The sequence below is a fragment of the Durio zibethinus genome, chromosome 5, assembly GCF_047325235.1.
Source record: "Durio zibethinus cultivar Kanyao isolate XHJ-2024 chromosome 5, ASM4732523v1, whole genome shotgun sequence".
In the NCBI taxonomy this organism is placed as follows: Eukaryota; Viridiplantae; Streptophyta; class Magnoliopsida; order Malvales; family Malvaceae; genus Durio; species Durio zibethinus.
The window spans coordinates 24402554-24474642 of record NC_143166.1 but is presented as its reverse complement, the minus strand read 5'-3'; the positions used below and the strand labels follow the sequence as shown (position 1 = coordinate 24474642).

The window sequence follows — 72089 nt, the reverse complement described above, 5'->3', positions numbered from 1 at the left end:
TCACACACCTTAAGAGTACTTGATCTCGACTTTTTTATAGAAGACATCTTTATTGAGAAAGAAACTCATAGCCAACCTTCTAATAGTTCTCTTATGATTTTCTGTTACATGTTTTGGGTATTACTGGCTTTTAATGTATTACATGCTGTCATGATACCATGGTTTCCCTTCAACTTCTTCTTCAACACCTGAACAATGTACTGGTTCATCTTTCACATCTAGCTTGATGGGTTGGATTTCAGTATTTGCATCTATTTTAATCATTGTAGCTAGAGTAGCCAGTGCATCAACAATTTGGTTTTCCTCTCTAAGCAAATGCTCAAATTAAAAGTCTTCGAATTGTTTGACCAACTGAGAGATGTACTTATGGTACCGTATCAACTTGGAATCTTTGGTTTCCCATTCTCCTTGCAATTGATCGATGACTAGAGCTGAATCTCCAAACACATCTAATACTTTGATTTTCTTTTTAATTGCTACTTGCAGACCCATAACACAGGCCTTATACTCAGCTACATTATTTGTGCAATTAAAACTTAACCTGGTTGTAATGGGATAATAATGCCTATCAGAAGTATTAAAATTACCCTGATACCATGACCCAAAGCATTAGCAGCTCTATCAAAATACATCCTCCAAGACTTTTCAACAAGTTCATTTTCTTCAATAGCCATCACATCTTCATCAGGGAACTCCAGGTTCATTGGTTCATAATTTTTGATAGCACGATCAGCAAGGAACTCGGTTACGACACTTCTTTTTATAGCTTTTTAAGTCACATAAATGATATCATATTCTGAAAGCATAACTTGCCACCATGCTATCTTTCCTGTCAATGAAGGCTTTTCAAAGATATACTTAATAGGATCCAGCTTTGCTATGAGCCAAGTAGTGTGATAAAGCATGTATTGTCAAGCCTTCGAGTTGTCCAGGCTAATGCATAATATAGCTTCTCTAATGGTGAATACTTGGACTCATAATCAGTGAATTTTTTGTTCAACAGTATATTGCTCATTTTTTTTGTCAGTTTCATCTCTTTGCCCCAGCACACATCCCATGAAATTTTCATGTATCATTAAGTATAAGATCAAAGGCTTTCTTGGAACAAGTGGTACCAATGTGGATGGATTTGATAAGTATTCTTTGATTTTGTTAAAAGCTTCTTAGCATTCATCATTCCATTCTCCTGGATCATATTTTCTAAGAAGTTTTAAAATAGGATCGCACTTGTAGGTAAGTTAAGAGATGAAACGAGTAATATAGTTCAGTCTCTCTAGAAAACCTCACACTTCTTTTAGGGTACGAGGATGAGATAAGTTTTGGATAGCTTGTATCTTATCCGGGTCTACTTCGATTCCTCTTTCACTGACCATAAAGCCTAATAGTTTTCTTGACTTGGCACCAAATGTACATTTAGCAAGATTTAACTTCAGCTAAAATCTTCATAACCTGTCAAATAGCTTTTTGAGATTGACTACATTATCTTCTCCTTCACGAGATTTCACAATCATATCATCCACATATACCTCTATTTCTTTATGCATCATGTCATAGAAGAGAGTCACCATTACTCTTTGATAAGTGGCACTAGCATTTTTTAACCTAAAAGGCATGACTTTGTAACAAAATGTCCTCCACACGATCACAAATATAGTTTTCTCCATATCATCTCGAGCCATCTTGATCTGATTATAACCTGAAAAGCTATCCATAAAGAAAAATATGGAGTGCCTAGTAGTATTATCTACTATAGTATTAATATGGGGTAGAGGAAAGTTATCCTTGGGACTTACCTTATTTAGGTCTCGATAATTGACATACATTCTCACTTGTTCATCCTTCTTGAAAACTGGTACTATGTTGGCTACCTATTTAGGATATTTTGCCACCTCCAAAAATCCTACATCAAATTGCTTTTTTACCTCCTATTTAATTTTCAACAGCATCTCTAGTTTTATGTGCCTTAGCTTTTGCTGTACTGGTTTAAATTCTGATTTCAAAGGTAACTTATGTTCTACAATATCAGTACTAAGTCTTGGCATATCTTGGTAAGACCATGCGAATACATCCACATATTCTCGAAGCAGCTCTTCTAGCTTTTACCTTTCAGCTGGTAAAAGAGATATACCAACTTTAACCTCTCTTTTGTTTTCACCATCTCTCAATTTTACTGATTCGATAGTTTTTTGGTGGGGTTCAATTGGCTTATCTTTATGTTCCCTTAATTTTAACAAATCAGGAGATAGTGTGTAATTATCTGAATCTTTCTCATTATCTAGTTCATCAACATGAATTAAGTTTTCAAAATCAAATCCAAGATTATTGCCATGATTATCTTCATGTTCATTATTTGGAACCTTGCAAAAGGGTAAGATGAAGAGAATATTGGCACACAAAAATGGAATGACAAGAAAATGATAGAAAAAGCAAACAGAAAGCAAAATAAAAATGAAAACAATAGAAGAAATACGGAAGCCTTTTATTAAAACAACAAACATAAAGACACCATAAAAGATCATTCAATGATCATAAAAGCTATTAGAGGTTTAAAGTTTCACATTACTTTTCAAAAGTTTTAGAAACAACAAGCAGCCCTACTACTTTTCAATTATTTAGCTCAAAATTTGTAGGACAAGGGTGCATGAACAACTCTTCATCTCGACTCTTCTTTTTTTTGTCATCCATCATTTAAATGGCTAGCTTAGAAAACTCTTCCATGAATCTTGCATTTAGGACTATTGGTAGATATGGGTAAATATATCCTCCCGAACGAAAAGAATCATAGAGGTATGGAATGACCATGGGCTCTAACTCTAGCTCATATCCCCTAAGATTAGCCATCATCTTATTTTTCTTTTCATTCACCATTCTCATTTTATCCCCTTTTGTTGGCTTATACCCTAAGCCAAATCTATCTTTCTTGTCATGTATGATCGATGGCTTCATGATTTCTTACAGGTTCTTCTCAAATCCAGCTTCGGGTCATCATCCCATCTTGGTAAGCTGTTTAACAATCATTTTGGTTATCATAGACAAGTGTGACGAATACAGTTTAGCTCTCTTAGCCACATATACTGCATTAGCAATCTCGAAAGATCTATATAAGCATTTTAGAGCTTCATCTGCTGTTTCTACATAAAGAGTATTTATTAGTTGGGTGACTAATAAATCTTCTTCTTTTACTACACATATTAATTTCCCATCAACAATGAATTTGACTTTCTGATGTAATAAGGATGGAATAGCACCTGCTATATAGATCCATGGTCTACCCAATAAGTAACTGTATGAAAGAGAAATATCCATAACTTAGAATTTCATATTGAAAGTGCACGGGCCAATCTACAATGGCATTTCTATGTCTCTCAATACCTCTCTTCAGGTTTTGTCGAAGGCTTGAACTATCATATGACTAGGTTTCATATAAGATTTATCAACATGGAGTTTTGCTAGAGTAGTCATAGGCATAACATTGATGGATGAGCCATTATTAATCAAAATTTTAGCTATTATATGACTCTTACATTTAACAGTAATGTGGAGAGCTTTGATATTTCTACGACCTTCAGGAAGAATCTCTTCATCACTAAAAGAGATATAGTTTGTAATTATCAGATTGCCAACAAGCTGTTCCACATATTCAATAGAAGCATTGTGAGACACATATGCCTGATTTAGCACTTTTAACAGAGCATTACGATGTGACTCTGAGCTGAACAATAACGACAATAGTAAAATTCTAGCTGACATCTTGTTCAACTGTTCTACCATGCTATACTTGCTATATTTTATTAGCTTTAAAAATTCATAAGCTTCACTCTTAGAGACTGGTTTCTAAAATTCTTTTTCTAGGGCTGTGACATGATTATTCTGACTTTTTTCTTCTTCTTCTACCTTTGCTTTCTCTTTTTTGGCTTTCTCTAAATCTTCTGGAGTATAACATCTTTCATTTTGGGTCATGCTTCCTATACTCGTTATGTTCGTAGTAACTGGATTGACTATGACATCACAATCATACTTTCACGGTACTATTTTATCATTCTGATATAGAAAATGATCAAAAACTTTAATTGTCATCACTAGTCGAGAGACAAGTTTTTCTTGCTTCAATGTCAGCTTTTCATCATAATAGATAGTTATCGATCTACACATAAACTTATTCTTTGAATCAATGGTAGACACTTCAGCTTTCGCCAATTTTTCTCTCTCTTGGTAAAACTTTATCTGACCCATATCTATCAACTTTTGTACCTCGTAATGGAATTAGTGACAATTCTCAATAGAATGCCTGAGAACACCTCTGTGATAATTATAGCTTTTAGTTGAATTAATCACTTCAGAGCAATTTTGAGGTTCTATTGGCTCCAACATATCAGCTTTGACCAAGGTTTCAAACACTTTAACCTTAGGAGTTTTGACCTCTTTTATTCTTTTTTTCATATAGCTTGTTTGCCCATCAACCAAAGCATTTATTGATGGCCTAGTATGATTCGGTAGAGGGTTCCTATTAACATTTAGAGTCCCTTATTGGTTGGTATCAAAGTTTAACACTCCTTCATTGATTAATCCCTGCACTTTACTCTTCAAAACAATACAATTCTTAATGGAATGACCTGAATTCCCATAGTGATAATCACAATGCGAATTGGGATCATACCATTTGGAAAACAAATGTTTCAAAGGTTCAACAATAACAGGAGCAAGTAAATATTTCTCAACAAGTCGGGGATACAAATCTTTGTAAGTCATGAGAATGGGATCGAAAGTGAGTTTTTCTTGGGTATTTCTTGGGGCTCTTGGACCATTATTAGGTCTTCATTCTAGTCTTATAGATATAGTAAGACAGTTATAAGAATAGGTAGGTGTCCGAAAAGATGGCTGAAAATGGGATGGATAAACTGGTGGTTGTAGAGGTTGGTATGGTTAATATGGATGAGGGATGGATGTAACATTGTTTACGGAAGGGTAATGGGTTTGGTAGATTGGTACAGAGTAGGGCGTGAAACCTTTGAACTGTTGCCCCACATAGTTTACTACTTGGGCTTCATTCTCTTTCTTTTTAGGAGCTTTACTTTTTTTTACTCCACTTGCCTCTCTTGTGTCGAGCTTACCATTTTTTATGGCACTTTTGATAATCTCACCCGATATCACTATATCTGTAAAGTTCTTGGTTGCATTACCTATCAATCTCTCATAGTATGGTATTTTTAGAGTATTTAAAAATAAAACAATTATCTCTTTCTCGGTGAGAGGAGGTTAGACTTGTGTAGCCACGTCTCTCCATCTTTGTGCATACTCTTTGAAGTTTTCAATTGCTTTTTTTTCCATACTTTGAAGAGATAGACGATCTGGAACCATATCTGTGACATGTCGATATTGTGTAAGGAATGCCTTTGTAAGCTCTTGCTAAGAACGAATACCAGTCCTATCTAATTGAACATACTATCTAGTTGCAGAACCTATAAGATTATCTTGAAATATGTGCATTAACAACTTTTCATCGCGAGCATGTGCTGTCATATTTTGATAATACATGGTGATATGGGTCATCGGGCATTTTGTGCCATCATATTTTTCAAATTCAAGGACCTTGAATTTAGGCGAAATAACCACATCAGGAACTAAACAAAGCTCTGTTGCATTTATGGAACCATAAAAATTCATTCCTTCCACTACTCTAAGCCTTTCTTCTAATAACTTTATTTTTTCCTGGGCACTATTATCTTTCACTTTCTCAGATATCTTTATCCCTAGCTTTTTTCTTTTTTTGGGATCATCCAAATCAGGAACTAAGATTGGCTCGAGTGGTTTTTCCATCATAACAGGATTAACAAAATTTTGAAATTATCCTAGAGCAGGTGTAGATGTCATTTCTAGATAAGGATTGGGATATCCACCGAGAATAGGAATTTGTACTCTAATTCCTTGAGAAGGTTGAGTCGGTTGTGGCTCAAACCCTGGAGGGTAAACAGGATCCATCATGTCTAGCGATTGCTCTCGAAAGCTGAGATTTTCTTTTGTTATTTTTCTCTTGTCAAGTTTTCTGAGCATATCCATTATTGTACTGAAATCCCCTCTTAGTTCTTCTTGAGCTTTCTCGATTCTCTCAAATTGATTGGTCTATTCTTGTTCCATAATTTTTGTTTGAGTCCTAGTGTTGTATGAATGACAAGTGGGTTGAGTCAAAATTTTTGAAAGGTGAGCTATTCTTGAATCTTTATTACCATAAAATTTTTAGAAAAATCAGAATGCCATGTGTTGAAAATTTTATTTTTTAAATTTAAAAAAAATAATAAAAATGGTGCAAATGATGCATAAATGCAGATGAAAAATATTTTCTCTTGGACAAATTTCAATACTGGAAATTTTCATTGATTCCATACAACTTTGATTACATGAGATTTATCATCCTAAAATTATATCCATAGAAGCATTTGACTTGCTCATAATGATCTTTTACCTCATCTAAAAAGTTTATTAGGCACTGTTCATATTTCCCTATAGGATTGACTTCTTATCTTAGTGCTTCTACCTTTTCAACCATCTCTCATGCTTTTTTTACTACCTTACAAACTTGACTGGTTACATGCTCTATGTACTGTTGCCTCTCTAAACTTTCTACTTTCCACATCTTGCGAGCATCTCTTTTTGAATCGCATGTGAAGATCCAATCTTTTTCTCTTCTATGCCACTCATCTATCATTACTGAAATATGGTTCTTGTGATTTTACAATTATAGCTCCAACCCTCAGATTATCCGATGAAGTGATTCTTTCTCATTTAGTACTTCAAAGTGCTTTCTTTTCTCTTTTGCAAGCATGACTTTCAACTTTTTCTTTTCTTTTTAGTATTTCACCAATCTTGCTGAGGTTGTAGAGTATAACCCCTTCAAATTCTGGCTTTCTTAAGAAATTCTAGTGGTCTCTTCTTGCTTTTCTTGAACTTTGTCTTTTCATTGGTTTATTTCTTCTTGGAGCTCATCCACTTCATGTTGCCGACTAAGGTAAGACTTAGTGACTTTTTTAGTTTTGAATTGGATTCGTAACCTCTTGTTTTCTTGGTGTAGATCTTTCAAATCACTATTAGCCACATCTCATTCTTTTATGGTTTTTTCTAATATGCTTTCTTGTATCTCTACTTCATACCTTAATTGTCCCACATTCTCACTAAGTTTCAAATTTTTTCTTTTTATTTTTTTTTTCAGCTTCTAATTCTTTCTTCATAAGCTCAACTTCTGATAATTATACTTTTGTTGAAAGATTAGCTGATTTGTGTGAGCTATCATCAGGAAAGAGTACTATGTATCTAGGCCATCTTGCTTTCCAAATCTAGTAATCAAGAGTGACTTTGTTTATGAGAGGCCTTAATCTCATTCTTCATATTTTTTTCCATGCTTGGATCAACTGCTCCGAGGTTATTGGTGAATTTAGTTCTCCATAAATGAATTCCACTTGGACTAAGCCATGAATGGTAGGAACAAACTGTTTTACACCAAATTGCCTAAGTACCATCAATGGAGCATAACTTACAATGCCCCATAGCCCTAACAGTGATATCCACGGCTCTTTTCCTCTACGATACAACAAAGGCACTCGAGGCATCTAAAGTGCCATCCATTCAATTTCATCATCGGTAATCTTTCGTAAGAAAAGGATCCACTTTTTCTTAATCGTTAATGTTGGCCATTGACTCTTACAAAACTCTTCTATTAGTGCTTTGTTTCGTAGATATGACTTTGAAAATGCACTCTTTCGCATTTAAAATGACTTTTAACCCACACATATAATAAAGGTGTACATCCTATGAATCGTCCCTTTCCATTTCATCGATAGAAATTCAATGATCAAATGGTTTCTGCTAAGACTACTGGTGCGAGATTAATTGCTTGGGTTTCAATTTGCTCGAAAAAATCCACCACAGTTATCTCAATGTAACCCAAAGTCTTTGGAAAGATTGCCATGCCATACAATGATAAAGCAAACACACCCATGCCTTTATCATCATTTAAATGCTCCTGCATGAAGTTTCGAAGAAAGTCCCAACGAATGCCGAGATGTTCACCTTTAGGCTTCGTGAAGGAATCAATGGTTTCCACTTTAACCCCCATAAGCTTGGCCAACATTTTACGATAATCTGATTTTGGCTTTCGGGTGAATACTTTATCTGGACACTATAGTTTTATCCTGAGCAAAATCGAATACTCTTCAATAGTTGGCATCAAATCTTTCTGATTAAAAGTGAAACATCTATAGGATGGATCCCAAAACTGTATAGCTGCCCTTATCAATTGCTCATCGATCACTACTGAAATGAGGGATGCAATTTGCCCATACTTCTTGCAAAAGCTTTCTTTTCTTTCTTAATTTAATTATCCTCAGATAGTAGCTAAATCTTCTAAATCATTCTGTGTAATATCGAAATGTACCTTATCGGGTAACTTTGACACATAGCCGATAGGCAAGCAATCTTCATTATTTTGATGGGCTTCTTTTGACCAAATATATACTTCATTATATGGCTCACATGAGACACTGACTGAGGATGAGCAAATATGAAGTTCTACGGGATCCATGAAAAATTCTTGGAGAGAAATATGTTTTAGAGTAAATATCTCGATGCAGAACTGTATGATATAATTTATATAAAAAAAGAAGAAAAGAAAAACAAAATTGATTTAGTGTGAGGATGTGGTTTGAAAATAAATTTTTTTGAAATTTTTTTGTTTTGTTTTGTATTACACATAATTTTTATTCTTAGGTATTTTCTACAAGAAGGTAGATAATGTTGTACTTAAGGTTGGTTTTCTAGGCTTATTACATGCTGGGTTTGGATTGACACATGTCTAAAGGCTCCTAAACTGTTTCTCACTGTTATCCAAGCTGGACTAGTAAGGGACCCCGATCCTCACCCATTATTTCGCTTGTCATTACGGAGGTTATCACCTCACGAAGGGATAAGTACTTTACTTCCTCCTATAAGGGACAGAGCTCAGGTATAGAGCTCATGCATGAGATGCAGCATGTCATTGTGTGTGCAAATGTATCCTAATTTATTGAAAGTAATATATACAGAAAAATAAAGTATAAAAGAAAGGCATAGTAAAAGAAATGTGTGAACTTTTTTGTTTTTATTTGTTTTTTTTTTACTTTTTTTTGGTTGAAAATAAAAATCTAAGAAATCAATTAGGACTGTTTAAATCAAAATTTGAGGATAACATGTACTTAATTTTGGCCTAACTTTTAAAAACAAATGTATCCCGAGTGGAGTCGTCAAGCTGTCGTAACAGTTTTATGTTCGCCCGACGAATTTGAAAATGAAAAATAAAAATGAGTCGCCACCAATCTTTTTTGGCTATGTGCGATTGGCCACCTATTAAAACATATCATTTTAATGAAATCTTAAAATTAATTAAAATTTATTAAAAAGATAATTTTATGATCTGTGAAACAGTCTAGGTTCGGGAGTTGGTTACGTGTGGGGAAGGATTAGCACCCCTATAAAGCCCGTCTAAGACGGTACCAATTAACTACATGTTATCTTTCGATTTTGATAAAAATAGTCTTATTTTTGGTATTTGAAAATGAATTTTCTTGATTTTTTTATTTTTTATTTATTGTTTTTATATTCAAATATTATTTGAGAAAAATAAATTAGAACTTTTTTATTGAAATAATTCTTAAAATGTTTCAATACATTGATAACATTAGAAGAACTCTTTCTCACCTAGAGATTTCTTAGGCATCACTTCTCGGAATACCTTAGAATCTCATCTTTGGAGGTCTGAATTTACTTTTTATAAAAAATTATGTCATGTATGTAATGCAAATAATAACATGTTGATACACATATTTTATTCTCTTTTTCAAAAATTTTATTAATTGTTTTATTAATTTTTTTATTTTTAATTTTGAAAAAAAATTTATTATATTGAAGATTTTCTATAAATATTTCAATACGCTGATAATATTTAAAAAAAAATCTTCAATACAATAAAAAATTTTTTTTTTCAAAATTAAAAATAAAAAAATTAATAAAACAATTAATAAAAATTTTGAAAAAGAGAATAAAATGTGTGCATGCAACATGTTATTATTTACATTGCATACATGACATAATTTTTTACGAAAAGTAAATTCGGACCTCCAAAGATGAGATTCTAAGGTATTTCGAGAAGTGATACCTGAGAAATCTTTAGGTGAGAAAGAGTTATTCTAATGTTACCAATGTACTGGAACATTTTAAGAATTATTTCAATAAAAAGGTTCTAATTTATTTTTCTCAAATAATATTTGAATATAAAAACAATAAATAAAAAATAAAAAATCAAGAAAATTATTTTTCAAATACAAAAAATAAGACTGTTTTTATCAAAATCGAAGGATAACATGTAGTTAATTGGTACCGTCTTAAACGAGCGTTGTAGGGGTGCTAATCTTTCCTCACACGTAACCGACTCTCGAACCCAGACTGTTTTGCAGACTATAAAATTATCTTTTTAATAAATTTTAATTAATTTTAAGATTTCATTAAAAGGATACATTTTAATAGGTGGCTAATCGCACATAACCAAAAAAGATTGGTGGCGACTCCTTTTTATTTCTCGTTTTCAAATTCGTTGGGTGGACATAAAATCGTTACGACAAATAGGATTGCTACAAAGATAAGTTATGTAAGTAGTAGTGGTAGAAGTTCTATCACCTAAATTTCCAACCCAATGAGCATACTGAAGGCAGAACCAGGGGGAAAAATCATTTCTTCTGGTAATGAGAATTGTATTTATTAGAGGGTTAAGTGTACCTCTAGAATTACCTCTTCTATAGAAATAGTTACCATTCATTCTCCTCATATAGTTTACTTGATAGTTTGGAAGAATAAGTGTCGGTAGTTTAAACTGTGATATATCTCACATTGAGTAAAAAAATAATTTATATGTAGTTTAAAATAGATTACTTATATTATTTAAATTATTGATTTAAGTGCAGGAGTGAATTAAGTCATTTAAATTTACTAAGAGTTTTTTTAATAGGTTAGATAATTTTAAAAGTCAAAGAACCTTAGGCATTAAGGCTTGTTTAGTAAATAGATTTAATTTTTAAATCTTTTATGTTTTATTTCAAAATATTACTAAAATTTATTTTTATTCTAAATAAATATGTTTGAACAGAAAAAAAACATGATAATCCAAATAAATATATCTGAATAGGAAAATATGATTATATAGAATGATATGACTTTTTAAATTGACTTAATTAGTAACTGTTCATTTATTATCGAAAGATCTTTTTATTTTACTAATTTTATTACTTTTGATTTGAAGAGTTTTTTAAGATTTTATTATATCATATACGCATAATTATCTTTAAAATAGTGTTTTTTATGCCTCATAGTCATATTTCTTCTTTCTTATTATTTCTGTTTTCTTAAATTTTTTAACAGTAAGATGTTCATCTTGTTGGATAGCAACTTCAAAATCAATGAGCTTATCATGTAGCTCTTCTAAGGAGATAGATGTTTCTGGAGCTCTAATGGTTGTGAAAAGGTTTTTGAAATCTACTCCAAAACCATTTAGGATGAATACAACTAAATCATCTTTTAAGAATCGTACTTGAGCCAATGCTAAAGGATCTGTAATACTCTCCATAGACAATGTATTCTGCCACTGATCAACTTTCTTGAGTATAATTGGTCAACTTCTGTTTTAAGTGACATGACTTGGGATGAGTCTTACTGGCAAACATCTTGAAAAGTCTTCGCCAGGCTTCTTAAGAGGATTTGAACATAACAGCAAGATGAATAATGTTTTCAGAGACTGATGCAACAATGGTATGCATGATAAACTTATCTTGTCTTTGCCAAAAGGGAGTAAGTAGGATTGGTAGTTTGTCTGGGCGTAAGAAATCATGGGTGCTAGATAAGGAGTGCTGCCATCAAGATAACCGAAGAGATCATCATCGGCAAGAAGAGAGTTGAATTGAAATTGCCAAGTTGGACAATTGAGGAAGTTTAGTTTAAGGGTAATTGAGTAGCAGCGTTGACGAAGATAGAACCAGCATTTGAATCCTGATTCGAGTGAGAAAGGTTAGATGTAGTGGTAGAAGCCATGGAAAAAATGAATATAATGGCTTTTTAAGCATGAGGTTCAGATACCATGAAGACGCTACAATGTTTTAATGATTAACAATTCAATTTTTATTTAATGATTTTCAATATATTTATACAAGTATCACAGAAAGTAAATAACAATTGTTTTAAAGTTTAAATTTTAAATAGAAGATAGTAAACTGACATGTTAATGTGCTATAAGTAGTTTAACTTGACTTGGTCCCTTAAAGGATCCTTAACATCATGAACGATGGTGGAATTGTCCAGGTGATTGACCTTCTGGTATGAGGGGCCTAAAGGAAGAAACTTCAACGTATTTCATTTATGACCTTGAGTGGCATAATCACAATTCTTTCTTCTATACCCTCGATTTCTCCAAAGAGTGCAGTAGTTCATAGCTTGAGGTTGGGATTTTACAGCCCAACTCGCTAGATTGAGCTAAGTGCTTGGGTCAGCAACAAGCGGATGGATTCCTGTGCGATGTGTGGGAAAAAGTGTGATTTTATCTGGTTTTATAAAGATGTTGTCACCCATAGGCCCATTCATTGGACTGTTACGCCGGTAATTACTAATTGTCATTCTTAGTTATATTTCCCTTTTCAATTGAAGTAATGCCGTTGGTTGTTCCTCGTAATTTATTCATCAATTTGGATTGAGATTGAGGATGGATAGTAAATTGATAAATGTATACAAAAATTCAATTTAAAACTGTAAGGAGGGAGGTGCATATAATGACATTGAAGTGGGAACAGCTCTTAAGGATGCTAAGTGGCAAGGCCCCATTTACTGCTTCGACAAAAAAAACCCAGTTTTAACTGCTTCCATCACCAGCATTTTCGCGAGCAGATTGCTCGATAGAGTTCTCAGAGGTTTTACTGTGCTCTGAATTTTCATGGGATGATAATGTTTCATGACCATCCTTCATCCTTGAGATAATAAATTTGCATTTTATTTTATTGCTGCCTAATTGCTCAAGTATAATTCCAACGTTCTCTCTAATTGTTTCCTTCCTAAATGCATCTTTTTCATACCCGTTTCAAGTTTTATAGGTAATAGATTCTTCCTTATATGCGCCCATATTAGCTATCAACACAAGTTTTATAGGTAATAGATTCTATGAAAACTGGTCATGCAAGCTATTCACAGGTGATCGGCTCATTACCAATCTCTCTTCCTTTTTTTAGTGGCATTTCAATGTTAAATACAAAATATTTTATTACAATGTGATTTTAAATGAAATTTTATCGGTAGGCAAGGCTGTGCTATCATACTTTTTTTTTTTTTTATGTGATTTGATTTTATTATTTCATGACATTTGATCATGGTAACACAAAAAATATGCCACACATTTTATTATTTTCTCTTTAAAGAGTGTATGGCATAGGATGATTTATTTAAAAATTACAGTGATTTACATTAATCACAATGATTCACACTAAATAATTATATCACTTTATTTGATAATAATTTAAAAATTTTACGTGACAGTAATTTTAAATCATCGGGATGATAAGATCAATGCCATCAAAAGTAATTTGATTCCTAAACAATGAAAACATTTTATCCCCATAGAAAAGTAATTTTTAATATGATTTTTTGACTAATTTACCATTATAAAAAATATAATTAATATTATTCCGAGAAACAAGCCACTAAAAAAATTTTAAAAAAACCGATTTTTTAATCACATATTCTAAAAGAGTTTTAAGTTATAAATTTATATCGGTTAGAAAAAGCACAATAAATTTATTTAATAATTTTTTATAAATTAGTTTTATCAAGATTTATTTATACTTGGTAGTTTTCTATAAAATAATGTTTATATATTTTATAAATTGTTAATTCAATGAGTATTAAATATTTTATTTTTTTGTAAAGTTATTTTGAATTTTTATATTATATGATTTACTTTTTCTTATAATATCAAATATAGTAATTTAAAAATAATATTTATTTATAATATTGTATTAAACATAATAATATAAGATCACTGATGATTAAATCATTTTGATAATCTTATTATCATAATAATTAAATCATTATAATAATTTTAAAAATAATACCAAACACTACCTTATGGTTAAAGGGATATTGACAAAGAGTCGATGAAGTCATTTTAACAAATATACTTGACGAATCTCTTTGTATTGATAAAAAAAAAAAAATCCATTTGACCAAAGTTTAACAAATCTGTATAAATCATTTGCACCGCCCTCACGGAATAAATATTAAATTTAATAGATTAACAGAGTTTAAAATTAATGATCTTTGATAGGAAAAGAAAAACAAAGCACATAAATTACTCTGCAACTCAATCCAAAGAGTAAAAATAGGATTTAAGAGCCGATAGAAAATATTATTTTAACAAGAATTTAATTTATCAATTGTTTTAATTAAAAAAAAAAGATTCTGAGTTCTTGCATGACAAAGGATAATGTTGATTCCATATCAGATCTATCAAGCTAGTTCAAATCAAAAGAACCAAATGTTTAGGTAATTAACAACTATCCTAAGTTTAGTTTTATTTCCAATTTTAAATATCTTATCTTGTAATCTTTCAAACCTTGGTACAACTCCTACAACAAAAAAAAAACTTCACCTAAAATATCAACTTAAGCGAGTGCCTTATTCTTCATATTTCTTAGGGTTAAATATTCATTTGCTCCCTATATTATATTTTTTTTTATCAATTTTTACCTGCAATATAAAAATTTATAATTAGATATTTAAACCAATATTGTTAATTTTATTTAGATACCGACTATGTCGGTGGCTACACTCCAATTATAAAAAAAAAAAGTTAGATTTGAGGATGATTTTTATATTGAATTTAATATCGAATAATATCGATATTTATATTGGTTTTGGTTTATTTTGATGAATTTTTATGAATTAGCTTGTTTTGATTAATACATAAATGTGAAACATATTTTATATTTTTAACTTGTCTTTAGTTATTTGACTATTTTTAACTTAATAAAAATAAAATTAAATAATAAAATAACTTTTGAAAGTTAGATTTCTTTATTTTTCACTGTAACTTATTTTTTTTATATTTTATATTTTTAAATTCAAATTTTTAAGTATTTCAATCTCTTTCAAGAAAGTAATTGTATTCTCTCACTAAAGTTTAACAATCATAAAGTCAAGGTTAATTTTTTCATATCTTTATTTTTATTTTAATATTTACATGAAAAAAATACTCATTTAAATATATATGATTAGATTAAGTATTTAAAAATATTATTATAAATTAATGATATTGTTTCTCATACTTTTAAACTTATTTATTTGATTTTTGAAAATATTACATATTTATTTTATAGATTATTAATAGTATTATTATGTATAAGTTTATTTATATTTATAAATATATTTATATTAAATCAAAAAATTCAAAATAATATAACTAAGCAACTGGTATGATATATACAATTTTTTTTAGATAAAACCGAATCGTTATTGGTACAGTTTTAACAACCTTAACTTGTCCTTGTATTCTGTCAAGCACTTTGGCCCTTGGGATTATTTCCGTAGTTAAGTTACTGACATAGTATGAAAATTCAATAAAATTTTAACACATGTAAAAAATATCCAATTATCACATAATAATTCATTACCACATCAGTATTAAGCTAAAAAATTAAAAAAAATTTGAAAAATTAAAAAATTAAAAAACTTTAAAAAATCTAAAAATTGAAAAATCCCAAAAATTAAAAAATTAAAAAAAAGCTTGAATTTTAAAATATTCATAAAATTCCCAAATTAAAAAATCGGATTCTTAAAACTTCCAAGAATATTACCACAAGTGCTAAATAAAGATGGGTAACTTAGATAATCATAATTTCTTATACTTAATAACCACAAAATCAACCATCACAACATATACTTAATAATCCATTATCTACTACCTATACAAAAGCTCAAGCTTTTTTTTTTTTCTTCTTTCTTTTGGAGTTCTGAAGTTCTGCGATTCATAAAAGAATTTTCCAAAAAAGAGATTTTAGTCCTCAACAATCACCATCCCACCTTGCTTGTAGGAAATAGTATTTGATATTTACATAGAATCTTCAAATTTGGTGCACCAGCAAGCCCCAAAATATATTCAAGATTTTGAGATTTTTTTTCTCTTTTTCTTGAGATACTATTCACAATGAGAAGAAAACTCAAAATAAATTCAAATAAATTAAAAAATAATAAAAAAGATTCACTTTGAGCCATTGAACCAGCTCACTTCCACTTCATTTTTCTTTTTACTTAACCAAGATTAAAATCTGATGCTGATATTGTAAGTGTAAAGATTACACAAGTAATATAAATAAAAAATATTAAGAGTTGTCTCCACAAGAATCGAACTTATGATTAACCTTAGAGTTAACTATCAAAATCAGATATTTAAATTATATTCGATTATGATAAAAAAAAGAGTTTAAGGTAAAATTACGAAATTAATCCTAAAATTTACCGCATGAAATAAACCTAGTTACTACAAATTACTAAAGTAAACAATTTAAACTAAACCACTTTACTAGTTGAGGAAAGCAGGGGCGTAACTAGGGGGGGCTAACAAGGACTGTGACCCCTCCCCCTAAATTTTTTTTACACCATTGTAGTAGAATACTTCATCTCATAAAAAATAATACTCGGTCTTTTTGTTTTAGTAAAATTATTAATTGGTCTTTCCTTTTGCATATTTTTGGTTTTGCCTATGGATGAAAGTATCTAAAACCTAAGGTAAGCTCTAAATTAATAACATGAAATTTAAAGAAACCAAATTAAGATGCATAATATGAAAATTATTTTAAACACGAGAATTACCTAAATAGCATAATGACCTAAATGAGTATGAATAATATTAAGATGCATGAAAATTTACTTAAGTGGTCTAAAAGCTTCTCTGCCTGTATTGACAAAAGGCTTAAAAATATATGGCACTTAAATGCTAAATGAAATTGCTATCAATCTAATATTATTCTAATGCATATTTAACCTAAGTTGAACTAAGCAAGGAAGTAATTTAAAGTAACATGATCCTAGTTAAAAGGATAACCGAAACAAAATTTAAACAAGCTAAATGTAACAAGACATACAAGACAAATTGACAAGAAATCAAGGTAATTAAGCATCAAAATCAACAAGGCATAAAGTAGCATATAAACTTAAACAAACAGCAAGTAAAAGGAATAGAATGAAAGTGCATTTTACGATAAATAAGGGTTGAAAACTACGCTAAACTGAACAGCCAAATCAGCACGAAAACATGCTACATCCTAGAAGGCATATATACAAACACTTAAAAAACTCAATGCAATTACACATGAAAATTAACCTGTATGCATGACATTAATTTAACATGAAATTGAAGGATTTGAAAACTTAAATTTACATGATCTAAATGCTAAAAAAAAAAAAAAAAAGGCATAATCAAAACAGAATCTAGAAAACAGAAATTCAAAGCAACAAATAATAACTACTACCACTAAAAACATGAAATTAAATACTGGAAATATTTAAAAGCAAGTAAGAACATTAAAATGTAATAACTTGACATGAAAATAAAGTTAATTAATCAAGCAAATGAACAAGGAAAACAAGCTCAAATAATCGAAACAGTAAGTTGAAAACAGAGTATAAACATAAAAATAAATGAAAGAAAAATATTAAGTAGTTGATTAAAGTGCAAGGAGCTTCATAAGAGATTTCTCTACCTAATAGCTATTTTGGACCATCCCTATCAAGCTCCAACCAGCCATGAAAACAACTCACAATTGCAAAAAACAAAATCTGGACAGATTGTAAAAACTGCATAGAAAGGAGGATTTTTGCAAGGAAAACAAAGTTTTAAAGCTTGAAAACTTAAATAAGGATTTTAGCTACAAAGTTAACAATCAAAGGAGTGAAGAAGCTGTTAAAAACTTAAAGAAAAACAAGCTTAAAATGCATGAAAATCATAGACAATAACTGCTGAAATTTAAAACTGGAAATAAGCAAGAAACAAGAACTTTGCGTAAAACAAACACAAATTTAACTTCTGAAAATTTACAAGGAAATTAAACTACAATAAAAGTTTGAAAAGGCAGTAAAATGGCATTTTTTTTAAAAAATTTGCTAGGTAAAATTTCTCCTAAAGCCTCAAGACCGAACATCCAAGGGGCTGCTGACACTGAGTTGAAGAAAAAAAATAAAATCCCTAATGGGAGGGCGCCTGAGGGAGGTTGCTTTCCAAGCTTCAAGAGACCTATGTGGCTGGTCCTAGGTGTACCAATTAGCTCCCAAGAGAATACAAAGTTAGCTGCTAGCTCAGCTCCACCTCAATCTTTTGAAATTCTCTCCAAATCGTGATTTTAAGAGAGCATGGTAGCTTGTAAATTCTAGCTACTTCACGAGATAACCTTTTTCCATTCTTTGTGATCCTTGTGCTATCCTCTTAGCCAATAAGAAGGCATTTTAATTCCATATCATCTCTGAATGTTTCAGTCCAAAATTCCTTCTAGAAACTAACAATCATAGTAGCATAAATTTTACCAAAATTACCCCTTCATTTTCAGCTATCATCTAATGCATGTGCATCCACCATGTAGTCCATTTGTTGTCACTTTATCGTCCTTTATCACTTTGACTTGATTAAGGTCAAAATAATTCCTCAAGGAGCATAAGATCATCATTAATTCATCCTACTTAGAAGTTAACCAAGTCAAGCTTCAAAAGTCAACTTTTTCTATGATGCACCATAGAGTTTCAACTTTCTCTAACTTGGTCCACTGAGCTTGGCTTTGATATTTTTGGTCTCATGGCATCCTTAATTCATCAAATTAGTGCTTACTGACTGATTATCACCTTTAGATTATTAACCTATACAAATCACAAAATAAACAAATTTAGGTGGATTTGCAAAAAATTTCTAAAGAACAAGTTTAAATCAAGTCTAGAATGATGAAATTTATACAATAAAGCCTAAGATAATTTTATAAAATATAGAATTATCAAAACCCAATCACGTCCAAACCTCCAAAACATTGACTGAGGTTAACCCTTTCCAAAGAATTCTCTTTACTCAATTTCTCGAACATCTTTACATGTAAATCCTTATTGAACTCGACTCTTTTCATCACTAACTCTTCTTCTCACACACTTAAAACAATTTTTAAAAATTCAATTTCTTTCTATTTTTTGGATTTTTTAATTTTTTAATTTTTTTTAATTTTTTATGAAATTTTCTTTTAAAGCTGATGTGATGATGGCCCATCAATGACATGGCATTTTATTGTCACATGTAATAATTTTATTGGGTATTCATGCTACATCAATAACTTGACTAATGTTGTTAGTATGAAATACCAAAGTGTATGATAGAATAAAAGTTTAGGTACCTAATTACGAATTTTATTTCTTTAGATATCAAATTGATAAAAAGTGTATAGTAAAGGAGCCATTTTTGTTTTTAACCCTATTCTTACATTTGCTCATAATCTTTTATGGCATTAGAGTCCATGCCTTCAATAGCTTTCAAAATCTTATTTCTACAACTTGGACTACTTTTCCTCTTTCATCAACATCTTCATTGTTAGCTTTTTAGGTGAAATGGTGATCCAAGAATGGGTGAATTGAAATTCTCTAAATTTTTCTTAAACAATAATTTTAAGATAATTGAATGAGGAATTAAATCAATAAGCACTTTTGATGAAAATATGATGCAATCAATAACAATTAATGAACCTAGAATCAAATATAAACAACAACAAATGTAAGGAGATAGGGATAGAGAAATCAAAACACAATAATTTATAAAAGTTTGGTCCTTCTCCACAAGGCACCTATGTTATTTTTTCTTGGTTGTCCACACCAAGGCTTCAATCCACTAATTGAAAAGAAAAACTCTTACAAGATGTAAAGCTATCTTGTACTAAATCTTTATCTTTTTCTTAAGGCTTAGATAGTAACATCTACTTTTATAATATCAAGATGATACCTCACCTCTTGCTTACAAGATAACCCAAATGATTTTTGCAAACTAAAATACCTCTCAAGGTTGAATGTTTGCCTAATAAAGTACAAAGAAATTTGATGAATGAATAACAACAATGATTTAGATACAACAAATACAAAGATATAAACTTAGAAGCTCAAAAACTCTTGATTTCTTTGAAAAAAATGAATATATGACTTGTTTAATCTTGCTCTATTGATTCATCAACCTTCTTGGTATGTTGGAATGCCCGATATATAGAGTAAATGAGGAACTAGCCATTTGGAGATGGTTTATAGTTGAAAACACCCGTTAAAGCTTGAAAAACTAGCCATTGGAGCCTTTTCTGGGCATAGGGGATCAATCCCCTATTATGGGGGGGATGAATTGGGTTAATTAAAATTCAAACAATTTGTTAGCCTTGAATTGATCCTTATTTTGAAATGACAAAACATTAAAGCTAAATAAGCTTGATAAAGATTTTGAAAAAGATTTATTTAGTACATGTTCTTAAGTTTTATATTTTGGTACTAAATAAATAATATGATTTTCAAAGTTTAAACAAACCTTTCTTGGTTTCATATTTCTCAAACCAAATCTATCTTTAAAGACTATTTATTTGACTTTAAATAAAGTCCAATTTTTGTTTTTTAAAGTGAATTTATTTATTTTGGACTTAATACAATTTTGATAATATTGGTTTTGAGAAATAGATTAACTTAAGAAAGTTGTTTTACAAGAATAAAGTTTTCCAACATTGAACTTCTTTCATTTTTCTGTATTAATTCACAAAGTTTTAATATTTGAATTTTATATAGTTGGAATGTTCTATGAGTTTACTTTCTAATGGATTAAACAAAATCAAAATCCAAATTTTTTAAGAAAAGATTTTGAATTTTTACTAGACACTCTGCAGTTGTCAAAAAAACTGCACAATGCGTAAATTTGAAAATTCATTATAATTCATACACAGTGAATTAGTGATGAACTTTATATGGATAGAAAGCCCTTTAAGTCTAGTTTCTAAATCTTCAAACAGTTTACGATTTAAATTGTATAACTCAAGCTATAATCAAATTAGTAAGTAGAGTGCAAAACGAAAAACTACCATCTAGCATGGACAGGATCGATCCCTTTTTTCAAACAGAATTTTCCCAAGACTGAATTTTCAGAAAAGGGGTCGATCCCCCCACATAGGAGATCGATCACCCAGGCAAGGAATCGATCCCCTAAAGGAAGGGATCGATCGGTTCTAGGCGGGATCACACCAACGGCTATTTTTTCATGCATTCAATGGCTAATTTCACTTCCCAATGGCTACTTCTTCAATTTCTCTATAAATTGGGCACTCTAACACACCAAGAAGATTGATTAATCAAGAGAGCAAGAACCAACAAGCTATATTTTCATTTTCTCTTAGAATCAAGAGTTTTTAGAGCTTAAATTCAATATCTTTTATTTTTCTTGTATCCAAAATATTGTTGTGTTTCCATTCATCATTTTCTTTGTACTTCATTAGGAAAACACTCAACCTTGAAAGGTATTTTAGTTTGCAAAAATTATTTGGTTATCTTGTAAGTAAGAGGTGATGCATCTTCTTGACTTGTAAGGGTAGAGGTTGCTATCTAAACCTTGAGAAAAAAAATAGAGATTTAGTACAAGATAGGTTTGTATCTTGTAAGAATTTTTCTTCATTTAGTGGATTGAAGCCTTGGTGTGGACAACCAAGAGAGAGGACGTAGGTGCCTTATGGAAAAGAACCGAACCTCTATAAATCATTGTGTTTGATTTCTCTATCCTTATTTCCTTACAATTTATTATTGTTTATATTTGATTTTAGGTTCATTAATTGCTATTGTTTGCATTATATTTTCATCAAAGTTGCTTATTGTTTTAATTTCCATTCAACTATATTGAAATCATTGTTTCGGAAGAATTTAGAGAAATCCAATTCACCCCCTCTTGGATCACCATCTCACCTATAAAGCTAACACAATTTTATGTGTGAAAAGGTACAACCAATTGATCCATATTTAGTACCAATCAATCCCTTTTCTAGGTGATCGATCCCATAGTCTAGGTGATCAATCCCTTCTTAAATCTTGGAACAAACTTTTCATTTTGTGTAAAAAAACCTTATACTCCACTCACTAATTTGATTATATCTTGAGTTATACAATTTCAAATTGAAAACTATTTGAAGATTTACAAACTAGATTTAAAGGGCTTTCTATCCATATAAAATTCATCACCTAGTTCATTGTATATGAATTATAGTGAATTTTCACATCTACCTTTTATGCAATTTTTAGATAACTGTAAAGTGTCTAGTAAAAATTCAAAATCTTTTCTTAGAAAATTTGGATTTTGATTTTGTTTAATCCATTAGAAAGTAAACTTAAGGAGCTTTCCAACCATATAAAATTCAAATATTAAAACTTTGTGAATTAATACAAAAAAAAAAAATAAAACAAGTTCAATGTTGGAAAACTTTGTTCTTGTAAAACAACTTTATTAAGTTTATCTATTCTCAAAATCAATATTATCAAAATTGCATTGAGTCCAAAATGAATAAGTTCACTTTAAAAACAACATTTGGACTTTCATTTAAACCCAAATAAATAAAGTTTAATGATACTTTAGATTTGAGAAATAAGAAAACATAAAGAAAGGCTTGTTTAAACTTTGAAAATCATATTATTTATTTAGTACCAAAATAATAAAACTTAAGAACTTGTACTAAATAAATCTTTTTCAAAATCTTGATCAAGCTTATTTAGCTTAATGTTTTGTCATTTCAAAATAAAGATCAATTCAAGACTAACAGTCTTTCCCTTTTTGATATAACAAAACTTAAAGATAAATTTGCTTGATGAAAAACATTTTTTAAGACATTAAGATTTTTGAAAAAGTTTTGAAAAACTCGCACATGGTAGAACTCCCCTTCAATTTATACATTCTAATCTAACACAACTCAATTAACTCATGTTAGAGCATATATAACAACTAAGCACATCAAACACAAGCAAATTTGTCCACTAAATATTTATCCCTCTTTTTGTCATAGCAAAAAGGTACAAGCAAATAAACATAAAAAAGTTTTAACAAATATATACGTAAAACATTTCTCCCCCTTTTTGTTTAAACTCTTTATACGAAATGTTTAAGCTCTTATATCAATTACTATAAGCATACAAGAAAAAAAAAAGAACTAAACTCACCTTCTTTTTGTCATAGCAAAAGAAAGAGAGATTAGTTTAAGACATAGGACAAAACGCATGATTCCAATAATATGAAGAGTATTTTTGAACGCATGTAATCATATGATGTTCACAGTCAAGTTCAAATGCATGTATTCAAACACAAAAGAATAAAAGTATTCTAATATATCCAATTTTAGCATTTTAGCACAAGTCATCAAATTTACTACATGAAATTTATGAGCAAAGGATAATGAATGATATGCAACCTACTCATAAATCATGTTAGCATAAGATATGCTTATAACCTAAAACATCAATAACAATTAAGCATAAATTCAAGCACATACAAGCTCATACCAATTGTTAAAGATATGTTATCACAAAGCATTCTAATTGTTATTACAAAACAAATCAAGTAAAATTGTATTATAAGGTTTCTCATCTTTTTCAAAATAAGGATTAATCAATTTAAGGCACATACAATTTTGCATGAAAGGTACAAACTATATCAAGGATAGGCACATAAACAAGTGTCCATGAAAGTTAAAAAGTTCTTTAGCAATTTTGATACTAAATGTTACCAATTGTTAACTATTTTGTTCACAAACTTTCAAGGATCATGATATATTTCAAGCACATGAAAAGTTCAATCAATGCATGCATAATAGCATTCTTTCATAAGCATATCCTATCCAAAACAAATATTCAATCATCATATTATAGCAAAGAATTATACAAGCATGATTTTTCAAGTATGATGAATACATATGCTATAGCAAAGAAATAATGAAAGCATAATTATTCAAATATATTCCTATTTATTTCAATGCATAACAATGAACTTAATCTAAACATATGCAAGTATCTAAATATATATTTCAATCAAAATCATATAGGCATATGCAAAAACATTTCAAATCACATATAGCAATATACCAAAAAAGATACAAACATTTAGACATAATGTGGTATATGCTATTTCAATAATCTTAATCAATGAACATGTTCAAAGAAATCAATCCATTTAACTCATATCCATGTTCAAGGATTCATGCATTGACCAAATATTCATGCATTAAAACTTTCAATCTCATCAAAGCAATTAAGAAGTAGGCATGAATATCAATGAATGTGAGTTAATCAATCCAAGCTTTCAAGAATATTAAAAAATATCCAGCTAGTGGCTTGGTGATTAATTTGTGCAATGTGTTCATATGTTTTAGCATAATATCTCATTTTTGCATACAATCAAAGTAAGCATCTATAGACACATAGCATAGAGTCAATACAATTACCTTTATCATTATCAAGCTATGTTGAAGTGCTCATTTGGTTTTGAGTTTTCCATTCCAAATGTTTTGAGCAAATCTTTAATGTACTTGGGCTTGATTGATGAAGATGCTTTGCTTGCTATACTTGAACTTTAAAAAGAATATTGACCCATTAATGCTTATTTCAAGTTCTCCTAGCATAGACTTAGAAAATTTCTTGATAAAATATTTTTGTTAGAAGCATCAAGAAAATCAATTAATAAAAATTATACCAATTGTTAGAAACTAATTCCATATTCTAAGTCATTATAGGCAAAAGAAAATTTATTCACTAAGCACAAGTTGTCAATTGTAAGGGAGATATATTTTATAAAAAATACTTTATAAGCTTATGCTAAAGGCCATGTATCAAATCAAACATCAAATAACTCAATATTAGCACTAAATCAAAAGTTCTCAAGGAATGAGCAAAACATGAATCCTTTCTAGATCTTTTAGAAATAATGAAAACAAAGAAGACATATTCAATATTCATGTATATTCAATAAATCAACAAAGAATATGTCAAGACAAATTTTAGGAGATTTACAAATTGAAAACTGAAAGAAGATATATTTATCATCCAAACAAATTTAAGAAAATTTCATCATAAAAGAATAAATATGTCAATACAAATCATAGGCCAAAATGGACAATGACATAAGGTAAAAATAAGTACTATAAGAAAATCACTCACTTAAGTCATAATGCAAGCATGTCAAGTAGAGCTCAATCATATTCATATAAGCACACACTTGACAAGAATAATAGATGAACCAACAACACATATCATTTTAAAAAATAAGTAGTTCACCAATTTAAAAACACAAATTAAGAGATAAAACATTTAAGCACAAGAACATGCATATCACAAAAGTATTTCACTAGTTAAGAAATAAATAATTTAAGCACTTTTAAATCACAAGTATTAAGGTCAAGTTGAACGAATCATCATATGAGCACATCTCTTGATCAAAAACATAAATGAACAAAAAATCAATATATATCTTTTAAGGACATAAAATTCATCAATTCACCAACACAAGAGAATAAATAAATCTTGAATTAATAAGGATAAAGAATTAAAACATATTTCAAGACTATTTCATAAGAAATCAAAAGATGAACAATCAAACATCAATATTTATGATTTAAGCACAAGATGATCATCAATTTCTAAAATCACAAATCAAAAGTTAAAACAATTGAGAATAAAATAATCAAGTTTAAGTAATATTTCACAAGATCCAAGCATTATCAACAAGTGGAGCAATTCCAAACATCATAGTTATGTAGGCATGTTCAATAATCACAAATCAATATGCATAAAAATCTCAAAAATCATTTCCATCATGCCAAAATCATTCAAGCAAATATATTTATGTAAAATACAATAGGATAATCCATTCAAAGCTTAATATGTTTAGGATTTTGATTTTTGCGCTTTAAAACTCATTTTTTCTTGAAAAATACCTTAATAAATTTCAAAACTAATCAAGCTCATTTTTAACCATCTTGAACCTTTCCAACAAGTTTCAACTGACAAAACAAAGTTGTTCGAGTGATCATTTGGCCTTAGAATCAAGAAAATAAAAAGTAAATTCTTAAACCCTATATTTCTTTGAAAAAGGCTATTAAGATGGGCAAGTATGTTTAAACTCATATTTAAGCTCTTCAAACCATTTAGAAAAGTTTTATATTGCACTTTGAAAAAGTCCAAATGGTTTTTATGCTCATAAATGTTCAAAAACAAGATTTTATATTTTAAGCTCTAAAATCTTTAGAAACTTGCATGTAGCACTTATGAGAAATTAAAACCATTGCAAGTTATCTAGTTTTCTTTGTTTTAGCAAGTTTAAGTCATTGAATTCAAGATATTCAATTTCATTTTACAATTAAAAACTTGCTAAAAAAATTTCATATTTTAAGGCTTGTCTCTAGGAAAAATCACTTTCAAAGCAAAACATAAAATTTTAAATTTATTAAGCTTTGTACGCTCCCCCTAAGTTTGTGCATAAATAGAAAAACAATTACACACACAATTTATCTCAACAAACACCCATAATAATTTCACAAAGCATGATATCATCAATGTCAAGTATTCATAAACAAATTCATGCTTAAACATAAGTTCTAAAAACAAGCATATCTCAAGAATATACAAAATCAATTTCATCACACTACAAGAAAATGAAAGATTAGTAGCAGTTTTGTAGTGAGATTTCACTTTAAAATGTAGCTAGCTTCCATGTTTTTATAAAACTTAAATCATTTTTTTATCAAAACGCTACTAAATATTCAAATAACAGCATTTGTACTTACAAATGTCACTAAAGACAAACATTAGTGGTGTTTTTCAACTAAAATGCTTTAAATAATCCTCTCTAAAAAATTGGAGTGATTATTGAAAGCGTTTTTAGCAGAAAATACCTTGAATAATCACTTCATAAAAATGGATAGGGAATTATTAAAGGCATTTTTGGTAGACAATGCCTTGAATAATCCCCTTATAAAAAATGGAGGTGATTATTAAATACGTTTTTTGCCAGAAATGCATTCAATAATTTCCCTAAAAAATTAGAGAGGATTATTGAAGGCGTTTTTGGTCAAAAACACTTTTAATAAATATCCTGTCAAAATTTAATGAAAGTGGGTTAAAAAAACTAGATTAACTCTGTCAGTTAGATCATACGGTTGTTAACCATAAGGTTGTAGGTTTGACCCTCATTTTTAGCATTTTTTGGGTTTTTGAAGGGATTATTTGTAAGGGATTATTCAAGGTATTTTCTAGCCAAAAATGACTTTAAGAATCCATTCAAAAAATTTTAGAGAGAGAATATTAAATGCATTTTCAGTAAAAAAATGCCTTCAATAATCTATAAAAAAATTGAAACAGATTATTGAAGGCATTTTAGATAAAAAAAGCCTTCATATCCATACAAAAAATTTTGGAGGGGATTAATGAAGGTGTTTTTAGCCATAAACGCCTTTAATAACTCCATTTAATATTTTGTAACAGATTATTCAAGGCATTTTTTGACTAAAAATGCTTTCAGTAATCCTATCCAAAAACATTTGGTTTAATTATATATGTGAAGTTGGTTGTAGGTTTATGCTCAAAAAACATTTGAAGTACTCAGTTGTAGGTTTATGCCCAGAAAACATTTGGTTTATAGATGTTTACTACGAATTACATTTTAAAATTTACAGTACAAATATTTTAGTATTTTAATAAATTGACCACACATTCAAATTTAAAACTGATAATGTTGTCGATATATACATTTTTCTCAAATAATCATCCTTAATATATGTGTATTCATATAAACTACCAATTGATATAAAACAAATATATACCAATAATATTAAATCAATACCTTAATCTAGAAACTTAAATTATTCATTCAACATGGCATGTTAAATACATTATAATAAATGAAATGCTTATATTTACACCCGACCAACAATCTCCAACCTCAAGGTTTAGAAAATGATAATACATACTCACACCATTCTTTATGAACTTCATCAAGTTCATTTGTCGTGAAGCTTTCTTTACTCTTCTACTAAAAAAAATCAGAAGTAAATGTTAATAAACAAGAGCATAATTTAGCCTTTTTTTTTTTAAGATATAATAATTTTATGAAATGAATACTAACCTTGAATGGTGTGGTCATAAAATCACATAATACTATCTCTCATAAAACAAAGGACATAATATCTACATTCAGTATATCCCGGTTGATGAGGTACCTAAAAAATAAATTTAGTGAGTTTAAAAAACATGTATCTAAACAAACTCAGCATAAAAGAATAAATTTCGCATTTACTGGTAATGACACCTAATTTATCTTTTCTTTTTTACCAACTATAGACAATACCCTAAATTGAAAAGAAAAAATTTACTTAATATAAAAATAAATGTAATTATGAAGAAATAGAAGATAATATAATAACATGTAATACCTTTTTATAAAATTTTTAATATCAAGATTAGGCATCATCATTGGTTAAGACAAATTAAATAAGTATGGTGTTAAGGAATTGCCATTAATCACAATAAGCTACCAATGACGACTGCAAAATAATAAGAATGATATACTCAGATTAGGCATCATCTCAAATTTAGTTAAGGTTGGAATAATTATTTGTATGAATATAACTTACGCAACATTACAAGGGAGCAAATAATAATTAGCCCATTTTTTCATGCATTTAATCACATGACAAGCACAAAAAATGACTATGGCACTCTGCTCACTAATGATATTAGGGTTAATGAATCTAAATTAATGGATCATTTCTCTGGCCTTGATCTCTCTATATAAGAAGTTGCATGATAATAATCAACAATACTAGTTAGTAATACACCGTAATATAGATTAATAAATATTGACTTTGTATATTTAAATTTATAAGCTAACCTCATATAAGCAATAATATTAGCAACTGATATTTCATCTAGGTTACAAAATTCCTAAACCTTATCTTCACCAATGTAAGAAAGTGATGGTTGATCAAATAACACATCCTCAGACTCAACTGTAATGCAGCTTTCTTTGAAAAAAATGATCAAGTGAATAATTAGATAACTCAGTAATGGCAGCCTAAGTAAGGGGTCATACTCTGAGTCCCAACATCCTACTACAATATATAACAAAATATATGTATTAATACTACATTAATAAATATAATAAATAATTACATATTAAGTGAATAAACAAAATCATACTTCATGGCTAGTATCGAAGGTTGGGTTTATTGCCTGAATTACAATAAAAGCTTGTCCTAGGTGGATGATGCTATTCGATTGGCCTACAGGCATGCTAGGTTGCATTGTTGCCAACATCGCCTCTAAAGCTATGAGTCCTTGCTGTTGGTCATTCAGACTTTATTCTTACTCATCAAGTCTTTGCTATTGTTGCTCAATGATTGCTTCATATTGTGCATTCATCATTTGAGGGGTTTTGGGTTGATTATTGAAAACCTTTGATGGTAACACAAATTTACCAAACCTATGAACTCGACATTGTCTCTCTTTCATGCCTAATGCCAAAGATAAGGGATCTTTGCCATATTGGGTTACCAGTTCATCAGATTTAACTTTAGTAGCATAATCATCCTGAAAGACACTAATAAGATGGGTTGTAACAATAAATCTATACAAGTTACTATATAGTCATGCATACAAGCACAAAGCCAATCATTCATGATATAATGAGCAGTTATACATACAATCTTTTTAGCCATTTCTTTGGTTGCTTCATCTGTAAATGATCCATCCTTCTACAAATGTCCTTGTTTTCATACATCCCAACTAGAAACTTTGGTGCCAGAGCTAGTTGATTTCTAATAAATTACCATAATGTAAGAATTAGAATTTATTAAATGAATGTTCATAAATATTTATTTATGAGTATAAAATAAGTGTGTAAATACTTACAAGCTCATACTTGATATTTGCATAACCCGTTCTCGAAGTCCGATGGTGATATACTTGTTTTTTACAAAAACACCTTTAATAATCCCTTACAATTTTTTATCATTGGATTATTGAAGGCATTTTTCACTAACAACACCTTCAATAATCCCCTATGAATTTTTAAAGGAGATTATTGAAGGTATTTTCTACAAAAAATGCTTTCAGTAATCCCCTGATAAAAAATTAGAGGGGATTATTGAATGTGTTTTCTACAAAAAATACCTTCAATAATTTCCTTCAAAATTTTTAAGGGATTATTGAAGATATTTTTAGTCTAAAAACATCTTCAATAATCCCCTGATCAAAAATTGGACTTGATTATTAAAGGCATTTTCTACAAAAAAAAAATGCCTTCAATAATTTTCTTTAGAAATTTTTTGGGAATTATTGAATGCGTTTGTTACTAAAAATGCCTTCAATAATCCCCTAATAAAAATTGAAGGAGATTATTGAAGGCGTTTTTTGAAAAAAAAAAATGCCTTCAATAATTTCTTTTAAAATTTTTCAAGGGATTATTGAAGGGGTTTTTAGTCCAAAAATGCTTTCAATAATCCCCCGATAAAAAATTACACTAGATTATTGAAGGCATTTTCTACAAAAAAAAAAAACACCTTCAATAATTTTCTTTAAAATTTTTCAAGGGATTATTAATGGCATTTGTCACTAAAAACGCCTTCAATAATCCCGTGATAAAAAATTGGAGTGGATTATTGAAGGCATTTTCTATAGAAAACGCCTTCAATAATTTTTTTCAAAAATTTTTAGGGGATTACTGAAGGCATTTTTGACTAAAAATGCCTTAAATAATCCCCTGATAAAAAGTTGGACTGAATTATTGAAGGTATTTTTTATAAAAAAATGCATTCAATAATTTCCTTTAAAATTTTTTAGGGGATTATTGAATGCATTTGTGACTAAAAATAACTTTAATAATCCCTTGATAAAAAATTGGAATGGATTATTGAAAGTATTTTTTACAAAAAGCAACTTCAATTATTTCCTTTAAAATTGGATTATGGAAGGCATTTTTGACTAAAAATACCTTCAATAATATTGTTTAAAAAATTGAAGGGGATTATTAAAGGCATTTTTAGTAAAAGACACCTTCAATAATGTTAAATGTAATTTTTTAAAACTCCTTCCAACTCAAAACATTAAAAGTTAGCTGCGTTTGTTTGTTGAAAATGCCTTTATTTGTCAGATTGATAGGCATTTATCTTACAAACTCAACTAAAATTGTCCCCACACTTAGCGTATCAAATCCCTAACTTCAAACTTCAGCTTCATTAATCTACTATTTCTTTGTCCATACCAACTACAATTTACTTTCCCTTTTCTGCAGCTTTTACTATTCGAGCTTTGTCTTGTAGAACTCTATTTCTACTATTCTTTCATTATTTACTCTAGCGTTTACTTCATTCTATTATTCTTTCAACTTTTTCAATTTTCGTTCTAATTTTTGAAATAAAATTTTTCTCCAAAACCTATTATTGTAACGGTTTTGTGTCCTTCTGACGAATTTAGAAATAAAATAAAAAATAACAAAGTCACCACCAATCTTTTTTTGGCTAGGTGCGATTGGCCACATATTAAAATATATCCTCTTAATGAAATCTTAAAATTAATTAAAATTTATTAAAAGGATAATTTTAGGGTCTGTGCAACAGTCTGGATTCAAGAATTGGTTACATGTGAGGAAGGATTAGCACCCCCACAATGTCCGTTTAAAATTGTACCAATTAACTACGCGTTATCCTTTGATTTTGATAAAAAATAGTCCCATTTTCGGGGTTTGAAAAATAAGTTTCTTGATTTTTTTATTTATTAGAAATTGTTTTTCTATTTATTATTTATTGTTTCATTTTTATTCGAGAAAAATAAATTAAAACCTTTTTATTGAAATAATTCTTAAAATGTTCTAGTACGTTGATAACATTAGAAGAACTTTTTCTCACCTAGAGATTTCTTAGACATCACTTTTCGGAATACCTTAGAGTCCCATCCTTGAGGCTCAAATTTACTTTTCGTAAAAAATTATGTCGTGCATGCAATGCAGAATGTTACCATGTTTGATGCACATATTTTATTCTCTTTTTTTAAAATTTTATTAATTGTTTTATTTGATTTTTTTTAATTTAAATTTTTAAAGGAAAAAGGAATTTTTATTATGTTGAAGTTTTTATATAAATATTCCAATACATTGGTAATATTTTTAAAAAATTTTCTCACCTAGGGATTTCATAAAGCATCACCACTCGGAATACTTTTAGAATCCCATTATTGGATAAAATTTCCTTTTTTCTTATTTATATTATTATTATTTTTTAATAAAATTAATTATTTTTTATTTTTTATTAACAAAAAAAAAAATTTTATTGTATTGAAAATTTTTTATAAATACTCCAACACACTGGTAGTATTTAAAAAAATCTTTTCACCTAGAGATTTCATAGGCACACTATTCGAAATACCTTTGAATCTCATCATCGAATAAAAAATTTTCTTTTCTTACATTTTTATTATTTTTGTATTATTATTAAGTTTATTTTTTATTTTTAAAGTTTATTTTAAAAATTAACAAAATTATAAAAAAAAATTTAACTACATATTTCATCATTTAATCTAAAAAATATAAATATTTTAACATGCATAAATATTAATAAAATAATATATAAAAAAATAAAAAAATTCAAAAAAGTAATTTTTTTACCTAAACTGGATCGGTCAATGGTCCGATCAACGTGTGTCCAGTCGGATCAACGGCATGATCTGATCTAGCGGTTCGGGGATGGTCTGGCTCGGTCTGGCTTGGTTTAGATAGATCGGTTTGGGTCTGAAGACGAATCGGGTTGTTGGGTCGGTTGCGCAAAGCTCGGGTTAAGTCAGCGGGTTGACGCGTGGATCCTAGGTGCTTAAAACGGCATCATTTTGGGCCTTTATTGAAACGATGTCATTTTGATTGTTTCAGTTTATATAAAAGGTCTCAAAAAAAAATTTTTGGTCATTTTCTCCTATTTCAGAAAAAAAAACCTCTCCCCTCTCCCTTTTCAGACCAAAACCCAATAGGGCCAGCCGGTGGTTGTCACCGTTGGTTGCCAATCACCGGTCGCCTTCATCAGTGATCGAAAAATCCCAAAAAAGACCAAAATGTTCCTCTCAACCCCTTAAACCCAGATCCAACCTCCATTTCACTGAAAGTGTCCCAAACAATGTAGATCTAGCCTAGAAGTTTTTGAGCCATAAACTTTTTTTTTTTTATGTTTGTGTGTTTTTTTTTTGTTGACGCTGTAGTCCTCATTTCCAGAGGCTATTGTTTCTATATTTGTATATGTTTGGTTTGTTTTGGATTTTTTTTGACAAAATTTTTTTTTTTGAATTTGGCAAACTTTTTTTTTGTTTTTGGCAGGGTTTCGAGGTTTTTTTTTTTATCTCCTCTTTTTTAATCGATCCTTCACTCATTTTGTAGGTAACAAGCTCTATTTATAGAGCTTTTTGGGATTCAAATCCTAGATTTTCTGGGATTTGAATCCCATGTTTTCAACCCAAAATTCATGCTGCCAAGTTAGGCAGTATATTAGCAGTTGCTGGTGGTGGCCGGTCGTGATTTTGGACTTTTGGGAATGGTGCATTTAATGCACTCATAGCTGTCAAATTGAATCGGATAAGGAAATAAGAAGAAGGAAAAAGAAAGAAAGAAAGAAAGAAGAAAGAAAAAATAATAATAATAAAATAAAATAAAATGATGTTTATAGCTGCCCCTCTTTGCCTATTTATGAGAATCAGGAATAGGGCAAAGACAAAAAAACAATCATTTTGTTCAGAAAAAAGAAAACATTGAGCATAAAATCTCTCTTTTTTTTTAGGGCTCTAAAAGTTTAACAACATTTTTAAAAATTTACAAAGCTCCTCTGAGCAAAGGCTCAAGAACTTTTGAAAATTTAAAAAGGCTCATCTAAGCAGAAGCTCAACAACTTTAAAATCCATCTTGAAAAAGCTCATCTAAGCAGAAGTTCAACGACTTTTGAAAATGTAAAAAGGCTTCTCTAAGCAGAGGCTCAACAACTTTAAATTCTATCTTGAAAAAGCTTATCTAAGTAGAGGCTCAACAACTTTAAAATTCATTATCCTGGAAAAGCTCTTCTAAGCAGAGGCTTAACAACTTTAAAAATCTCATCTCGAAAAAGCTCCTCTAAGTAGAGGTTTAGCAATTTTAAAGAAATTTTTATCTTGAAAAAGCTCCTCTCAGCAGAGGCTTAACAATTTTAAAATTCATCATCCTGGAAAAGCTCCTCTCAATAGAGGCTCAACAACTTTGAAATTCATCATCCTGGAAAAGCTCCTCTAAACAAAGGCTCAACAACTTTAAAAATCTCATCTTAGAAAAGCTCCTATAAGCAGAGGTTCAACAACTTTAAAGAAATTCTCATCTTGAAAAAACTCATCTCAGCATAAGCTCAACAACTTTAAATAAATTCTCATCTTAAAAAAGCTCCTCTAAGCAGAGGTTCAACAACTTTAAAAGTCCATCTATTCTCGAAACTGAGTTCTCATCTTTTAACAAGTAAATTTCTCTCTTTTGAAATCTTTTGTTTGATCATTATCTTCATTCGAATATCAAAATCTTATTTTTTATTAGAAAATGGAAAGTCTCTGTCTTTATTATACCTACTCATGGATGCATGTACTAAGTGCTCTAAATGTAATACATGTAATGCAATCCAAATTATTCATTATAGTAAAAAGGTTTTCAAAATCTCTCACTTTTTGCTTCTTTTATCAGAATTCTCAACAATTGCCATATGACCAATCTGTTCTTAACATCTGAACATTGTATTCTTCCCTAACAATACTTTTCTTCTTCAAAAAGTCTACAACATTAATGTCTTGTCATGCCTTTCTAATCATTTTTCATTTGTCTTTGTCAATTTTTAAAAAGTAATACTAAGATCTTTCATGTTTGTTTTCCTTTTCATCATTTTAAGTTCAAGACAAACAAAATACAATCACACATTTCTCATATTTGTACTGTGAACAAAAGTGTCAAATGAGAATATAGGAATGGACAAGCGTTATTTCTAAAGAAAAGATAGCATACTTAATAAGTGCATGGCAAAGTGTTTGAGTTGAAACAAAGGTTCCCAAAATAATGATCATAAGATAATCACGAACAAAATATTCTCAGATTCTTTTTCTAAAACTAAATCAGATGATTTTTTTGATCCTTCAAAGTTCGTCAAACTACACTTGCCCCTGTGTTTTAAGTACATCTACGCCACCTTTTTAGGTTTTCAGATTAAATGAGTCATTATTTTTCATTTTTCATTTTTTTGACTTTTTTTCTTTTTTTCTCTTTTTTTTAAAGCAAAATATTTTTTTACAGTATCTAAATTTATTGGAGTAGGTAAATCACTTCTGTCCATTTCTGTCAAAATTAATGCCCCACCAGAAAAGGCCTTTTTCACCACGTACGAGCCTTTCCAATTTGGTGTCCATTTTTCTCGATTGTCATGTTGATTTGGAATGATCCTTTTTAGCACTAAGTCTCCTTCCCTAAAGTGACGAGGATGGATTTTCTTATCATGTGCTCTCATCATCCTCTTTTGATATAATTGACCATGACAAAGTACCGTAAGTCTTTTCTCTTTAATGAGATTCAATTACTCGTAGTGATTTCGAACCCATTCTGCTTCGTCTAACTCTACCTCCATCAGGACTCTCAGCGAGAGAATTTTCACTTTGATTGGTAGCACAGCTTCCATTCCATACACCAAAGAGAACGGGGTGGCCCTAGTAGATGTTCAGACTGATGTTCTATAAGCATGCAAAGCAAAAGGCAACGTCTCATGCCAATCTTTGTAAGTATCAAGTCATTTTTTCTAAGATTCTTTTGATATTCTTATTTGCAGCCTTCACTACCCCATTCATCTTTAGATGATATGGTGTCGAATTATGATGATGGATCTTGAACTGAGTGCATACTTCATTCATCATTTTGCTATTCAAGTTTTAGGCATTATCAAAAATAATGGTTTTTGAAAGCCCATACTAGCATATTATCTCTTTTTTTATGAACTTGCATACCACAGATCAGGTCACACTAGCATATGATGCAGCTTCTACCTACTTTGTAAGTAATCAATCATCACAAAAATGAATCTATGCCCATTTGAAGCTTTTAGAGTGATGGGACTGATGACATCCATGCCCCACATAGCGAATGGCCACGAAAGAGCCAAAACATGTAATACTATTGGAGGCGCATGAATCTTGTCAGCATAGATCTAACACTTATGACATCTTCTGGCATAATCAATATAGTCACTTTCCATTATCAACCAATAATAACCAGCCTTCATAATTTGTCTAACCATTATATGACCATTTGCATGTGCCCCATAAACTTTATCATGCACTTCTTTAATAATCCTCTTTGCTTTAGTTGCACTTACACATCTTAAGAGCACTTGATCTCGACCCTTTTTATAGAGGACATCTCCATCCAAGAAGAAACTCATAGTCAATCTTCTGATAGTCTTTTTATCATTTTCTATTACATGTTCTGGGTATTGCAGGCTTTTAATGTATTGGATAATGTCATGATACCTGGCTTTCCATCAACTTCTTTTTCAATGCCTAAGCAATGTGCTAGTACATCTTTTACATCTAGCTTTATAGGTTGGATCTCAGTATTTGCATCTATTTAAATCATTGCAGCTATAGTAGCCAGTGCATCAGCAATTTGGTTCTCCTCTCAAGGCGAATGCTTAAATTGGACTTCTTTAAATTGCTTGACCAACTTAGAGATGTAATTATGGTATCGTATCAACTTAGAATCTCTTGTTTCCCATTCTTCTAGCAATTGATAGATGACTAGAGCTGAATCTCCAAACACATCCAACACTTTGATCTTTTTTTCAATCGCTGCTTGTAGACTATAACATAGGCCTCATATTTAGCATCGAATGTACATTTAGCAGGATTCAACTTTAGTTGAAATTATTTCAGCTTGTCAAATAACTTTTTCAGATTGACTACATAATCCTCTCTTTCATGAGATTTTATGATCATATCATCTATATATACTTCTATTTCTTTATGCATCATATCATGAAAGAGAGTCACCATTGCTCTTTGATAAGTGGCACCAAAATTTTTCAACCCAAAAGGCATGACTTTGTAACAGAATGTCCCTTACATGGTCACAAATATAATTTTTTCCATATCATCCTGAGTTATCTTGATCTGATTATAGCCTGGGAAGCCATCCATAAAGGAAAATGTGGAGTGCCTAGCAGTATTATCCACTAGAGTATCGATATGGGGTAGAGAAAAGTTATCCTTGGGACTTGCCCTATTCAGGTCTTGATAATCGACACACATTCTTACTCTTTCATCTTTTTTGAAAACTGACACTATATTGGCTACCCATTCAGGATATTTTACCACCTCTAAAAATCCTACATCAAATGCCTTCTTCACTTCCTCTTTAATTTTTAGCAACATCTCTGACTTTATGTGCTTTAGCTTTTGCTGTACTGGCTTGCATTCTTATTTCAAAGGTAACTTGTGCTTTACAATATCAATACTGAGTCTTGGCATATCATAATAAGACCACGCGAACACATCTACATATTTTTGGAGTAGCTCTTTTAGCTTCTGCCTTTCAACTGGTAAAAGGGATGTACCAACTTTGACCTCTTTTCTATTTTCATTATTCCCCAAATTCACTAATTCGATAATTTTCTTGTGGGGTTCAATTGGCTTATCTTCATGTTCTATTAATTTTAACAAATCAAGAGGCAGTGTGTAATTATTCAAATCTTTCTCATTATCAAGTCCATCAACATGAATTAAGTTTTCAAAATCAAATATGAGATTATTGCCATGATTATCTTCGTGTTCATTATTTGGGATCCTGCAAAGGGTAAGATAAAGAGAATATTAGCACACAGAAATAGAATGGCAAGAAAATGATGGAAAGAGAAAATGAAAAGCAAAATGAAGATGAAAATAATAGAAACAATATAGATGCATTTTCTAAGTCTTTTATTAAAATGACAAACATAAAGACACCATAAAAGATCACCCAATGCTCATAAAAGCAATTAGGGATTTAAAGTTTCACAATACATTACTTTTCAAAAGTTTTAAAGACAACAGGTAGCTTTATGACTCTCCAGTTATTTAGCTCAAAATTTAGAGGACAATGGTGCACGAACAGCTCTTCATCTCACATTTTCTTTTCTTTGTCATCCATAATTTGAATGGCCAGCTTTGAAAACTCTTTCATGAATCCTGCATTTAGGGCTGTAGGAAGATCCTCCCGAACAAAAAAAATCATAGAGGTATGAAATGATTATAGGCTCTGACTCTAGCTCATATCCCCTAAGATTAGCCATTCTCTTATGTTTTTTCTCATTCACCATTTTCATTCTATCCCTTCTTGTTGGCTTATATCCTAAGCCAAATCTGTCTTTCTTGTCATATATTACTGGTGGCTCTATGATTCCTTATAGGTTCTTTCCTAGTCCAGTTCTTGGTTGCCATCTCATCTTGGTAAGCTACTTAATGACCATTTTAGTAGTTATAGATAGGTGTGGCAAATATGGTTTAGATCCTTCAACCACATATACTACGTTAGCAATCTCAAAATATCTATATGAGCACTCTAAGGTTTCATTCGCTACTTGTACGTAAAGAGTATTTACCAGTTAGGTAACTAGTAAATCTTCTTCTTCTATCACATATGTCAATTTTTCATCAATAATGAATTTGAATTTTTAATGTAATGAAGATGAAACTGCACCCGCCATATGAATCCATGGCCTACCCAACAAGCAACTATATGAGGAAGAAATATCAATAACTTTGAATTTCACATTGAAAGTGCACGGACCAATTTGCAATGGTATTTTTATGTCTCTCAGCACACCCCTTTGGGTCCCATCAAAGGCTCGAACTATCATATGACTAGGTTTTATATAAGATCCATCAACAGGGAGTTTTACCAGAGTAGTCGTAGGCATAACATTGATGGATAAGCCATTATCAATTAAAACCTTAGCCATTATATGACTCTTGCATTTCACAGTAATATGAAGAGCCTTGGTGCTTCATCAACCTTTAGGAGGAATCTCTTCATCACTGAAAGAGATATAATTTGAAATCATCAGATTGCTAACAAACTGTTTCACGTATTCAACAGAGACATTATGAGACACATATGCTTCATTAAGTATCTTCAACAGAGCATTATAGTGCGACTCCGAGCTTAACAATAATGACAATAGCAAAATTTTAGCCGGCATCTTGTTCAACTATTCTACCACACTATACTCGCTATGTTTTATTAACTTTAGAAATTCACAAGTTTCACTCTCAGAGATTGGTTTTCGATATTCTTTTTCTAGGGCTATAACGAGATTATTCTAACTTTTTTCTTCTTCTCTTACCTTTGCTTTCTCTTTCTTAGCTTTCTTTAAAGCTTCTGGAGTATAACATGTTCCCCTTCGAGTTATACCTCTTACGCCTATTATGTTCGTAGTATCTGGATTGACTATGACGTTACAATCATACTTTCATGGTACTGTTTTATCATTCTAGTATGAAAAAAGGCCAAGAATTTTAATTATCACTATTGGTTAGGAGATGGGTTTTTATGACCTCGATGTTCACTTCTCATCATAATAAATTGTTACTAGTCTATGCACAAACTTATTCTTTGAATCAATGGTAGACACTTCAACTTTCATCAACTCTTCTTTTTATTCGTAAAACTCTATCCAACCCATATCCATTAACTTCTGCACATCTTTATAAAATTGGTGACAATTCTCGATAGAATGCCCTAAAGCACCTTTGTGATAATTATAGCTCTCGGTTGAGTTAATCGTTTCAGAGTAATTCTGAGGTTCTGTTGACTTCAACATATCAGCCTTAACCAAGACTTCAAACACCTTAGCCATCGGAGTTTTAACTTCATCTATTTTTTCCTTTACTTGGCTTATTTTTCCATCAATTAAAGCATTTATTGATGGTCTGGTATGGTTCAGTAAAAGGTTCCCATTAACATTTAGAGTCCCTTGTTGGTTGGTCTTAAAGTTTAACACTCCTTCATTGATTAACCCCTGCACTTTGGGCTTCAAAGCAGTATAGTTCTCAGTGCAATGACCTGGATTCTCATAGTGATAATCACAATGTGCATTAGGGTCGTACTATTTAGGAAATAAATGTTTCAAAGGCTCAACAATAATAGGGGCTAGTAAATGTTTCTCGACAAGTTAAGGGTACAAATCTGTATATGTCATGGGTATGGGATTGAAAGTGATTTTTTCTTGGGTAGTTCTCGGGGCTTTTGGACCATTACTAAGTCTCCATTTTAGTCTGGTAGGTGCAGCAAGATGGTTGTGTGATCATATCTCTCTATCTTTATGTATATTCTTTGAATCTCTCAGTTATTTTCTTTTTCATGCCTTATAAAGATAGATGATCTAGAGCTAGATCCCTGACATGCTGATATTGTATAAAAAATACCTTTATGAGATCTTATCAGGAATGAATACGAGTCTTATCTAGTTAAACATACTATCTGACTGTAAATCTTGTGAGGCTATCTTGAAATATATGCATCAATAACTTTTTATCATGAGTATGTGCTACCATCTTACAATAATACATGGTGATATGAGTTATTGGGTATTTCATGCCATCATATTTTTTCAATTTAAGGACCTTAAATTTTGGTGAAATGACCACATCTAGGACTAAACAAAGGTCAACTACATCTGTAGAGCCGTAAAAATTCATTCCCTCTATGGCCCTAAGCCTTTCTTCCAATAACTTCATATTTTCTCGGGCACTAGAATCTTTCACTTTTTTAGGTATCTTTATCCCTAGCTTTTTTCTCTCTTTAGGAGCATCCAAATCAGAAACTAAGATTGGCTCATGTGGTTTTTCCATCATAATGAGATTAACAAAATTTTGAAATTATCTTGGAATGGGTGTGGATGTCATTCCTGGATAAGGGTTGGAATATTTACTGGGAGCAGGAATTTGCACTCTAGTTCTTTGAGAAGGTTAGGTTTGTCGTGGCTCAAACCCTAGAGGATAAACAGGATTTACCATATCTGACGATTGCTCTTGAAAGCTAAGATTTTCTTCCACTATTTTTTTCTTGTCAAGTTTTCTGAGCATATCTATTATTGTACTGAAATCGCCTCTTAGTTCTTCTTGAACTTTCTCAATTCTCTCAAATCGATTGGCTTGTTCTTGTTTTGTGATTCTTGTTTGAGTCCTAGTTTTATATGAATGGCGAGTAGGTTGGGTCGAAAGTTTTGATGGGTGAGCTATTCTTGAACCTTTATTACCACAAAGTTTTTTTGTTTTTGAAAAAGAAAAAGAAAAAAAATTAAAATGCAATGTGTTAAAAATTTTATTTTTTCTCTTATTTTATGAAAATGATGTACATGATGCATGAATGTAAATGGGAGATATTTGCTCTTAGACAAATTTCAACACTAAAAATTTTTATTGATTCCATACAACTTTTATTACATAGGATTTACCATCCTAGAATTATATCTATAGAAGCATTTGACTTGTTCATAATAGTTTTTCACCTCATCTAGAAAGTTCACTAGGTGATGTCCATATTCTACTATGGGATTGACTTCTCTTCTTAACACTTCTACCTTTTCAACCATCTCCTATGCTTTCTTCACTGCCTTGCAAACTTGATTAGTCAGGTGTTCTATGTACTATTGCCTCCCTAAGCTTTCTACTTTTCATCTCATGCGAGCATCCCTTCTTGAATCACATGTGAAGATCCAATCTTTTTCCCTTCTATGCCACTTATCTATTATTGCTGAAATATGGCTCTTGTGGTTTTACAGTTGCATCTCTAACCCTTAGATCACCTTGTGAAGTGATTCTCTTTCATTCAGAACTTCAAAGTGCTTTCTTTTCTTTTTTGTGAGCATGGCTTTCAACCTTTCCTTTTCTTTTTGGCATTCCACCAATCTTGCTAAGGTTGTAGAATATAACCCCTTCCAATTCTGACATTCTTGAGAAATTTTGGTAGTTTCATCTTGCTTTTTTTGAGTTTTACCTTTTTATTAGTTCATTTTCTCTCGGAGCTCATCCATTTCACGTTGCTGACTAAGATAAGACTTGGTGACTTTTTAGATTTTGAATTGAACTCATAATCTCTTATTTTCTTGGTGCAAATCTTTCAAATCATTATTGGCCACATCTTGTTCTTTTATGACCTTTATCAATCTGCTTCTTTGTATTTCTACTTCATATTTCAATTGTCCAACCTTCTTACGAAGTCTTAAATTTTCTCTTCTTATTTTTTTTTCAGCTTCTAATTCTTTCTCGATAAGTTCAACTTCTGATAATTGCACTTCTGTCGAAAGATTAGCTAATTGGTGTGAGCTATCATCAGGAGAAAGTACTATGTCTCTAGTTCGCTTTGCTTTCTAAATCTGATAATCAGGAGTGACTTTGTCAATGAGAGGTCTTAATCTCATTCTTCACATTTTTTTCCATGCTTGGATCAGTTGCTCTGAGGTTCTTGGTGGATTTGGTTTCCTGTAAATGAATTCTACCTGAACCAGGCCATGAGTAGCAAGAACAAATTGCTTTGCACCAAATTGCCTAAACACCATCAACAGAGCGTAACTCACAACACCCCGTAGCCCTAACAACGGTATCCATGGCTCGTTTCCTCCATGATACAACAAAGACACACATCCAAGGCACCATCCATTCAATTTCATCCCCAGTAAGCCTTCATAAGAAAAGGACCCACTTTTCCTTAGTCTTCAATGTTGACCATTAACTTTTGTAAAACTCTTCGATTGGTGTCTTATTTTGAAGATATGGCTTTGAGAAAGCACTCTTCCCACACTTGAAATAACTTTTGATCCACACATATAATAGCGGTGCACATCCTATGAATTGTTTTCTTCCATTTCATCAATAAAAATTCAATGACCTGATGGTTTCAGCTAGGACTGTTGGAGTGGGATTAATTGCTTAGGTTTTAATTTGCTCAAAAAAGTCTACCATAATTATCTCAATGTAATCCAATGTCTTCAGAAAGATTAACATGCCATATAATGCTAGAGCAAAAATTACCATACCTTGATTATCATTTAAACGCCCCTGAATGAAGTTTCGAAGAAAGTCCCAACAAACGTTGAGATGTTCACCTTTAGGCTTTGCAAAAGAATCAATGGTTTCTACTTTAACCTCTATAAGCTTGGCCAACTTTTTATGATAACCTGATTTTGACATTCTGGTAAATACTTTATCTGGACATTGTAGTTTTATTCTAACCAAAATCAAATACTCTTAAATAGTTGACACCAAATCTTCTTAATTAAAAATGAAGTATCTATAGGATGGATCCCAAAACTATACAGCTGCCCTGACCAGCTGTTCATCGATCACTATTAGGATGAGGGATGTAATTTGCTTGTACTTTTTGCAAAAGCTTTTTTTTTCACTTAATTGACCCCAGATAGCAGCTAAGTCTTCTAAATCATTATGTGTGAGATCTAAATGCACCTTCTCGGGTAATTCAAATACATGACCAGTAGGCAAATAATCTTCACTTTTTTGTTGGGCGTCTTTTGACCAAACATGTACTTCATTATATGGCTAACATGGGACACTGATTGAGGATGAGTAAATCTATAGTTCTATGGGATCCATGAAAACTTCTTAGGAGAAATATGTCCTAAAGTAAATATTTCGATGCAAAACTATATGATATGATTAATGTAAAAAAAAAAAGAAAATGAAACAAAATTGAGTTAGTGTAAGGATGCAGTTTGAGAAAAAACATTTTTATTTTTAAGTTTTGAGATTTTGTTTTGTTTTGTATTACACAACTTTTATCCTACATACTTTGGTAGTTTCTAAAAAAAAGGTGGGTGAAACTCTACCTAAGGTTAGCTTCTTACGGCTTATTATATGCATGGTTCATGTTAATATGTGTCTAAAAGTTCCCAAATTGTTCCTTACTATCATCCATGCTGGACTAATAAGGCACCCCAATCCTCACCCATTACAGGCTACAAACGAAAAGGGTTCAATCTAAGTGAAAGTATTTCGCTTGCCGTTACGGAGGTTATCACCTCACGGGAGCATAGGTACTCTACTTTTTCCTATAAGGGCCAGAGCCCAGGTATAGAGCTCATGCATGAGATGTATCATGTCATTGTATGTGCAAACATATCTTAATTTATTGTGAGTAATATATGCAGAAAAATAAAGCATAAAAGGCATAGTAAAAAAAATGTGAGTGAATTTTTTCTTTTCGTTTTCGATTTGTTTTTTTTTTTTGCTTTTTTTATTAAAAGTGAAAAATAAAAATCTAAGAAACTGATTAGGACTGTTTAAATCAAGATTTGAGGATAACACGTAGTTAATTTTGGCCTGACTCTCAAAAATAAAAGGCACTCCCCAGCGGAGTCGCCCAGCTATTGTAACGGTTTTGTGTCTGCTCAACAAATTTGAAAACAAAATAAAAAATAACAAAGTCACCACCAATCTTTTTTTGGCTAGGTGCGATTGGCCACCTATTAAAACATATCCTTTTAATGAAATCTTAAAATTAATTAAAATTTATTAAAAGAATAATTTTAGAGTTTGCGCAATAGTCTGGGTTTGAGAGTTGGTTACGTGTGGGGAAGGATTATTACCCTTACAATGCCCATTTAAAATGGTACAATTAACTACATGTTATCCTTTGATTTTGATAAAAAACAGTCTCATTTTTTAGGTTTGAAAAATAATTTTCTTGATTTTTTTATTTATTAGAAATTGTTTTTTATTTTTTATTTATTGTTTCATTTTTATTCGAGAAAAATAAATTAGAACCTTTTTATTGAAATAATTCTTAAAATGTTCTAGTATGTTGGTAACATTAAAAGAGCTTTTTCTCACCTAAAGATTTCTTAAGCATTGCTTCTTGGAATACCTTAGAGTCCCATCCTTGAAGGCTCAAATTTACTTTTCATAAAAAATTATATCATACAAGCAATGCAAAATGTTATTATGTTTGATGCACATATTTTATTCCCTTTTTTAGAAATTTTATTAATTGTTTTATTTGATTTTTTTAATTTAAATTTTTAAAGGAAAAAGGAATTTTTATTAAATTGAAGCTTTTATATAAATATTCCAATACACTGGTAATATTTTAAAAAAATCTTCTCACCTAGGGATTTCATAAAGCATCACTACTCAGAATACTTTTAGAATTTCATCATTGGATAAAATTTCCTTTTTCCTTATTTATATTATTATTATTTTTTAATAAATAAATAAATTTTTATTTTGTTATTAACAAAAAGAAAAATTTTATTATATTTAAAACTTTTTATAAATATTTCAATACACCAGTAGTATTTAAAAAAATCTTCTTACCTAGAGATTTCATAGGCATCACTACTCGTAGTACCTTTGAATCTCATTGTCAGATAAAAAATTTCCTTTTCTTACATTTTTATTATTTTTGTATTATTATTAAGTTTATTTTTTATTTTTTAAAGTTTATTTTAAAAATTAACAAAATAAAAAAAAATTTAACTACATATTTCATCATTTAATCTAACAAATATAAATATTTTAATATACATAAATATTAATAAAATAATATATAAAAAATTAAAATTTTTTTTTACCTAAACCGATTAACGGTTTGGTTAACGCGGGTCCGATCGGATTGACGGCTTAGTTCGGTCTAGTTCTGTCTGACAGTTCAAGGATGGTTCAGCTTGGTTTGGGTCGGTTCAGAATGATCGGTCTAGGTTTGAGGATGAGTCAGGTTATTAGGTCGATTGCGCGGACCTTAAGTCTAGTCAGCGGGTTGACGCGCGGATCCTGAGTGCTTAAAATAGCGTCATTTTGGGCCTTTATTAAAACGATGTCGTTTTAGTTTTGGTAGTTTATATAAAAGGTCCCAAAAATTTTTTTCGATCATTCTCTTCTCTTTAAAAAAAAAAAAAAACCGCATCCCTCTCCCTTTTTAGACCAAAACCCAATGAGGTCGGTCGGTGGTCGTCACTGCCATCGTCACCACCGATCATCGGTGATCTAAAAATCCCAAAACAGATCAAAATCTTCCTCTCAATCCCTTAAACTCAGATCCAGCCTCTGTTTCACCTGAAAGTGTCCAAAACAGTGCAGATCTAGCTTAAAAGTTTCGGCCATAAATTTTTTTTTTGTATTTGTATGTTGTTTTTTTTTTTTTTTTTGCTGGCGCTGCGGTCCTTGTTTCCATTGGCTATTGTTTTTGTGTTTGTATGTGTTTGGTTTGTTTTAGATTTTTTTTTTACAAAAGTTTTTTTTTGAATCTGGCAAACCATTTTTTTCGTTTTTGGTAAGGTTTCGAGGTTTTTTTTTTATCTCTTCTTTTTTAATCGATCCTCCACTTGTTTTGCAGGTAACAAGCTCTATTTATAGAGCTTTTTGGGATTCAAATCTCAGATTTTTTGGGATTCGAATCCCACATTTTCAACCCAAAATTCACACTGCCAAGTTAGGCAGTGTGTCAGGTGACTGCCGGTGGTGGTCGACAGTGATTTTGGACTTTTGGTAATGGTGCATTTAATGCACTCATAGCTGTCAAACTGAACTAGATAAGTAAAGAAAAAGAAGGAAAAAAGAAAGAAAGAAATAAATAAATAAATAAGAAAGAAAAAAGAAAAAAAAATATAAAATAATAATAATAATAATAATAATAAAACAAAATGGTATTTACACTTATCTTCCTCCAGTACCTATCTAGAACCCATTGTATCAAATAGCTGAGAAAATATTTAACAACAAGGAGTTGGAATTTATAAATGGGATGGTGACCTTTCCCATATGTTATAAATTGTTAGGAATAAGCTGAATAAAGTTACCGAGGTAACTTCTTATGGTGCTCATACCTATGGTTAAAGAAACTAAGAAATCATTCGATTGATATTATCACAGTGTACATAGTTACTTTGTTGTTTTGGTCTTCTGTAAGTACTAGTCTTGTTATTATTTTAGTTTAATACATAGTATAATTAATTATTTGACATGTTTGTTTTCATATAATTTATTTATATGATTTTGGTTTAATGATGTAGCAAGTACTAAATAGATAATAGTTAATGTAAAAGTCAAGATTAAGTTAAGAGTACCGAGATGGAGTGAAAATTTTTCTTAATTTTGCATTTAAGAATACAAGTGAAGATAATATAATATTATACCCATGTTTGAAGTGTGCTAATATCAAATGGCAAATACGTGAAGTTGTTTTCAAACATTTAATTTGTATTGGAATTGTCTTGGGATATGTTAATTGGTATTTTCATAGAGAGTTTGTACCATCAAGGTCTTTGCCTAGAGTTCCTTCAACATTAAGGGCTCCTTAACACCAACATGATCCTATTAGACAATGACATTGAAGGCATATTGCGATATGCTTTTAACATTCATAACCACCATTTCCATCATCCATCTCCCCAAAATGATGGATTTAATGAGTCAAATGTTGAAATGAATGAATTTGGTGAACATGAGATAGGTGTAGGTGACCAACAACCTAGTGGAGAAGCATCGAAGTTTTATAGGTTGCTTGAGGATATGAATGAAAAACTTTATGAGGGATCTAAGCATTCAAGGTTATTTCTATGTGCGTCTTTTTCACTTGAAACACTTATGTGGATGGATGAAAAACTTTTTGACTTTATTATTGAAGTTTATGAAAAAAATGTTTCCTTTTGCAAAAATCTTGAATTTTATAAGGATTCAAAGAAGGTGATCAAGAATTTTGGGTCTTGAATATAAGAAAATTCATAGTTGTCCCAATGATTGCATGTTGTATTGGGATGATAGGAAAAATCAAGAATCTTGTCATTTGTGTGGTAATTCTCGTTGGGTGAAAAAAAATCCTAATGAAAGGTTGAATGAAAATGCTGATGAGATCAATGTAAAAAAGAAACCTATAAAGGTTTTATGATATTTTTCATTAATATCGAGACTTCAACTACTCTTCATGTCTTTCAAAATTATAGATTCTATAAGGTGACATCATGACAAGTAAACAAATGATGGATCATTGAGGCATCTTGTAAATTTATTGGCATGGAAATCATTTTATTATAGGTTTTTGGACTTTACTTCTAATCCTCAAAATGCTATGCTTGGACTAGTATCTAATGGATTCAACCCATTTAAAATGTTAAGTACTTCTTATAGTACTTGGCCAGTTGTATTGATTTCGTACAATTTGCCACCATGGATTGTCATGAAGCAATAATCATTTATCTTGTCTATGATAATTCTTAGGAAGAAATATCCAGGTAATGATATAGACATCTACTTACAACCTCTTATTAAAGAGTTAAAGTAACTATGGGAAGGAGTTGAGACCTATGATGCATCAAAAAAAGAAAATTCCAATACAAGTCCTGCTTTATTATTGACTATCAATGATTTTCTACTTATGCGAATTTATCTAGTTAGAGCGCGAAAGGTCATTATGCTTATCCATGTTTGCTGCACAAACATGTTTGAAGTGGTTACATAATGGTAGAAAGTTCAGTTATATGAGACATTGTCGATAGTTAAATGATAATCATCGATTTAGATTCTAAAAACATCTTTTTGATGGAACTGAAAAGTTGAAGAGATCACTTTTACCAATTAGTGGGTCTAATATCTTGTCAAAGTTAAAAGATATCAATTTCACATATGAAAAAATTACTCAATCAAGGAAAAAAGTGAGGGAGATTTTTGAAGGTGTCTAGCCTCATATTACTCAAATTGGTGATAATGATACTCAAGTTGGTGATCTTGATGTTTAAAGTGATGAAGAGGAAGATGACAAAGATGACCCCAATGAGTCTGAGTTGTGGAAAAAAAGAAGTATATTTTTTAAGTTACCTTATTGGGAATATAATTTATTATATCATAACCTTGATATGATGCTAATAAAGAAGAATGTTTAAGAAAATTTTATCAGGACAATTCTCAATGTGAATAAAATATAAAATAATGACTTAAAGAGTTGGCTTAATCTAGTTGATATGGGGATTTACCCTGATCTTTATCCAAAGTTGCTTCCCAATGGCAAATATTGATTGCTTTTTGCCTTTTTTGGGATTTCTAAAGTTGAGAAAGATGTGTTTTGTAAGGTTTTGAAAAATGTGAAAGTTTCAAATGGCTGTGTGTTAAGTATATCTAGATGTGTGAATCTAAAGGAGCAAAAACTTTCTTTATTGAAGTCACATGATTATCACATTATGATGTAAGACTTACTTCCACATGCTTTACATTCATTAATGTCAAAGCAAGTCACTTCAGTGGTAATTAAATTGAATAACATATTTAGAGCTCTTTGTGGGAAAGTTCTAAATGTGGAAGAGCTTGACAAACTTCAAGATCAAGCCACGATTACTTTATGCCATTTAGAGAAGATTTTTCCTCCAAACTTCTTCACTATTATAATGCATTTGGTTATCCACCTTCCATATGAAGCAAAAGTCAGTGGACCTATTTATTATTGATGGATGTATCATATCGAAAGGTATTATTTGTTAATAGCTTGATTAGGTTATTAGTGTTGATCATATCACTCTAGTTAAAAAGGTATATGAAAAATGTTTTATGCTTTAGGTTTTTGGGGAGATTAAAGTCTTATTGTTGCAACAAATGCTATTTAGAAAGTTCTATTGCTGAAGGATATTTAGCAGAAGAGTGTATGACATTTTGTTCTCGTTATTTGGAAGATGTTGAAATGAGATTTAATAGACCATCGAGAGATGTAGGTATGCAGCATATTGACTTTGCCTACAATTATCTTTTTGAAAGTTTTGGACAACTAATAGGCAAAGCTGAAATGGTGGAGTTAGATGATAAATCTTGGGCACAAGCACATCGATATATTCTTTTCCATTATGACTCAATTAAATCATTTCACACGTAAGTTTTCTTGCAAGGAAATTATTCATTCTATTAAGCACAGATTATTGTACTCTTCTTATTGTTAATACTTTATCATGATGCTTTGTAGTGAGTATAGAAATAATTTGAGAGCTCATCCACATTATCGATGATCAAACCCTCGAGAGCTTGATAAGTTGTTCACCAAAAACTTTCATGAATAGTTATGAGCAACTATAAGTAATGCCATACTTTCCATTATGAGAAATGCACATAGAATGCTTAGGGTATAAATAAAATTAATAACATATCTATTTATTCCACCTTTATTGGTTTAGAGTGGACGGCTTGTTAGTGAAAAGGTGAAGGTCTTTCACAAAGGTCGAACAGAATTGTGAAATGATACAAAGATTTCATTACAATGGATTTCAATTTCACATTAAATCCCGTGAGAGATTTCAAAGTACACAAAATTCAGGAGTTATTGTTACTTCATCAACTACTAGCTATGCTGTGCTAAGGACACAAACCCTTTAAAGAGAAATGTTGACTATTATGGCATGATTAATCACATCATTGAGTTAGATTATTATGGCAACTGGAAAGCTATCTTATTTCGGTGTGATTTGGCTAATGTTAATAGTGCAAGGGGTATTAAGAAGGATCAATTTGGATTTACAATTGTCAATTTTTCTCAATTAATTCACATCGGACAATGACTTATCGATGAACCTTATGTTTTTTCCTCTCAAGTCAAACAAGTTTTTAATTCTCAAGACCCCAAAAAATTAAGATGGTTTGTTGTTCTTCGAAACACACCTAGAGACTTATTTGATATGGGATCAGATACCAAAGATGGTGTTGAATATGGAATTGAATGTTTTCCTTTTGCTAAACAAAACTTGGATGAAAATATCTCTAGTACCTCTACTCAGTGGGTCCACAAAGATGTTAATGAAGATATTTATGAACCATGATGGATCAACCATATATTTTAATTCGAGTGTTTAAAACATAATGTAATAAATGCTTGTATGTAATTTATGTTGCATTCGCTTTTATTTTAATTATTGTATTGTAAGTCATACATTATGTTTTAATTTAATTAAATTGATATGTTCTTTATATATCATTGGTTATGATTTCTTAACTTCTCAATGTCTTTATATGTGTTCTTTACATATGCTTTTAATATATTCGCTTTTATGATATAGCTAAACTATAATCCGGAGAAGTAGATTGAAAAGAATGCATATCATAGTTATTAGTTCAGAACCGTCTGCGGTACCAATTGATCTTAGCTATTGACTGAATCTTTTGAAGGGGAATATGCATATTGTCGATTCTAACTTAGTCACTTCTAATCCTTTAATTGATATTGGATCTGGCAATGCGGGAGGTGTAGGTTTAGATAGTATCCTGTCAATTGATTTTGCTTTTAATTTGAATGTAGGTATCATAAACACCATATTTATATTTCAATTATAATGATTAAAGTATTGGTAATTCACAAATTGATTTTTTATTTTTTGTAATTGATAACAATGGTCAAAGAAGGACCAAAGACTAGACAACTTTGAAGGAATTATTTGCATTACCTCCAAATGAGCGTATTGTAGTGTTTGCAAACTCTGATAGGCAACAAATTGGTGAAGAGTTTCAACTGTTGGCTGAATTTCTAGGCATGATTGCCCGTAATGGCATGAAATTGCCTATTCATTATAAAACATCGCATAAAGTTCCATCATAAGTTAAGGTTGATGCTTTAAACTTTATTGAGGTATTAGTATAATTAATTACATAAAAAATTAATTATTTTAAATTTGGTTTATTGATTAAAACTTTTCTTTTTGTATTATTATAGTCAAGATTTGTACTTGAAATACCAACTTCATTTGTGCTTAAGTCATTGAGAAAGAAATGGAAAGACTATAAGCATAATTTAAAGAAAAAATATTTCGATCAAAATAGTACTGTAGAGGCCACAATGGAAAATGTACCTCGTAATGTGATTAGATGGCAATATGAACAATTAGTTAGATTTTGGTTCTCTAGAAAAGGAGAGGTACTAATTTATAACTTTTAGTATTAGTTTTTAGGTGTTTTATGATTTAAGTTGGTAATATTTGTATTTCTATCATATATGCAATTATTTTTTATGACAGGAAAAACAACAAATTGAAATTGGTAGCAGAAAGCAACAAAAATATAGCCACAGAAGTAGATCAAAAAGTTTTGCAAGAAAGCAAAAAAAAATAGTAAGTTTATGATATTAAAATTTTTTGAATGATTAAACTTGGTTTCCATTGTTGATATATGTGTCGTAATTTGTAATTTATGTCTGTTTACAACTTTTTGTGCCATTACAAGATAAAAATGCAAATTTACAATTATTGTTCTATTTTAATAGTTTTGATAGTTTCAGTACATGATATTAAACTTATCCAAATTATTGAACTTAGTTTCCACGGTTGATATGTATGAAAAAGTTATTGTTTACATCTATTTAGGACTTTTTGTGTCATTTCCACGGTTGATATGTATGAAAAAGTTATTGTTTACATCTATTTAAGACTTTTTGTGTCATTAATAGGTAATAATACAAATTTGCTATTATTGTTCTATTTTAACAGTTTGGATAGCTCAATACATGATATTAAACTTGTCCGAATGATTGAACTTGGTTTTCACAGTTGATATATGTGAAAAAGTTATCGTTTACATCTATTTAGAATTATTTTTGTCGTTAAAATGCAAAAATAAAAATTTGCCATTATTATTCTATTTTAATAGTTTGGATGGCTTCAATACATTTTATTAAACTTTTTTGAATGATTGAACTTGGTTTTCGCAGTTAGTATATGTGAAAAAGTTGTTGTTTACCTCTATTTAGGATTTTTCAAGCCATTAAAAGGCAAAAATACAAATTTACTGTTATTGTTTTGTTTTAGCAGTTTGGATAGCTTCAATACATGCTATTAAACTTTTTCAAATGATTGAACTTGGTTTTCACAATTGGTATATGTGACAAAGTTGTTGTTTACCTTTGTTTAGGACTTTTTTTGCATCTAAAAGGAAAAATACAAAGTTGCTGTTATTCACCATGTTTTAACAGTTTGGATAGCTTCAATACATTATATTAAACTTGTCCAAATTATTGAATTTGGTTTCCATGAATGATATGTGTGAAAAGCCAAAATGCTTTTATTGTTTATGTTTTTTTAAGACTTTTGTGCCGTTAAAGGGCAAAAATATAATTTTATAGTTATATCTTTATTTTAACAATCTAGATAGATTAAATACATGATATTAAACTTATTCAAATTTTTGAACTTGATTGACAAGCTCGATATGCATGAATAAATTGCGGTTGATATGTATTTAACAATAACATATGTTTTTATATAGGAGATTGAGATGGGTGAAAAAATTGGACGTGTGAAACTTTTTTGATTAACTCACACAAAAAAAGATGATCTTACCTAAATGGCGAAACATAAGAAATTGTGGTAATTTGTTATATAAGCTATATACAGAATGTAAATATTGACTATTTTCAACATATTATGAATTAATCGTTAAACTTGATTGTTTTATTAGATTAATTTACAAGAGAAAGTGAACGAGAAAATAGCTACTAAGATTGAAGTTGCATCTGTTAACATGTAAGAATTGAAAAATCAAATTTTCACATAAGTTGTTGGGAAAGAAATACATGGATGGTTTCGAGGGCTTGGATTGGGTCCAACACCATCTACCTACTATGGACGTAGCTCTCATAATTTACATTCTCAGCAAGTCAGTTTTCGTAAGATATTTTCATATTGTGAGAGGAGTTACAAACTTTGTGAGAGGAGTTACAAACTATGCAAACGTTTTTAGCAAAAGAAAGCAGAAAGCGAACATGAGTGTGCTAAAATTGAAGAAGAATGTGCTAGAATAGACCAAGAGCATGACAAGTTTCAGCAGTTGCATGATTGATTCAATACTCTTATGAATTTTGTGCAACAACAATTTTCAAGAACTAATCTAGGTGGTCCACCAACTCAGGTTAGTAACTATTTATATTTTTTAATATAAATAATAGGTTATTATTATGTTTTAAAACTTGTATGATATTATTCAGTAGATTTTTGAGTAGGTTCTTAAGCACATTAGTGACCAAAGTGGAAAAAGTCCTTCATCAAATGGTAGTATTCCAAATCTATGTAGTCATCAATTTCATACATTTTAATTTTTTTGGTTAATGTACTAAATTAATTTGAATGTTATTGCATGTATTATTAAACTTTGTGTTACATGCATATTTAAATAAATTATGTACTTATAATATTCAGCTTATGAATTGAAGTTCGTTTTTATTTCTTTTAACATTTTTATTTAATGATAATAATAAATATAAAAATAATCTTTTTAAAAAAACTAAATTTCTTAATTCGCAGCATTTATGTTCAAAAATGCTGCTAAATTCAAAATTTTGTGGTATTTGTATTAGGAAAACACCACTAAATTAGCGACATTTTTCTATACAAATACTACTAATTTAGAGGCATTTGTATCATTAAACACTACTCAATATTTCCTGATAATGCCACTAATTTAGTGGTGATTGTCCTTATAAATGCCGCTCTATGAACGACATTTAATGATACAAATGCCTCTAAATTAGCGACAGTTTCCTAATACAAATGCCACTAAATTAGCAGTGATTGTGCTTATAAATGCCTTTAAATTAGTGATGTTTTCTTGATACAAACACTACTAAATTAACTGTAATTGTTCTTACAAATGCTACTAAATTAGTGATGCTTTTTATAAAATGCTACTATTTTCCTTGATGCAGGCATAGCCTATGCTCTTAGTGGCGTTTTTGGCAAAAGTTGCAAATATTTTAGTGGCGTTTATAAATGCTGCTAAACCTTAAAAAAAATCACCACTAAAGACATAAACTCCTATAGTGTCAACAATATCAAGATCATTCATGCAATCCTATTCACAAGAGCATTCATGAATTCTCCCTATTATTGTCATATCCAATATATTCATAACCATAGCAAATATTTTCTAAAAAATATATCTCAAGCAAATAGGCATTAAACATAATTTCAACAAGTATGAGGAATATTTATATCAAAATCATACACTCAAAAATAAATGCATACTCAATCAAGCTTATATATATCATATCAAATTCGCATATTCAAGATATATCAACAAAACATATATCAATAACTATTAAGCATTCAACATTCGACAAGAATAGGCAACCAATTTCAAATTCATAAAAGTTTGGAGGTTACCTATCTCCATTATGTGACTATAGTTCCATTCTTCAAAATCACATTGTAACTCTTTACTCTAGCACACCTACATGAGACATTTTTCATTTGATTTTTGGTGCCCAAATTGCTTTGGGTCTTTGATAGTTAGTAACCAAGTCTCTAGTTCCTTTCGGAACCCATACTTGCTTAATTCTAAATGAAACTTTTCTCTTTATAGGACAAGTATGTGTAGTATGACCATGAAATGACAAAAATTGCATCTAATCATTTTAGTATTTAAACTCTTGTTTAAAAGCTCTTGTTTTTCATTCACCAAAACTTTAAATTTCTTTCTCAATTCTAAATTCTCTTTTTCTAGCATTTCATTTCTCTTTTGACAAGCATCAAATTTCATTTTTAATTTATCATTTTCCTTCTCCAAATCATTCTTTTATTTATCAAGAAATCATTTTCAGCATTCAATTTTGAAATCATTTTCTTGTAATTCCTCATCATTGATTCACATTTATTATACAACTCATTGTAAGCATCTTGCAATTTATCAAATGTATATGAATTTGAATCACAAGAGTTAGAGGTTACCTCTGATTCATCAATAGCCATAAGACATGATGCATGTTGGTTGAAAATTTGTTTTCCATGTAGCTCATCCAACTTTCTTTATATCTCATTTGAAGTTGAGCATTTTGAGACCAAGTTGAGCATTTGATCTAAATGGACTTTTAAAGGTTATAATGTAGGCCATGGTGAGGGGTCATGAAAGAAAATGGATAAAATAAGCTTAAAACATGCGTTTAAAGGGTTCAAAACCAAAGGATCATTTCTTATCATTTGAAATAACTTGGCATTTTGTCCATTTCCACTTCATATTACTACTTTTTCCTTTTTTTTTCATCTCATTTCTCACAAAAGGATTCTCATTACTTTGCCTTAAATTATGCATGGCATTCATTTCTTTTTCTCTTTTTTCCTTCATTTTGCTTTTCTTTTTTTCTTCTTTTTGTGATCTTTTGACACTTTTCTTTTCTTTTCAAAAATTGCCTCCCAGTGTGGAGGGTGATCCTTGGTCAGGGTTCTTTTTTGAAAGAAATCATAATAGGCTCAAAGGGTAGCAATGAATGGATTTTCAAATGGTAAAAGAAAGATGGCCATTTTTCATCTCAAATGTGAATGCTTCCCTTGAACATCATCTATTGAACAAAAAAAAACTCATGGATCTTCATATATCTTCAAAATATATTTATTTCACATCAGCTTACTTCTTTTTCATAGATCAATGTGAATGAGTTCTCAAAATTAAATCCCAAAATTATTATTATCATTGTCTAAATATTCACCATCTGAAATTTGAGAATGAAAATGAAAAATTATGAAAGGAAATACAGCATGGAACAATGGTTGAATAAGAGAGAAAATGTAATGAAATACATCATCCTTGCCTTTTATTAAAATGATAACAAATGAAATCCTATTACATAAAAGAAATCCTAACATTACTCTAAAAGAAGTCCTAAAATGACAAGAAACTTCCAACTAGCCTAAACATCCTTTTCTTCAAAATTATGCCTATGTGCAATCAGGTGAAAGATCTTTATTGACATCTTTATTTTTTTATTATTTTATGTTTTTTTTTTTTTGGTTTGAGAATAAACACTAATTATTGTTATTGAAATTTTATCTAAACTATTCCACTATTTGGGACAAATTTAGACAAAATTTCTCACCTGGAAATTTTATAAAAAATTTACCATTTGAAATTTCTATAAATTTCATCATTGGATAATTAATATTTATTTCTAAAATTTATTTTATTTTTTATCTTTTTATTTTTATTTTATTGTTATTTTTTTCTAAAATTTAATCATAAAAAAAACTTTAAAAATAAATAAATAAATAAAATAATACCAAATAGGGTCGACTCGGCTTCAGCAACCATAGCATGGCTTGGCTTCAGAGACGTGGCTCGGAGGTTCAAAGAGATGACCCTCTATATGGCCATTATGGTTCTCAAGAATAACATCATCAATTGCATGCTTCTGAAGCTATTTTTAAGACTCTTCCCTAGCTCATTCTATAAGTTCCAAGGGATCCCCTATTTCTCATAATGTAAGTTTGCTAAGCTTTAATGAGTGACTAAAATATGTTGAAGGGCCAACCAAGGAATATGAGTGGCTACAGATGATAATTAGATCATCAAAAAGCAATTCATTTGACTCAATTACAACAATTTCTAGTGCTAATTTCCATTGAGGTAGAATTAAAAAAACTTTAACACCATAGATGGATCTCTGAATAATCCAAAATGCGATTAGATGAAGCAAGGCAATGTACAATGGCTTTAAATAGTTGGAAGTTAACATATGTAGCAAGGGTTCCCAGAAAACTTGTAAGTGAGAACGCCAAAATCCAGAAAAAACAATCATTCTTGCTTCCTGATTTGTAGGAAACAGGTAATATATGAAGTTTAAAACTGGATGATTCAAAACATCAAGGTCAACAGCTTTGTCAAATATATTAAAGCACATCATAAGGCATTAAACTAGGAAACATGAGAAGCATATAGTGGTAACATAACCAACTTCTTACAGCTTTTTATGCCACCTTTTGGACTCTACAAGGAACTGCTACAACATTAAGAAAAGCCTTCCACCATATAGTAAAAACCCATGGGCTACAAACAATGATACATCAGCCACATTGCAATCTGAATGGTATAAACCAAAACAAAACCAAAAGTGCATATGACGTGAAGAAAGCTAGACTTGGCATGTCAAGCAACATATGTTGAACAATTTTCGGATGTAAGTTCTGCACATTCTTGCTGAAAACAAAAACTAGCACATGAACCCATTCACTATGAAATTTAGAAAATGGAAGTCCTTTTTGCGTGGTCTAACCATACTTGAAAACTCTCAATTGTATCCGAATCAATTGAATGAAAGCAATGGCGACGACGATGCCATAAAGAGCGACAAGAATATGAAAAATGCTATCCTACCAGTGCAGTGAATTGTTAATGTCATGCCACCAATTGGATGCTTCCTTCAGCTTATACGAAATCACCACCTTATCCATGTTGTAACTTCCCCTCCCCCTCTCTCTAGGTTCAAGGCTTATATTTATAGGATTTCAAATCCAAGAACCCTAAACCAGATGAGATTTCAATCCCTTCTGAGTTCTAACTCCAAGTCTCAATTAAACTTAAACTCTTCACATAATTTCACACAAACTAAATCACCCTTTTTTAATTTTTAATTTTTAATTTTTTTATTTAATATTAACAAAATTAAAAGTAGACCCCCGGATAGATTGGGGTGTCTACAGCTACCTCTCTTTGTACATTTTCTATGAAACAGGAATTGTGCAAAGACGTAGACAACCCAATCAACTCGACACGTATTTTTTTTTTTGAAAAAGTAAACAAAGCTCCTCTAAACAGAAGCTAAACGACTTTGAAAAATAAATTAAGCTCATCTAAACAGAGGCATCACAACTTTTGAAAAATAAAATGCTCATCTAAACAGAGGCACCATAACTTTTAAAAAATAAAATGCTCCTCTAAACAGAGGCACCATAACTTTGAAAAATAAATTGCTCATCTAACCAGAGGCACCACCATTTTGGAAAGTAAAATGCTCTTCGACAATCATGTCTAGAGGAGTCATAAATCAGGTCTGATAAAATGAAAACTCAAAGATTCACAATTTGAGTTCAAAATTCAAAGGTTCATATTTGTAATATCCTTTCAGCTTCATAAGAATTCACTAAAATTTGATTCTCAAAATTTCAGTTTCATAAAGATTTTATTCACAAAATTGTAGATATGTAAGAATTCAAATTTGTAAGATTTCAATATTTGCATTTGCAAGACTCGCATCCACATTCAAAGAGTCTCATTCAAATTTTGGAGATTCACATCCAACAGTTCAGAGCTTCTTATTTAAGTTCAAAGGTTCACACTTGACAAATTTAGGATTTAGATCCAAAAAGTTTAACCTTTTTCATTCAAATGTTGAAGATTCACATCCAAAAGTTCAAAACTTTTCATTTTAGTTCAAAGATTCATATCTGACGAACTTTAGGATTACACACCTCAAAGATCCTTATTTGAAACTCAAAGATTCTCATTTGAGTTCGAAGATTCTCATTTAAGAATTCTAAGATTCTCATTTAAAGATTTCTTAAAGATTCTCATGTGAGTTCAAAGATTCACATTCGATAAATTTTGAGTTTCACACTTCAAATATTTTCATTTAAAACTCAAAGATTCTCATTTGAGTTTGAAAATTCACATTCGACAAATTTTGGGTTTCACACCTCAAAGATTCTCATTTGAAATTCAAAGACTCTCATTTGAAAATCAAGACTTCATCAAAATATTCAAAATTTCTTTTTCAGATGAGCTTCAAACTTTCACCAGAGTCAAAATTTTATATTTACTGAATGTCATGATCAATGATGCAAATGCTTTCTCAATTATGCAAATGCAACAATCTAGATTCTCACAATGTCATAGTCTTAACCATGATTCAAATGTTTACTACATAATACAAATGCATATCCAAACCAAAGTTTTAAACATTCTCAAAAAAATAATGCAAATGTAATGCATGTAACACGAATGTCAATGTCATGAAATTCTAATCAAAATGTGGTAATATGATCCTCAAGACTCCATCATCTCATGTTTTTTCCTTGTTTAGCTTTTCAACACTTTAGAACAAGTTTCATCAACTAATCCTTATTATTTTCATCACCTGATTGTAATTCATAGACCTCTCAGCACTAGCAATTACAGAATAAATTTCATCCATTGCCCCATATCATTTAATCACAACTCACAGGGCCCTTAGTACTAGCCATATTAAATAAATTATGTCCTCTATCACTTGGTCACCAACCATAGGTTTCTCAGCACTAACCATTTTAGAATAAATTTTGCCCACTGGTCCACATTATTCTCATCTTTTAACCATAACTCACAGGTTATGTTGACCAGTTCATCCCTATATTCATCACTTGGTCATATCACCTTTTTAGGTTTTTTCACTCTCTTCATTTGTTGACCAATGCATCACCATATTCATCATTTGATCACACCATGTGTCTTCTCAAATTATCCTTTTTAAGTTTCTACCATCTCTTCATTTTTCCCTTATCATCTTGGATTTCTTTTCAAAGGAATGCAAGACTCTTTCATGAACATTATCATTCATTCATTATCATTTCAACTCTTGACAAACACAATGCAATCACACATTTTCTTGATTCATTCTAACGATGCAATAATAAGAGAACACAAAGTGAATTGAAAGAAAAATAATCAATGAAGAACAAGTTTCGTACAAACAAATAGGGAAAGAAACAAGTCGGATGCATGTCATTGGTATAAATGGAACAAATAGAGTAACAATATTCAAATAATGAATATTCAAACAATTCTAGACATGAATCTAGGATTCTCTTTCAAAACCTTATTCCATTAACTGTCAAAATCATTTTGAGCTCATCAAATTTTGCTCTAGCTTTGAGGGATCTTCATATATCTTTGACTTTCCATCCATGTGTCTCCACTTAGAGATTTTTTACCCAAATTACCCTTTTAAGTTTTCAATCTGAGTCTTCTTTTTCTCTTTTTTTCATCTTTTTTATTTTTTCATTTTTTTCATTTTTTCATTTTTTTTCATTCTTTCACCCATTATTGATATCTCTTCCACATCAATCTTTAAAGCAACGAAGCATGATTTTGTCATTCCATCTCGAGCATGCTTTAGCTTAACATATGATCATTCAATTTGAGCACTCACATTTGATCCAAATAGACTTTTAAAGGTTGTAATATAGGTCATGGTGAGGGGTCATGAAAGAAATGGATAAAATAGGCTCAAAACATGTGTTTAAAGGGTTTAAAATCAAAGGATAATTTCTCATAATTTGAAACAACTTGGCATTTTGCCCATTTCCACTTCATTTCACTATTTTATCCTTTTTTTCATCTCATTTCTCATACAAAGACTCTCATTACTTTACCTCAAATCATGTATGGCATTCATTTCTTTTTTCTCTTTTTCCTTTATTTTGCTTTTGTTTTTTAGACATTTTATGATCTTTTGGCACTTTTCTTTTCCAAAAATTACTCCCTAGTGTAAAGGGTGATCCTTGGTCAGGGTTTTTTTAAAAACAAAAATCATAATAGGCTCAAAAGGGTAACAATGAATGATTTTTCAAATGACAAAAGAAATAACGCCATTTTTCATCTCAAATATGAATGCTTCCATTGAACATCATCTATTGAACAAAAATAAGCTTATGGATCTTTGCACATCTTCAAGACATATATATTTCACATTTGCTAGTGCCTGGCTTTTTTTTGCTCAAATAATCTCTTTAAATCAATGTGAATGAGTTCTCAAAATTAAATCCCAGGATTATTGTTATCAATGTCTAAACATTCATCATTTGAAATTTAAAAAAGGGAATGAAAAGTTTGAAAGGTGACAAAAAATGAAATAGTGGTTGAATCAAAAGGAAAATGCAATGAAATGCATTAACTTACATTTTATTAAAATGATAACAAATGAAATCCTATTGCATAAAAAAAATTCTAACATTGCTCTAAAAGAAATCCTAAAATGATAAGAAGCCTCCAACCAGCCTTAACATCTTTTTCTTTCCAAAATTATACCCCTCATACAATCAAGTGAAGGATCCTTCTTAATATCTGACTCCCTGATTCATTACAACTCTCTAAGCCTTTTCGGATCAACATATTCTTGATTCTCACTCAGAGCATTGACATTAGGCAATGGATTGCCACTAACATTAGGTGTTGTTACCCCTCATTGATCAAAGTTTATCATTTCATCCTTGATTAATCGTTGCACCTTATACTTTAAGGTAGTGCAATTCTCTGTGGAATGACCGACAATTCTATAGTGGTAGTCACAGTGGGTTGTAAAATCATACCACTTGGGATAAGGTGGCTTAAGTGGCTCCACATGACTGGGGGCAATCAAGTAGTATTTTTAGAGCTCTCGGTATAACTCCATATAAGTCATAGGGATTAGATCAAATACGAGTTTTTCTCGAGTAGTTGTTGCTCTCATGAACCACTTGTTGGGTTAGCAGAACAAATCTAAGACCTTGTAGGAGATTGAATGTTAAGGCTATATATGAGAGCTTGGAGGCCAAAAATAAGCTGGTATGTGGATGGATAAGATGACAATGAGGCTGGTTGGTATGGGTAGAATGAGATGCTATTCACAACAGGATAATATAAAGAGTATCCTTGTGGTAGATAAAGTTGATATCCCTTAAATTATCTGTCAAAGCTCACAGCTTGAACTTTATTCTCTTTCGTCTCAAGCGTCTTCCTAGTTTCCCTTCCTTTCAACTTGCCATTTTTAATGGCATTTTCAATGATTTCACTTGAGATCACCATATCGATGAAGTTTTTTATTATATTCCCTATCATCTTTTCATAATAGAGAGACTTCAAAGTGCTGACAAACAACACTATGATCACTTTCTCAGTTAGAGGAGGTTACAATTGAAAAGTAATATCCCTTCACATCTGGGTATATTTCTTGAATAATTTAGTCACTTTCTTTTCCATGATCTGTAAAGAAATACGATCAGGGGCCAAGTCTATAATATGTCGGTACTAATTAATGAAGTCATAGGCCGTATCACTCTAAGAACGAATGCAAGACCTGTCCAACTGGACATACCACCTAGCAACAGAGCCTGTGAGGTTGTCTTGGAACACATGCATTAACCGTTTTTCATTATTAGCATGGGCTGCCATTTTTCTAAAGTATATGGTAATGTAGGTCTTCGGACACTTTGTACCATCATACTTCTCAAACTCTGACACCTTGAACTTCGAAAGAATAGCCACATTTGAGATTAAACAAAGCCCAACAGCATCTACAGAACTATAAAAACCAACTTCTTCCACCACTCACAGCCTCTTTTCTAGCATACTAATCTTTTGGTCAGCTTTCAAGTCTCTTAGTGACTTACCTCCTTTTGATTTTTATTTTTTGTTCTCCTTTGGATCATCCAAAATAAGGACTTGAACTGGTTCTACTACTTTTTTTGTAAAGAGATGGTTTACATAACTTTGATATTGTTTAAAGTTCAAAGTTGATGGCATTTTAGGGTATGTGTACCCTATAGGATAAGTGAATGACTGTAGTGGTGGACCTTGTGCTGGTTGGGCTTGATATGGCCTAAAACCATGAGGATATAGTGGGTCATCCACCTCTTGTGATGGATCACCTTGTTGGCTAGTACTTTCTGTTATACCTTTTCCCTTGTTTAATTTATTCAAAACCTTTAAAATCTTATTAATTCTCATTCTAGCCTTTTGAGCTTTCTCTATCCTCTCGAGATGATTGAAATTTTTTTGTTCCATTTATTTGGCTAGAGCTCTTGTGTTGTACTGGTGAGTTGATTATGTGAGATTCTTGGTTGATGGAGCTATCCTTGAACCTTAAGTACCATAATTATGATAAAAAATGAGATGCTATGCTTTATGCATGATATGTTAATGTATAAATAGAATATGTATTTTCATGAATGAAATCTAATATGAAAGTGATACAGATGCATGACATGATAATGCAAATGCACAAAGTCAGATAAACAAAATGGTTAGATCACAAACCGTTCCTTCTTATATCCTAACTTCGGGTTACATCTATCAATTGGTTAGGAAGGGCTCTATCCTAAGGCTGGCCTCTTAAGTGTGAACTATATGTAGGGTTAGGTGATTTTGACCACTAAAGGTTCTCAAATTGTTCCTTACATCATAGTCCATCATAAACTAATAAGGCATTCCAATCATCACCCATCACAGGCTACTAACGAAAAAGATTCAATTTGAGTGGGAGTGTTTCGCTAGCCATTGTAGAGATTATCATCTCATGAGAGCATAGGTACTTTACTCCCTCTTAAAAGGGATGGAGCCTGAGTATAGAGCTCATGTAATGCAAATGCATGTGATAGTGTGTGAAGAAACATATAGGTTTCATGCCCCAAAAATAAAGTGCAAGACAAAAAAAGGAAAAACGTTAGTAAACAAATAATTACAATTTAAAACCACTAGACCAAAGGATAAGATAAATTCAAAAATTATTGCTTGACTCTCTAGCGTCCCCAGTAGAGTCGCCAAACTATCATAACATATAGATCCATAAATCTATAGCTAGACTTAACAAAATAGATGAAGTCACCACCAATCTTTTTTACCTAGGTGTGATTGGCTACCTAAGGAATCTATCCTTTTAGGGAGCTCCTAAGCTTGACTAAAGATCCCTAAAAGAATAGGTTCGGTCTACAAACCAGAATAGAGTTCGAAAGTTCAGTTACATGTGGGAAAGGTTATAGCACCCCCACATGCCCATCCAAAGGATGGTACCATATTATTTTAAATTCATCCTAGGATCTTGGTACTAATGGTTTCAATTTTTTATGTTGAATATTGGAAATAATTCATAAGACTCTTCCATTAATTTGGTATAATTCCTAAAAATATTTTCTCACCTTAAGAGTATTCAAGAATCCCATTTGATTTCTTGAAGAGCCTCCGTCATCAGAAAAATTATTTTTTTTGTTTAAAATATATCTATTTATTCCACCATTTGGGCCCAAAAAATCTTTGAAAAGTTTTCATGATTGTTTTCTCTAATTTCTGCTTCTCTCCTTGATTTTTTTTATGTGTTTATTGTTTTTAGTATTTTTTGCATGATTAAATTTAGAAAAAAAAATAAAAAAATAAAATTTTTTTGGAGTAAATATTACTTATCCAATGATGGAATTTATAGAAATTTCAAATGGTAAATTTCTATAAAATATTTAGGTAAGGAATTTTGTCTAAATTTGTCCCAAATTGTGGAATGATTTAGATAAAATTTCAATAACAATAATTAATAGTTATTTTCAAACCAAAAAAAATAAAAAAATAAAAAAAAATATTTATATAATTTTGGAATTAAATACAAATTATCCAAGGATGAGATTCTTAGAAATTTAAAATGATAAATTCTTAAGAAATATCTAAGTAAACAATTTTATCTAAATTTGTCCCAAATGGTGGAATAATTTAGATAAAGTTTTAATAAAAGTAATTGTATTCTTTTCCATATAAAATTTGGGTTGAAAATATTTGATAATTATCTAAGGATGAGATTCTTAAAAATTTTGAAAGGTAAATTTCTAATAAATCTCTAGGTGATAAATTTTATCTAAATTTGTCCCAAATGGTGGAATAATTTAGATGATGTTTCAATAAAAATAATTGTCATATTATTTTCTTTCCAACAAAAAAAAAGAGAAATAAAAAGAATTTCTAAATAGGCCCAAATGGTGAAAAATTTAGAAACCAACAAAAAAATAATAAATAAATAGAATTTCTAAAAAGGTCAAATTGGTGGAAAATTTAAAAATTCAAAAGAGAAAATATTTCTAATTTGGCCCAAATGGTGGAATAATTAGATATATTTTTGACAAATAATAAATAAATAAATAAAGGAATCCAAATTTCCTTTGAATTCTAACCTTAAACCCAACTTCAACTTTACAAACCAATTGTAATAATTTCACACAAACTCAACTACCTATTTTTTATTTTTTTTTATTAGAAAAAATCACAAGTAAACCCCAGAACAAATTGGGATGTCTACACCAATAATGGGAATAGGTTAACGATACCTCTCAATAGCCTAACCAAGATTGATGCAACAAGCTCCTTACTATCATCCGCCTAATTACACTAAGGGCTACCTCTAATAGCTTACCATGGTGAAGGCAAAACACTTTTAAGTTTTCAAACTTAGCTTAACCCTAAATTAAGAGAACATGCTCAAAAGTTTATGGAAAAAGCAATGTAACTAAGGATTAAAGCCAATGTTTAAACTTTCATATAGAAAACCATATCCTGATTGGATAAATGCAAGGATCATTTGGCCATAGGGTATAAAATCTTAGAATTTAAAACCTATTTCAAGTGATAACAATTAGTCTATCTTGAAATACATAAGTAAATTCATAATTAGATATAGTGATGTAAATGATCATATAAAGCTAAAACTATTTGGGAATTCCTTAACTAGCCTTTAATTTGTATGTTGGCTTACCACCCAACTTACTTCAAAGTTGGACTCAAATAAAGACCATGTTCTATGCATAATTTTATGAAACTGAACTTGAGATAATAATAACAGACTTAGACATGATTAGACAGTAGCTTAGAGAAAAGGTTAAAAATTTATTGCCATGTTTAGAAATGCTAAAGCAAGAAAAAATGTCCAATTGCCTAAAAGAGAATATGTTAGTATGACTAGGAGTAGTCTTACTTTGAGCTTAGAAAAAGTTTGAAAACATAAAATTTGTTGACTTTTTTCAACATGCAATATGTCTCTCTATGTAAAGCACTTATTTAAAAAAAAAAAGAGTGAAAGAAAGGAGTTGCCATACCTTTTTATTTCTTGCCTAATGAAATACACTTACAAGAAATCAATAGTGAAGATGAAAAGGAGCTAGAGGTCAATCTAGCATAATTAGCTATTATGAAACCTTACCCTTGTTAGGCTTTGACCAAGCCAAACCTAAGTAAGAGTGAAAAGAAACTCATAAGCAAGATAGACAACAACAATCAATACATCAACAAGTAGTTTACCTTTGAGTTAAAAAAGGCATATTAAATCTTTAATAATTGGCTTAAAGAAAAGAAAATTAAGCTGCCTAAAGGTCATGTGATACCACTTTTGTGTGAGATAAAAAGTAAAGGGTATTGTAAATGGCATAATTGATTGACTCACAACACCAACAATTATATTATCTTTTGACATGCTTTACAGGATGCCATTGAAACTAAAAAGTTGGCATTTTTATAGAAAGTCTAGGAAACAATGTTAATTGGCTATAATCCATTTTCTCTAAAAGTAGCTATCAATATGATGTCATTAAACATGTCCAAGGTGGTTGACAAAAAGTTTAGAATTATGTTAGATGATAAAGAACTTGATTATGCAACAAAACAAAAGGTTGAGATAACCATTGATAAGTTTATCAAAATTTTGAGTAAATGTTTAGTAGACAACCTAAGCCAAGGTGAAAGCTTAAGTATGATGCAAACTTCATCTTCTTTAAAGTCAAATAATAGAGTTTTTTCATTTTCCTTGTTTGTCAAAGAACAAAATAAAGAAAAAGGTAAAAAAAGGGATTCACTAGTATTGAAAAGACTAGTGAAATTAGAAAGTAAGGTTCTAGTTTGAGAAACTTAGTCAACATCAACCTAACACAATATAATTGCCACATCTAATAGTTAAACCAGTTCATGTTAAGGTTAGATCTTCCTTTAAAGCTATGACCAAATATTATAATGGATTTAAATAATTAGTTAAGCTTGTTGGGAATACTTCATAGCTTAAGCCAAAAAGTAGAATATTAATGCAGGCTAATGAAAATGAAGAAAAATTTGATGATCTAGATTAGTAATTTGTCTAAAAAAGGCTAATTAGATGTAGCTTTTATGGTAGCAAAAGAGAAAAATGAGGAAGAGTTGGTATATGAAGCTATTTCCATCAGTCTTACAATATGGGAGCATGAACTTATGTATAGACCTTATAGTATATGGAACGTAGGTCATGAAAGGACAATTAGATAAATAAGCTAATAGTTTAACTGAACACTTATTTTTGTAAGTGCAACAAATGTAGTTCTTAAGTTCAAATTTAAGGCAATAGAACTTTTTTTTATTATTTGGTCAACACTTGAAAAAAGTGAAGATAAACTAAAAATGGAACCAAATATGTTTAAGGTCATTGATACACCAGTGGATGAATGGTACAACAACATATACCAATCTCTTGAGAATTTAGGTTCAACTTCATACAAGGAAATGACTAGAAGCCAAATAAGAAAATGGTAAAAGTTTAACCAACAAGCCAAGTAGAAGGATATTAAAACATCCAATGAATAAGGCTTGAAAAGTAAGGCTTTCTTGAAAAGAATAGAAATAGGTCAGAAGGGAGTTCAACCAGTCCTAGTCTAGTAGGTAAGGCTAATTAAAAAAAAAAGAATGAGCTAGAAAAGAAACTTTTAGACAGGTTAGAAAGAAACATAAAAACTTGGATGAGTAATCAGTTCATCAAGAGAAAAGATTTGCTGATTTGCCTTGCAATATGTTAGTCAATTATCTATTTTTTTTATCTTTTAAGATAGGTGAATATTTGGATAATAAAGTGGAAGTAAACTAAATGGAAGATCAAAAAAGACAAGAAGAATATGCTACTTTGGAGTTTGAAAACACAATCAAATTAAACTTTTAATCTAAAATTAAAAACCAAACTGAAAAGGTGTAGATAGACAACTTGAGAGAATCAGGTTAGAACAAATTGAATAGGTAACAACTTCAAATAATCAAATGCATTTGGAACCTTAACTATTAGCTTAAGAAGAGTGACATTTTGTAAACCTTCAAAGAGCTTATCTAACATTTAAGACCTCTTTACATTTGTGTTGAAATGAATGGAAGGCAAATTAGAAGGGTGTTGGTAGATAATGGAACAATTGTAAATGTCTTACCTTTAAGAACCATTAGGAGATTAGCTGTGGAAGATAAAGATCTTTTACATTTTTGATAAATCTATAAAATAAAGTTATTTATACTTCATTTTAGGCTTAATTGAGCAATTTTACCTTACTTTTGGCTAAATTATACTTCTTTTTACCTCTAATGAGTATAATTCTCTATTTTGTAGGAAATTGTAAAAAAAAAATTGAAAATTCTTAATGCATTTTGGTCAATTTTAGGTATGATCATGGAAACATGATGTAATAATCATGAAAGTCAGCCAATGATATGGGCAACATTTATGGAAATCCATGCAAAACTTGGTACATGTAAGAGCAGTAGTAGGGAAAGTTAATTTTGTAACATTTAGTTGTTGTAAGCCCATGGTAACTAAAGTAGTACACATGCAAAAGATTACAAGTGACATAGCAAGCTACCTAGTTGGTGTATGACTCAGCATATGACCTACAAAGTGGCATGCATATATGTGTACAAGAGAGGTTGAAGTGATACATATAAAAATCTAAATTTAAATTCAAATTTAAATACTCTTATCAAGTGAAAGTCTTATGCAATGAAGAATTTTACAAAGAAACGGTACATAATCCAAATCAAATAAAGAGTCCAAAATGCATGCCATTACCTAAGAAGTAATTTTTGAATTAGTATATTTTATTTTCAATAAAAGAGAAGAAAGAAATTCAAAAGGAGAGTCCAAGAGTTTCAAACTACATAGAACTACCAAATTCAAAATCTAATGGATTTTATTGCTTTTATCTCTTATTAATTTAAAAAATTATAACTTAAGAAAGATAAGCCAAGCCAGTAAGGAATTGACCAATCAAATGAAGGGAAGCCACCATGAATAATGCCAAGTAAGATACAGAAGTTAGAAAAGATCTATCATCAGCATTTGAGTCCAACCAAAGCAAGAAGTTTTTGGAAGTTTAAGAGGGATTCGACAGCTCAAGAACTATCCAGATTCATCTTCCTTCCCATGGTTCTTTCATTATATATACGGGCAGCTAAAAAGAAAGCAAGCATCTCCATTATACTATTTTCTACACCAATTTTCTCAAGTATTTTTAAGTTTTCTTTTGTAAAGTTTCCTTTTGATTTTTTTTGTAATCTGGTTGGGGTGAAAGATCAACCAAGTTGTTTTTAAGCTCTGTTCAATTCATTTTTAAGTTAAAATTTAGTTTGTTAGAATGATTTTTTCAATCTTGCAAGGCTATTCAATTTAAATCTTCTTTTACAGTTTTTTGGTATTTTGATTTCTTTGAAGCTGTCTTTCAATTCGACTACTTATCTCAATCTTATCTTTGTATTTCAAAGCTAGTTACAAGTTTTAATGTGGTGTTCTTTCCATTCTTAATTCGATATTTTAGATTTTTACTCTTACTTTCACCTTGTTAATGTAATTTTCAAGCTTTTTCAGTTTAGAACATATTTGCTTATGCTTTAAGTTGTTTCCGTACATTCCTTGTGTAAGTTCCCTTGATTTCAATCTTAAGAATGTTTTTATGAGATCTTATTCATTCGTTTCATGTTTTAATTTAATTAATTAATTGGTATAAGTTTCTTTGTTATTAGGTTTCATGCATTTTAGATTAAATCCACTTGTCATTATATGTAAACATTATTCATGCTTTGGTTTTCATATTTTTTCATTTCAAGCACCACTTAACTTCATTTTGGTTTATAGAGAGTTTTTTCATTTTCTCTAGTCCTTATTTCTTCACTTATTTTCATTGTCTCAATATAAATCAAGATGGCATAATTTTGATAATTGAATTTCTCTACTTTCTTTATATAATCCTTATGAGAACGATACTCATTCATCATTTTATTATTTGATAATGATCTGTGCACTTACAGGCATTAGAATGTAGCAATTAAGTTTTTAGTGCCATTATCAAGGATTATTATCGGTGTAAAAGATTTAATTTTGATACTTACCATCTTTTTTGTAGTTAAATTGTACTTTATTGCATTATTCGTTATTGTTCACTTTTTTGCATGCTTAGAAGTATAAGCATTGATTCAATCCCATTAGACAAAGAAATCGAAAGAACTTCTAAAAGGTTAAGAAAGGTATAACCAGTGCTCCTAATAATCATATGGCTGAAGGTATAGGAAAATGAGTCTAATGCTAAACCAGACATAAATAGAGCAAAGAACACTTAAGGACTATGCTATCTTACACTTAGATGGTTTTCAACCATCTAATAGGAGGCTAGCTATCTAGGCTAATAATTTTGAGATAAAATCCATAATTCAAATGGTCTAAACTTTTATATAGTTTAAGGGTTACCCAGTGATTACCCAATTTGCATTTATCTAGTTTTCCTGAATTATGTAATACCTTTAAATATAATAATGCTTTTGATGATGCTATTATACTAAGACTTTATCTATTTTCTTTCAGGGATAAAGCTAAAAGCTGGTTGGCTTCATTTTCATCAGGCTCCATCACCACTTTGGGAGAACCTTGTGCAAAAGTTTTTGAGAAAATTCTTCCTTTTAGCTGAAATTGCAATGATGAAGAATGATATCACCAAATTCTAGCAATTTGATATAGTATCGTTATGTAATACTTGGGAAAGCTACAAAGAGCTTTTGAGAAAAAGTCTCTACACAGTTTGCCAAAATTGTTGCAAGTAATAACTATAGATTTAGTTGCTTAAGGAGCTTTAACAAGCAAATCCATAAATGATGACTATGATCTCATTGAAGAAATGGCAATAAACAATTACCAGAGGTCAATAAAGAGAAAAATTCCAAAAAAGGCTATAGGGATCTATGAGCTTAGTGCCTTAACCACATTAACTTCTCTGTTGGTGGCCTTACCCAAGAAAGTAAAAGCCCTAGGTACTCAATCCACCATTTCTTCAATCTAAGCCATCCAAATCCTATTCTTTTCCTGTGATGTTTATGGGGGAAACCATTCAAGTGATAGGTGCCCACCTAGAACAAAAATAGTGTAGTATGTTGCCTCACCCAAGCAATAATACAATTTTGACAATAACAATTGTAATCTAAGGTGAAAGAATCATTGTAACTTTTCTTACAATAACAACAACCAAAACCAACCCTCAACTTCTAATCCCATACAACCCCGTGGTTTCCATTAACAACAACCATACCAGAAACCACCTTAAGAAAAAAAAACCTTTATGAAAGAACTTTTCACCCAAATTTTACAAAACCAGTCCACCACCATTCAAAAC

At 30.4% G+C, this 72089-nt stretch overlaps 1 pseudogene; it reads right to left on the bottom strand.

Moving 5' to 3' along the window:
- Nucleotides 1-39827: 39827 nt before the first annotated feature.
- On the bottom strand, nucleotides 39828-58355 carry LOC111281577 (protein TOM THREE HOMOLOG 1 pseudogene; annotated as a pseudogene).
- Between the last annotated feature and the right edge of the window lie 13734 nt (nucleotides 58356-72089).